At 43.4% G+C, this 71,045-nt stretch overlaps 1 protein-coding gene across 1 annotated transcript; it reads left to right on the top strand.

Moving 5' to 3' along the window:
- Nucleotides 1-17,157: 17,157 nt before the first annotated feature.
- On the top strand, nt 17,158-36,725 carry LOC128298079 (uncharacterized). The gene is made up of 5 exons (XM_053033810.1): nt 17,158-17,332; nt 26,168-26,405; nt 27,068-27,186; nt 35,622-35,715; nt 36,097-36,725. The coding sequence occupies exons 2-5, from the start codon at nt 26,178-26,180 to the stop codon at nt 36,361-36,363; spliced, it is 708 nt and encodes a 235-aa protein (XP_052889770.1). The 5' UTR covers nt 17,158-17,332; nt 26,168-26,177; the 3' UTR covers nt 36,364-36,725.
- The last annotated feature ends 34,320 nt before the right edge of the window (nt 36,726-71,045 follow it).

Genomic DNA, 71,045 nt, shown 5'->3' with positions numbered 1-71,045 from the left:
ATCGAAGAAAGGCATAATAAATTCACTGAGGGATTTCTTTTTTCTTTCGGCTGTCGCATTGCCGCATCTTGAGCATGGATTCTTGCCCGCTAAGGTACCTCCGGGCGTAGAGCTCGGTGCCCAAAAAAAAGGTGCTCTTCTCCTCGGAACCGTCGTCGCTCGGTTGTCACCGGAAGTTGCAGCGGTTGATTTGTGTGCCTTTGTTCACAGCCGAAAAATGCCACCCAGCACACGGCACTGCACTTCGCAACGGCCATGCTGATGGTGGCACGGCACGGAACGCATCTCGTCATCTCGACTACTTTGAGCGACTCAATATTGAGTGGTGTTCACCTGCTGTGAAAAATGGGCGAAGAATAACGATCTCATTTTGCCCCGGTCCAAGGCACTCGTCTTAGCCGTTCGGATTTGCCGGATCGGACCCGGGCGCTATAACGTCTCGAAACCGGGGTATCCGTGGTCGTCCGTTCAGTGGTATGGTTCCGTCGAGTGTCATCTTGAAGATAAATGGCGACCGGTCGCCGTAAGATGACTATCGCTCCCCCCTTTTTGCGTACTTGCGTTCGGTACTGCATAATGTCGAAGTAAAGCCGTGTGCAATCTTTCGTTCCCATTTTGCTCTGCTTTGGGATGAAAGCTGTCACCGAATGGTGGTTGTGGATGCGAAGAAAATATTTAAATTTAATAGTCAAGAAAACCCCTGTTTTATGCATTTCAAGGGACAGGCGTGTAATTTTGAATTTTGGGATATTTTAAACTTAATGAAACGAGCATTTAGCGCACAGCACAGAGCCAATGCATAGTTTTCGGAAAGCGATTTATGCTTCCCGAATGCATGATGAATAATTTATGCCACTTTTGACACGGCACACGAATGACATCGTGGCTTTTGCGGCCGCAGTCCAAAACTAGCACCATGATGTCTGACTTCATGGCCACCGACGATGGCGATGGTGAAGTCTGCAATCTGCTACCTTTGTCTGCGATCCATCCAAGCGCGCAGGGAACGCTGGCACAGCAGTTGACGATCGTGCGGGGTTTTTCGGTAATTAAAATTTTGTGGATACCCACACCGGGTGCGTTGTGTTGGAAATTTAGTTACAAATCATCTTTAGATCGTTCTGTCACACGAGTGTCAGGGGAGTTTGTTGACACGACCCACTGGAGTACGGTTTGTGGTGGGGTGAAACATGAAATGATTGTTACGGTTGCTTGGATAAATTAGTTTTAGTTTGGTACAAGGAATGGGCGAACGTTAAAGACGATTTCAGTGACTTTGAGTAGCTGTTTTTATTTATTTAACATCTTTAAATCACTTTGTATTGATTCATTCATAGTATCAAATATCTGTCAGTAATCTTGTAAAACGAATATAAAAATAAATGACTCAACCCCATTTTATGGTTTAGCAATGTGCAATTTAATTATCATTTTAAGCTTTACTGTTCACTTTATTCGAACCATCAAATATTATTCATAGCCAAAATGGCCTTTTCTTCCTCCGCCATCCTTCTCGCATCTTCCTCAAAAGGTCAATAGATTTCGATTTACAGGCGAAACTTTTACGTCCTGCAATTGAATGTAATGGTTTAGCTAAACGCTATTTCATAAAACTTCCACCACCAACACTCGGTAGGCCTTCGACGATTCGATCGGTTTCAGCAGTACCGTACCTCGAAATAGGTCACTTCCTTCCGGGGTACATGTCACGAACTCGAGGCTCGAAATTGGTTTTCACACCTTAGGAAACTCATCATCGCATCGAAACCCGGTCCTTCCCGGTGGTTGCGCGGGATAGAGGCCAATGTCTCATTTGCATTCAGATTGCATTTTTATGACATTTTGCTTGCCACACTGTTCGGTCTCGGTTGCGTGACGTTTCCCATCCGGGCTGATGGGGTGATTTGGACTTGCTGCTCAAGACACTCATGCTGCTGTAAGACTTTCAATTTTCTTGCGGCTTCTTTTCGGTACGAAGAACGTACTACGTGACCATTTTCGAATATTGCAGGCAAGTCAACTGGATGTCCCATTCGCGTAACGATCGTTTCATCGTAGGTTCGGTTTTTCTATGTAAATAATTTATAAGTCCTAGTCCGTATACTTAAATCTTCAAATAGAATTTTGTGTAATTTTCTTCTTCAACCTCGAAAAAATATATACTCTTCTATTTATCATTCAAACTGCTTGCAAATAAAATAACAATTAAGGTCCCGGGCACTCCCGGGTGTTTTTTTTATTGGACGTTGGACAAGCCTTCGACTAAACCGAAGCGAACGGAAACATTTGATGTAAATTGTTCCTTAACTGGTGCTTCCCGCTCACCATTAGCCTTATGTTACACGAGCTTTGCGATGGTCAATTTACTCAAACTTTTGCACCGAAAACCCAGTTATCAATGATGAGTTCCGACCCGACGGCCCACTGCTGCAACTGCCAAGCCAAAACTAATGCGGCCAACATGGCTCGGATTGGCCCTACGCCCAGTTGCTGGCTGTACGGGGTTGCTCATTTGCTCGAAATTGAAAAAGTTTTTGCGACTATACGGCGGTGGATGCTGCGTTAGCTTACTAGGAAAACTTTTTAAGCGGCCACTTCAACAGAAAAAAACACACACTCCCATACCGTACGCCGTACACCCGTGTGATGGCTGACAGAGGCAGAAATAATATTATCCTCCAAAAAACCATAGTAGTGCTGGGTTGTACGAAAACTCCATGACGCCATGACGGTGGGTGTGAAGTCGCCTTTTGTTGGAGGGGCCGGGATGCCACGCCGGTACGCAAATGAACAGTTAGGAAGCTGTTTGGCATGTTGAATTGAGGCAGAGTTGGAGGAAAAAACCCCTTACATGCAGTTAATGAGGGTAAAACTTTTCAATTTTCTAACTATACCAAACGATGTTGGGTTAGCAGTTCAGTCTCATTATGAAATGGTAACAGGGTAAACATTTTCGGCGTTATGTCAGTATGAGGGTGGTGTAGATTTAGTTGTAAAGTTTCAAATAAACTCTAAATGTTGCTTTTTTTGCCTGAAAGTATACAATCTAACAGCATTTTTAGAAATGTTTGTAAAATATTTTTGTTTGCTTCATAAATAATGACTAATTTTTATCATTTGAAAATTTAATTATGTTTTAAATTGAAAGAAGCCTAACTGACGAGAGAGACGCTTTGAAAGGACAAAGCTTTCTTTCCCCTTTTCCCTTTCGCTAAACGAACCTTGATTGAAACCAATCCAAGCAACCTTATTTATATTCCCGTGCAAAACCATTACTTTCCGCCCACGCCATTGCAGAAAGCAAATCAGAATCACATTCACAGCAAAGCCAAGTTTTCACCGAATCGGTTCCTAATGGAAGGATTACACGCCGACAACAAAACCGACGAGGAGTCGACGGGCGGTAAAATGGATTATACTTCCAATCAAAATGTAAATTCCGGGCTGAAAAGCAAAAAGCTCCTGGCAACAACGCTCACTTCACCACCGAGCTTCTTGCTACCGTAGTGTGTCTGTGCGTGTTGCCACGGCAACCAAGGTCTTTGCGCTTGCGAAGGGTGCAGAAAGCGTTTGATTTTCAAAGTGTTGTTGGGTATTGTTTTCCATGCAAGTTACGGCAAACTTTACCTTTCGCTTCACCCCAATTCCCAGCAAATGATTCTTCTGCTCTTTCTCTTTTACTTTCACCCTCCTGGAAAGGTATCGATTATATGCGTTGAGTATCGTTGTTTTGTGAACGTACGTCGGTTGTCACAATGTTACGAGTTTGCGGTTTGGGATACCTCAAAAGTATCCATCGGCATCGGGGAGGTCGATTAGCTCCGGGGCATGGCACAATCACGATTTGGTCATAAATTTATTCAAATTCTTCGCTACCGTGCGGTGTACTTTCGCGCCCGTTTGGCTTTCACTTTGCCGACCTTCCACAATTGCCGGAATGGCCCGAAGGTACAAAAGGGGGAAAATATTTGGACGGAAATTCTTGCGCTGCTCGGTGCTCGCAAGGTCGGACGGTTCAGCTTATCACGTTCGCTTCCGATTACAACCGGTTTTTGGGTTAAAGGACACAAATGTCCATAATTACCAGCCGTCGTAACGCTTCACGCTTGTGAGCGAAAGTTTGTTCCAAATTCTGACGTCAAATTTTCGTGAATGTAATATTTTCGCCTCTAAAAATTCGCAACAAAACTTTCTTTTGCGTTAATAATAAAAAGACCTTTTGTGCGTAAGAATATACCGTTTGAATAAATTAACCAAAAAACACTCATCACACTGCAAAATTCATATCCGACAGTTAAATCTCAATAACAACCGTAATATACAGTGCCATTATGCCTTCGTTCTGGATGATGGTTTTCCAACATTCTGCGTTGGCAAAGAACAAACCCAAAGTTAGTGCGAAATTTACAGAATAATTTAATTTCGCATCTCATTAGCGCGCTGCTTTTCGGGTGGCGGTGGTGGAAGTAATGTTCCTTCAACACGGTTCTGGTGCCGTGACCAGGATACGAACGTATTTTAAATTCCACCAGCAGCAGGGGAAGGTTAAGTAGCTTCCACTTCTTGGATTCTTCCGAGAATAATATCCTGGTTTTGCAGGTTTCGGTGGGATGGGCATAGAAATTATGATTAAATTCAAAGGAAACCAAAGTCACAAATTAATTCAACAGATTTGTAATTTCTTTCCCACCCAACCAAACCCAACCTGGCGAAAACAGCGGTTAGGATCGGTAATCCCGAGCCTGGGAGGGAGTTTTGTATCCATCTGGCTCACGTCTGTGTTTTATTTGGAAGTTTTTGCGGTGGTGTTACTGTGTTTCGGGCGGAAATCGACGCCGAAAGGGAAATAAATTTGACTAAAAATCGATTCGAAAATCGGAATTCCAATATCTTTCGGCATTCGTTTTGTGTGAATCGTTTGATCGTTTTGTCTCTTTAACTGTCATTCATTAGGGCGTGCAATTACTAGCAAACCTCGCAGCCTTTGATATGTCGAGCGTAGACAGATCATTAAGCAAAGACCGATCGATTAAAGAGGGGCCCACTTTTAATTCGATCATCGAACGCTGTTGGCGTTGTTCGATAGAACGGGGTAACATATACAAAGCTCTTCCTTCCATTCGAATTTGAATCTTTTCAGAGCAGAAGAGGCGAACAGTACACCTCATGATTCCTTTTGAACGCTGCAGGTAAATCCATGAATGTGCTCTGTGCTTTATCCACCCGCAGTGCGGCATCCCAACGTCAGTTAGTCAGTCAGCTAGAATACAGGGATAGCTAAAGTGAGGAAAAATAATATGCTACCTACCTTTTATTTTCCACTCTCTCAACCTGTCCCTAGTAGGGCTTGCCGCTCCGCATGTCTGTCTCCGTCTGTACACCCCGGTGGGTAGCGAACTAGGCTTCCGTTTTTTGTTCCCATTTTCACATCCTCATCCCCACCGGGTCGGAAATCTTCACGGTGACGAAACGTCGAACGGAACAGTCGGTCGGTCGGACTTGAAAGGATATTGAAAACATTTCATTTCCTTTGCACCGCAACACTGCAGGAATCCAATTTTAGTGCTTTGGTTATTGGATTTATGTTGGCTCCTTCCTCCCGGGACCGGGCTGCAGGCTCCCCTCTTCGGTTGGGCCGTTGAGGTTTCAGCAATCCAACACGCCGGTACCATGCTGGACATTCTCGTCCAGGCACCGGAACTTGCCTGGTGACCTGGCGACTAGTGGTGGTGGATGTGTAATTTGTTCATTTGAGGTTTCCGGCATTCCACCAGGCCAGCTTTGGCCAGCTCGGAGTGTGTTGAAAGTGGGACTTTGTGATTTTTCTTGCACATGCACACAGAGGATGCAGTCGAAGTTACTTTGCACTTTAATGTGCTAAAAATTTGGATTACCGGGTAAAATGGCACCGAAAGTACTCACAAAAAGGGACGTTGTCTGCTAAAACGAGTTTACCCTCGAACCGGTGAGTGAAACTAATTCGATTGAGCGATAAATCAGCTGACATGGATTTCGATTTGTGTTGACTGTTTTGTAATGGACGCCTGACCATTGCCAACTGGGATGGATTGATTGGACGGCATACGGTTACGGAACGGTCAACGAAAGCTTCTGTCATTCGGGCGACACCATTTTTGTGTCTTCCAGGCTGCTTTTGCACACCAACCGCAACACGGATGCAAATAATCGTTTTCGGCAAGCTTACATCCAAGCTCACATTGTCAAATATATTGCATTGAGGAATGTAGAACATGCAAGATCTTGGCACTCACATCGAACCGTTGGCCAATCGGTAAGGGTATTGCCAAATTGCACATTCCCGGTTCGAGTGGTGTGGACAGTGGATGATTTAGTAGCGTGCTCGTGGTCATCGTGGTCAAACCTTACAGAATCGTAAATTTGAGTGTGAAAAATGCTTATGGGACAAGATTCTTTCCGGAGCTTTCGTCATTTGACTTCTTGCTGCAGGAAGTGCAATTTATTGGTTTCTGGAGTTGTGGTGAATAGTTGAATAAATCAATGTTATATCACGTCATTTTTTACGATTAGGGATTCGTTTAGAGATGTTGAAGATTTCAATGTCGTATATTATTAATATTTCAAATTTTCAGCAAGATTATACTATGTGTAATATATTTGAACAAGGCTCAACATAAATGCTACCTTTTAAATATATCAGATTGCATCAACCGGAAAATTATTATTAAAGATCGGTATACCACAGAGATCTTCAATTATCGGTCGAAACCACTCCTTAGTAAGGCAAAACCGTGAAGTTGTTATAGCGCCTGATAAGAATGCGTGTAATGAAAAAGATATTCTACTTTATTTAATAAAAATGATCATAATGATTAAGGCCTACATACAATAGACATGATGATCATGAGCAAATAAAAACATTGTAAATGAGCTCATGCTATTCTACTCTCGCAATATTCTTTGAAAATTATTTTTAAAAAATCCCTGCCAAGTCCGCTATCATCCACAAACCCCTACCAAACCCCCTATTTGTGATAAGATGAAAACTATCCCACTCATTGTACCTTGTGCTGTACCTTGTGCCACCACCACTGATCAGCATTCCCGCGCACTTCATCAACTTCAGCGTCATCATAAACTGGCGCGAAAAGAAGGCAATTTTTGTTTCCCACAACCACCTTCTACCGATCGCCGGTGTGACAGTTTTCGGTGCGGTTGAAAGTTTGGAAATGGTCGGTAAATTCCTGTCTGCCATGCTGCAACGAATAAAAGCGCGAAAAACTGCACCACATTCCAATTCATACAGTTGGGAAGTAGTTTAACGCGCGGGACAAAATGAAGAGTGCAAAAGGACGCATCCCGAACATGCAAACCGTCTGGCTTCAAAGTCCGGAAACTGAGCTTAAACTGAGGGTACTCAACTAAATAAAGCGGCAAAAATAGAATGAGAAAAAACCTAATACCAGCTGGAGTAAAACCGTACGGTAAGTGTTCGGCAATGGGAGACGAGTTCTCGCTTGTGCGCGTAAGAAGTGTGAACTGTTTGAAAAGAAGCTTCGCCACATTTACATAAGACAGTGAATGAGTTTCTTCTCAGGCAGCTTCCCTCTTCGCTTCGCACCACCTTCCACCCGAGCACATTTATAAACTGCTCAACTGCTAACGATCACGGCTACGAATGTCATTCAACAGGGACTGAAGGAAAGTTTTGGCGAACGCGAGATAGAAGTGGATCGAGCGAGAAAGGAAAAAAAAAGTGTATGGAAAGCTGTTCCGAGGGCTTTTCCACCAACCGTGCAATTTCCCACCGTAGTCATAGGTTTTGTGCAAATCGAGCTTTGCATATTGCTTCTTGTCATAAACTTTTTCGATTAAACATTTTCCGAAACTTTGCTCGTGCTCGGTGGTAAGCGATGCGAAATCCTTTCCTTAAGCAGTTTTGGTTTTACTTCTGCCAAGCTCTTTGAAGCGTTTTTTTTTTGTTGGCTGGGGAGCAGAATTATGTAACAAGGTAGAAAATGAGGTAACTTTCCGTTGGTTATTGGCCAAGAGCGGCGCCTACCAATGAACAGAATCCATTTTACCAATGTGTGCAATTAGAAAATGTGTATGTGCCGAAAAAATAAATCAACCAACTCAACCACCGTAATCGTGTTTCAAACACCACAAACACGCTGTTTTTCTGGCCAAAGTCAAAAGTTTCTTTGCTTGATTTAAGAAAGTACCGAACGACAAACAACTCCCCAAACGCGACTACCCCCCCTCCCGAAAGCGGAATCACAAAAGTCTTTCGCATGAAGTGAAGTTTAATTTCGGTCCGTTTGGAATCCGGATTTCCTTTCCCCCAGGTACGATGTCGCTCGCTCTGCTTCCCGTAAAAAAGCGGATGCACGTGCTCAACTTTGACCTCCTATTTGCTTCTTCATTTGTTTGACACGATTTTTCCCATTCCAGTTGGCGGGGGAAAGCGGAAAAATCAAACCCGGCAGGTCAACGTTAGCGAAAGGATCAAACAAAATAGCAAAAGCCCCAAGCTGGCGGAGCGAAGGAACCGGATGCGGTACGTGGTGAGCGAAACTGGACCAAAAACTTTTCATCCCATCGCGCCAACTTCATTTATTTGTTGGCGCTGTTTACCCCCCTTCCCGGTTCCGTTTCCCGACATCCGGGCACCGGGAGAAAGTTTGATTGCAATCGATTCAACTTCAGCACCCAGGCAACAGAACGCCTCCGGGAAAGGTGTTCCAAATTCAATGGCGTACGTTCCTGTTCCCCGGCAATGCCATGCCATCGGCAGGTGGTTGATGAGATATGACTTAAGTACCATTCCAGTAAGAACACCTCGCGGCTTTAAGCGGAAAACTGTGAAAAAACGTAATCGATGAGACCGTTTTTTTTAAGCATGTCCTCGCTGGTGCTTGGGAAATGGTTATTCAGATAATTTTACAATCAGATATGTACGTTCCACTTTAAACACAACACTCCCCACTCGGGCACTGATGAATGACGAGTTAATTTCGATAAAAGCTTTGCCTTTCGGCTCACCGACCATCATCCAGCCAACCAATCACTCATGATGGTTGATCTTATTTTAAGTACCCGCAAAAACATCCAGCTTGTACGGCATGATTTTCCAATTCCGGCATTAGGATGATGAAAATTTCATTCAAAGTCAACAGCGCACCAGCGAGCTGTAATGTATCGAATAAGGGCGCGCGCGTATGATGGAGGCCGCTCCATCAAAGCGCCTGCAGCCAAAAGCCAAAAAACACACACACACACGCACACAAATAACACAACTGGATGGCCGGTAACCTACAGGGTCACAGTTGTTGTCGGGGCTGTTGTTGTTTTCTGTGGGATGCCGGATTTTATTGCCGCTGGGAGTATTAAATTATTTGTAATGTCATTTTAATGGTCCCGAGTTGGGTGCCCCGAATGCCCGAATGCCACTGGTAATCACAACGATGGCGCGATGGTCGTGATGATGATGATGATGATGACGACCCTGATGGCGTTGGTGATGCTGGTGACGAGCAAAAATGTTTCCCACACATGATACTCTTCTGTGTGTGCTTTTGGTAGGCATTCATGCTGATGGGACTGCAATGGAGACTATTTGGATAGCTTGGTCGGGGGGATGGGGGATTGTGTGTTCCACCCACGGCCGGACGGTTGGGAGGCTTTGGCATGACAGAAGGAATATGCTTTCGGCAAGATAAGGAAGGCACATGACGATGACCAGGCGGTACAGTTTTTGAGATAAACATTAAAGCTGACATGTTTCGATCATCTGTTGCGCTTGGGCAAGCTCATAAAAGTTGATGCGTGATATTGGACGACCTTTCTGGTTTTTGTTGTTACTTTGAGTCCTTAAAAGGTTCTTTCAACTGTGCTTTTTAGATTGGAGCAAAGGAAGCTAGAATTTTAGTCATTTTAATGAATTAATAGCAACTAAATTAATAACATAACTCAGGCCTACACCTTAAGAAAATTCTGAGTGTTCCCAAAAAAAGAGTTCTGGCATAAAATCTCAATTGAAGTAGTTTTTGGCCAGCAACAAAGAAGTAATAATCTGAAAATATTCTTTCTTCCTATACTTATTAAGAAGCGTCTAGCTTGAGACAAAATCTGATCTTAAGAACTGATAGCTAATTTTAGCAGCGGCGGATCAAACGGTAGGCAGAGTAGGCGGTCGCCTAAGGCCTCGCCATGTTGGGGGCCTTAAAAAATTTGTGCCGATTGTGCGATTTTTGCAAATTTAACAACAGAGTTAATTTATAGCACAAAAACTAATTAAAAACGTAAAAAAATTTTCAAAATTATCTTCCTTGGTTATATAAAACATTGGTTTCTATGTGATAAATTAAATGCAGAGAAGAGTATCGACTATATGACTTTAAAATATAAACGAAATTGCACCAGGATTTTCGAATGTATAGTACCAGGAGAGCATCCACGGAAGAGGTAGCACCTTGTACAGCAATTTTTGTCGAAAACCGCCGAAATGTATGCAATTTTTAGACACTAATTTTCCCGTTGGTCGTGAAAAATTTCTTCGAAAACTACCAGTTTCCGAATGTATAGTACCAGGAGAGCATCCACGGAAGAGGTAGCTTCTGGTAATTTTGTCCGCCTAAAGGTATGCAATGTTTATACACTAACTTTGCAACCAATTTGCAAGGCAATGCGCCGTAAGGTATGCAATGTAAGCAATAAACATGTAGCAAAATGATGGACCCCCTTTAAAAGTTCCGCCCTGGGCCTCCAAGGGGATTGATCTTCCACTGAATTTTAGCTTCCATAAGTTGTAGAATTATTTTTCGTTTTTTATCTCTCATCTTTATGTTGAACAATGGAAAGAATTTGAACTAGTGATTGCCTATGAATAAATGGTTGAAGCCTCCCATCAATAACACCGGACAAATGTGTCTTTCGCAACATTTTCACCTACAAAATATTGCTCCTCTGCAGCACGGACAACACGGGAGATTTATCACCGTCAAGCATCAAGGCAGCTTCCGCACACAGGAAAACCGATCGACGGATTTTACGCGCACCGATCGTTGACCTACATTTTGACGACCGTGTTTGCGTATTGCTGGCTTTGTCCACTTGTCGCATGAACATGAAAACAATTCCTAAAGCACCTCCTTGCATTGGGGTATAAAATAAGGCAAGAGAGAACACAAAAAAAAGCGCATAAACAGTATCATCGGGAGCACCTGGACCGGATGAAATATTGAGCGTTAGAGTATTTGCGCATATTCGACGTCAAAGTTGTTGCCTCCTCCCCGGGAAGCAAACTCAACACCGGAAGCACATGACGTCGGATAAACACGGAACAAATCGAAAACCCCCCGGTCTGCTTCCACCACCAGCGTCATCATCATTATGATCATCTTCACCGTAACCCAAAAGGCGAATGGCGTATGGACGAAGTGAGCCCGTTTTCCGGGGACGGGAGAAAAAAAAGGCCGACGGCATTACAGTATGATTTATGTGCAATGTGAAAAATGTATTGAAGCAAGCGTATAGTACGATGGAAAATGGTTTAGAAAATAATGCACGGCACGAAGGGACGCGGTGGACATCAGTGGATCCACTTTTGGGTGCAGCCAAACTATTCGCCAAGATGTTTGGCGAACGGGTAGCATCCGTGTATGAAATTGCTGAAGAACACGAGGACAACCGAAACACACGTCGTACGGACATGTTCCGCAGTGTGTGGAACTGACCGTATTCTTTCGTTCTTTTTTCTGCGCCGCTGCTGCGCTTTATCTTCAAGAGAGCAAAGCAGTGCGATGAGTACTTGAGTGGAGAAAAAATAGAACTTCCTCCCTCGCTGGCTGGAGCATGCCGGGTAGTGGCTCGAAATTGGAATGTTTACGAGAAAAGCTGTCTTCTCCGGCCGGGCACAACGCTAAGCGCAAGGAACGGATGTTTACGCAGCATAGAAACACAGGAAGGGCAATACATGGCATAACTTATTCAAATGTAAATTTATCTAAAGTCCCGTACACACGGACACGATGCGAGCTTGAGCACCGTACCGACTACTACCACGCGCCGGAAGATGGAAAAGAAACACAACAACAATATAGGTAAATAGTACGCTTCAAGCGAACCCAGCGCTGCCCGGGATGGCTGGATGGGTAGCCGGGAAACGAACACCCAAGGACCCAAGTGTCTTCAAGTTTGATAAGGGTTGCAATAGACAAAAAAGCCCCATTTTAGACAGAAATGGGAATGAATGTGAACCGAATGAAAGGCACCGGCACAAGATCGTATGGAAAGATGACCCTTTTATTGGGTAATAAATTCATTAAATTTTATTTGCTGCTAGATGCAATCGGACGTATCATACATTGTTGGGGAACTGGTTCTTGGTTAACTTAGAACAGAATAAAAAAGCTATAGTGGAAGTATAATGTTTCACGTATATACGACTCTCGCATAGAAATTTTGGTTATTATGAGTAAAAAACTAAAGTAAAAAACAAAAAACCATTAAAAGTGTGGAGTAAAACTTCCCAAACAAGCTCCCTAAGACCTAACGGCCAGCTGAACACACGGGAGCAACTCAGAATAACAGATTCCCTTCCGGTCCCACCAAATACACAGTAGAACCTGCCAGTTTCGTAATAAAAGAACAACACCCTCGGTCAAGTGGAGATTAAAACTATTATTGCTCTAGTTGTTCACTTGCTTAGTACCGATGGAGCTATTCGATCAGCAAATTAGCAAAAGTCAAAGCAGACAAAGCAAGCATTAATTAAAAGTCTGCCTTCAAGGCTAAACAATGATTATTAAAACTATAAACAAGTATCCGTAAGAGCTAAAAGGAAAAATATAACAGGAAAGTAGTATTTTTCCAATCATATAAAGCAGGGATCGGCACACCGTTAAAGAATACTGCCGGATACTAGAAAAATCTTTGATCGATCGATAAGCAGGCCTTGATTTGTTCGAAGAAGAACTCTTAACCAAAACTGCCTTCATAGCATGCGTTCTGAACATTGCGTTGAAGCAACTTCGGTAAGCTTTCAGACTGGCCATGAATTAATTGGTTGGGAAAAGATGACCAAAGAAATTATGTTTAAACAGCTAGACAATTATTACACAGCAGATGTCAATGGTCAATCACATATACACATTGTATCTATAATAATGAAGAGATTTTGTGTTGTTTTTAAGGTCTTTATAAGGTCGGATTTGGCCCTTGGGCCACGCTTTGCCGACCCCTGATTTCATATAGTAATTACTATACTGATAAAGTCAACAATACTAAAGAGAATTAATGCCTTTCAGCATTCATGAAAAGAGTATGATGTATAAATGCTGTAGCAGTAACAGCGAAGGCAAATATTACATAACGTCGTGGATAAACGTATTCGAACACTTCTATTCAATTTCAATTTCAATAATATGATCACAAGCCGTACCCCCGAGCGTCCGATCATCGCCATCATCAGCCGCAATAATATCCAATCAAATAAACTTCACCACTCGCTTCACTCGTAACCAAATATGTGCGCTTTGTTTTATTTTCCACATTTTCCCTGGTTCTTGGTGGTCCGCTGTGCCCACCCAACTTCACGTCCCAATCAACCCCTCCCTGGGGGAAGTTAACATGATTAGCTCGGGTGCAGAGTGCTGAACCGAACGAACCTAAAAGGTACAACGAGCGAACATTCCGCTCCGACAACTCATAATCCGCAATCCTATCAGCGAAGTTCGATTTGCCGAAACCATCGATCAAACTGGTCAGCTTATTGCGTGGTTTGATTAGATTACTGGATTAATATTTATTTATTCTTCATCGAGTTCGACTTTCATCGCGGTCCCGGTACGTGTTATTACGCGTCGTCCCACACTGCTAATACCTTTCGTTTGATGATTGCTCTCCCCGTCGGTACCACGACCACAGCGGGCTCCGCAAGATCTGGCCCGCACAAACAACTCTCCGGGGAGTCGCGCGGATAACTCCTTTTCGGAATCGTGGATGGACGTGGACGGGTGCGCGGTTTGCGACGCCACAACGACACCATCAAGAGTTACGGTGACGTTACAAGATTTATGCTGATTGCGGTTTATTATTATGGCGTCAAGCCACAGCGGCCCGTCAGAAGCAGCATGAAATTTCATGCTTAGCGCGCGACAAGCAAGGGCCAACACGCCGAAAATGTCGTTTCTACGCACTTTGCGCGGTTGTTTCACGCGGTGGATTGCCTGTTCCGGGGCTGTAGTATTATTGGGCGGCACTTTCACGTTTCCTGTCGAGAAGTGCCTCAACGACCTATTGAGTTTAATGTGTTTTGATAGACGAATCCGGTAGGCAAAGGATATTTGGACGTTATCTTGTATGTTTGGAGAGCTCCTTCTTGCTTTACGAACTTCATTCTAGCAAGATTGTAAAAATCAATTAATATATCACAGGTATGGATATACCTTTGCGTTTAATTTGTTGTATTGAAACCCTTCCCATATACCTGTTCAAGAACCGGCCAACTTACACAACTACATCCTTCTTTTCATATCCAAAGGGAGACCAAAACTCTTTGTTTCGTATCAAATGTCCATATTTAATCCCTACCCGAGAGCTGATGCGATGAAGTATGGTTCAGTATCGTTAAACCAAACGTCCACCGTTCTATGCACCCTTTATATCACAATAGCTTGCTCTTGCATTCAAGGCTGGTATGAGATTGAAATAGGATAGGGATGGGGATTTAGTTACGGCTCAAAAATATCCTTATACGGAAGAGCTAGTTCAAGCAAAGGAAATAATCGTTAAAAACGTCATACGTCATATTCTATTGCATACCAAGGTTTATAGGGGAATGTTCAAAACATTAACAAGAAAAACAGGTTTAATGAAAATTAAACTTTTGAGGAATAAAATGGCAACATATTGCCTAACTTCAGGCGTTTTAAAGAACCCAAGCAGTTTGAACAGGGAATCTTATCATTCTTCTTTCAGTTCGAGAATTACGGTAGTAAAGAAACAAAACACAGCACGGTTGTAGGGGAATTTTACGTCCACGCAGACAGCGCATGCGTCCTTGAAAAACAACAAACCTCAACAAAACAAGCAAGACTCCGCTTCATTCAAACTAACAGCATAATCGGCTGCTATGCTGCTTCGTTCATTTTCCCCTCCCAAGCGTGCTCGCAAGGACATCGTGCATCCGAACGCACAGCCTGACAGTGTCCTTGCAACGAACGGCTGGTCGTGACTGTCAGTTGTCCGGCAGAACGCAAGCGAGTCGGTTCGGTCGTGTTTGTCAGCGCTTCCTTACGTTCAGTGTGGTGTGGCGTGCGTATTCTGTGCCGCGTCCGGTGCAAACAGTAGAACCAGTGGTAGGTGACAGATCGATGACATTATGGAGCGGTAAGGGTGCAAGCAAAGGGAATCCGAACTCAGGAAGATACCAAAAATAGACATCGGGCAATCGTGAACCCTGGGTATCGGCAGAGCATTGTGATGGTATGAGTTCCGGGATGATGCAGACGTAGCGTCCAGGTTTTTGGTCTGGTGTTGGTAGCAAATCCTTCCCTGCTTGTGTCGTAGGGAAATGAGAAGAGCCAGGAAACAAAGTGGACCGTTCAGTCTTTCCATTCTTCAAAAGGGCATGGAAGCGTGCCTTGTTGAGGTGCGATTCCCTTATTTCCGGTAGCGAGACCCATACCAGGGAGGTGGACAACACCTTCGGAAAGGGCACACTACACAGAAGCCGTTTTTATTAGTGCTGCACTTGAGTTCGCTTCACAGTTAGCAACAGTGTGTCCTTCACAGAGCCATTTCACAATCTTATTGAGGGGGACGATTTTCCCATTCATGGGTTCGTGCGCCTCAACAAAGAATCTCAACGTACATTCAACTCGAGTGTGTTTCAACACACTTTCCCGGAATTTTGATTCCAAAAATCAGCATACCGTACGCTGATTGGCCAATGGGGCGAACGTGCCATAAATCATCCAGGATGCGTATCCGCAGCAGCTGTCCCGTTCCTTATCGGTGGCGCTGGTAGATGCGTGTCGATATCGGATCGGATAGGCGTGATGAAGGTATTACGCTTTCCGGAAAAATTCCCAAAGCAACCGTTACCGTTGTCTCTATAGTAACCCGAATCTCCCGGGACCAGCTGCTGCTAACGTCTTTGTATGCCCGCCACCTTGGATCTAGGCAAAAATGGAACCGACAAACGTCTGGCTGTAGTAAAGCAATGTAAAAAACTGAAATTTTTCACCCTCTTGCGAGTGGGGTGCGATAAAAACCAACCCCCGTTCGGTACGGAGGGAAAAGTCAGTGGAAATTTTTGCTTACCCGCCTGCTGCTTACATTTTTCGCCCACCCAGGACGAAACAGGATTGGAAGCACTCCCTGTGCATATTCTCAACACACGTGCGCACAGTTGTACCGCTTCGGTCATACGCGTATGCGTGTGTATTTGTTTTCATCGGTTGATTTTCCCGCGCTTCTTCCACCGTTTCTCAACCCCTCTAGCTAGTTCTATTTTCCACCCCTACACTAACATTTCCCTACGCCCGCTCGCATCTGGCTACATCTGTGGGTGCACCTCTGTTTGCTCATCAAAGCAAGCGACGCTCGGCACAGCAACAGCAGACTACGGTGTGTTTTAGTGTACGTGTTTGACAGTGTGCGTGTGTCTGTTCGTGCGCTAGTTGCATGTGCTCGCACCGGAAAGGCCGGAAAATGCCGGTAGCATATCAATTCCCTCTTTCGAGGAAAGTTTTCCCACTCCGGTGCGGCGGCAGAAAGTTTGGTGGCGAGTTTTGCATCCTTCCGTGAATCTCGGTGGCTATAGTATATTAACAGCGCTGGTTTCTATGTGTGTTTTGTTAATGTGTGCGAGTCGGTTTGTGTGTGTGTGTGTGTGGAAATGTTGAATTTCACCAAAGTACGCATTGGCGCGATGGATGAAATAGGGGCGAAAATGTTATGAAATTCTACCCATCGCCCAAAAGGGGTGTATGCCTCGTCTAGCATACTTTCAGGCGCAAATAGGACGTGGAGTGGATAATATACGCTATGCCATTTGGTGATTTTATGTTACAGTAGAAATAAAAATGTGATGCAATTTGTTTAAAATAAAAAAAAAATTGTTTCCTTTCCTCGTGTAATAAAGCACAGAAGCTAGTGTACAATGAAATAGATAAGTTAAAATGACTTCTTGCGGTAACCGGTGTGTGAAAACAAGCGTAAAATAATCAAAACACCACGATTATGAAAGGCTGAACAGTGAAGGCAGTGAAGAAACTGAAGGCCTAAGCTGCATGAAAACGCACGCATCGGTTTTGATGCGGTTAGAACTGGATTGAACCAAAAGGTAAGTTGCAGAAAAATATTTACAAAGTATTTGCGAATAAACAGTAAATTCAGAAACCAATTGGTGTAAATTTTAAGACTCATTTAGACTCGTACAGGCGTCAGCCAACAAGCAACATCAATCGTTATACTCAAAATGTACGTTTCCAACCTTTTATGAGCACACTTAGACAGCGATGAATATGTCTTAAAATGTAAAAGTATGAATTTTTAAGCGTCCACCTGTCACGCAACATGCGAATTGGTGCGTAAAACTTTGTTTTGACAGCTTCCCGGTACTTTCCGCTCGAACTTGTTTGCCCCCCAGGGTCGTGCGTTATGGGATTTGCTTCGCCCATAAAAAAGGACGCTTCTTCCGTGGAAAGGTTATACTTCTTGATCTTCACCTTTAGGATAATCTCCCCGGGGGGTAACGAACAGGCAGCAAGGGCAAGACGGCAAGGAGGGCAAGACGGGCCAAAAACCGAAATAAAACGTGCATCGCTTGAAGGTACAGCGCACTGTCCAGTGTAAAAGTTCGGTCAATTCATCCTAAATTCCAAGACTTCTCCGAGCTTCCCAGAATAACGAGGTGTAATGAGAAAAGTGAAACTTTTTCGTCTTCGCCAACCTTTGCTTTGGCGCCGGAGGACTTCCACGGCCAACTCCCACTGGGTGGCACTGTGTGTGTTTTTTCTCTCGCTGTTTTGTTTTTGCTCTGTGCACATTCTGCTTGTAATAAAGCGTAATTTTGAAGAGGAATTTAGATTAGTGAATTTCCTGCTTGTTTGGGGGTGTTTTTCTTCCTCTGGCTATATAGCTACCGGTGAGGTTTACTTAGGGTTTCTTATATTTGGGATGAGCCAGAATGAACAAAACACACGAAAAGCGGGCAGGACGGAAAGTCGAGTTTATTTATTCGCCGACTCCAAACACCATCAGATCACATCGGTTGTGCCCAAACCGGGGCTATGGGGCGTGAAACTGGCAGGACAAAAATGTACCGCTTCCAGGGGAGGCTTTTATTAACAGAAAATGTATGTAATCCACCGGGAAAGTTGAATCGGAATGGGATTCACCTAAAAAAGGAACGGAAAGAAAGGAACGATTCGAAAACATCATCATGAAGGTGGCTTTGTTTCGCTATTTATAAAAGTTGAATCCTGGGAAAATCCTTCCAACGATGATGACCGTGCCGGGTAAAGGAGAGCAAAACGTTCTACCGTTGCACGGAAAAGCCTTACAACACAACACCAACATCACTCGTACGCACACAGTGATATATAGGATCGTCCCATTCGTGTTGTAGGTCGATTCTAGCGATACGAAATTTAAAATTAGTTTTCCTTCGATAGGAAACCAACACCCGACCGGGGGCTCGTGTTCGTGTTACCTTTTTTCACCAGGGCACCAAGGCACATATTGCGCGCTCGGCGTAGGCCTGTTTTCTATTCCGAGAAGATGCCCGTGCCGGTGTTATTTCACTTTTTGCCTCAGTTCTATTCCATCCCGGGATTCATCCGTAACTCGAAACGGCACGAGCGTTCAGCGTGGGCGGTCTGTCGGGGCTTGTCTGTATGTCTGCTCGAAGTTTTCCCATTTATCCAGCACCGGTATTTACCACACCGTTTGTAATCGTGTCACCGGTAGTCGTCGCATTTCTTTCCAATTCTTTGACACAAACAATTCACCTCATGGGTAACTTTGGACCGCGTTGTTTACGGAACGGAGCCCTATATCCTATGTATCGGGAGGGGTGGCACGTTTAAAGAGCGATAGGTCGATTTTGTTGCCGGTTTGTTTCGAATTGTTGAATTTCAATAAAATTCGGTTCTTTCCCCAGATTACCCGACGCGATTTTTTTTTGTTATTTAGTTGTTAGTTGTAATCCCAATAAAATGATCTTATTTGTAATATAATCAAGATACATAAGATCGAATCGATTGCTTTCGAGTAAAGAGAGTTATGTTTGTGTAGCTTTCGTGAATTTTTTCAACGACAGAGAGAGGTTTGTTTTTGTTATTGAACAGTAATAATAGAAGTTTTATAATGCTCCTTAGTGCAGATAAAACATAAAGCAAGTTTAAATTAAATTTATTTTATTTGAAGCAAAAGAGAATTAATTTTGTACTTACGGCTATTCTTATTCGGTTTAGTTAAAGGCTTAAAGATAAGTGGCTGGATGAATTTATGATGAAATTCTTCAGTCGTTAACTTAAACAATTGTTATTTCTTCCTGTTGAAACCTATATCAACTTTTTTAAACTAATTCAAAGCACATTATGCTAACTCAATCATGTGCGGTGTATGCTGTAAAAGTAACATATAACCTATCTCTCGTCTGTTATGCTAAAATTACTCTTGTACCCAAGATAATCTCATGCTCTCACAACGAACCAACGACCAACACAAGACTCCTGTGTACATGGTATTGCTGGTTTGTAATGGGAAACGATGACATCAACAACTCATGACAGTGACGCCGGTAATGACCCTGTAAAAGACCAGCTCCCATTCGCAACCTCGAAGCACTTCATTCACGGCGAGTAACTGCACAAATCAAATTCAAGTCATCCAACGATATTTTAAAAGGACCTCGGGGAAAATGCACTCGTCCAGCTCGGTGAAGACCTTCTCTCTCCTTCTCTCTCCTTACGGTATCAACCAACGCAATGTGGGGTTCTTTGAATAGGACAGCTTATCACCGGTGCACACAACCCGTGATCCATCGCTTCCGGCACGGTTCCAACGATGGATAGATGTACTCAGGTTCCGTGGGCCCTTGGTAACGGTGGGCCCTATTTTGCCAGCAATTAGAACCTTTCATACCTTTGTGTGATGAGGTTGGGCGGACGGTTGGACAGGTGGAGTTGTTGGAACTCCTCCTCCATCGACGGCTTTATAATGCTGTGCTGTCCCCCGAAAAACCTCGTTTTCTGTTTCCCTTTTTCGACACCGTACTGTGCCAGGTGGATGGCGCCGTGTTGTGTCACAATGAAAACCCACCTGGCTGGCCGTCATCTCGAACGATATGACCGTTGAAAGCGAACCCGCAAGCAAATGATAATGAATAATTTGATTAAGGGATGTCCTGTGGATGTTGTCCGAGAGCGCAACATCGTCCAGCCAGCTCCACAGTTGACAGGCGACCAGCTGGTGCATGGTGCATGTACATCGAGCATTCGGCTTTCGGCGTAAGAGCGTTCCCCGACCTGACATGACTTGACATACCCGGACATTGCCGGGTGTGAGTCAACGCGAGATAAACCCTGACCGTACTGGCAACGTACATTCAAAGCTGCTGCAGTTGTAACGCAAAACCTGATTACTCAGCGAACATCTAGAAGTTGGATATGGAAATAGATGCTCAAAAACGGAGAGCTTACGTTCGGTGCATGAAAGAGACCAATTTGTCCGAATAACGTCAGGTATCTTGGTACAAATGGTTTCGGATCCATACGGATGCTTTTAGCACTAATTTTTCCATCGTGTGATAAAACCATCCTGGAGCTTCTTTTTTACATTTACAACCATCCTCAGTTTCAGAACAGCTTGTTTTCTTGAAAAGCTTTTTTCTAACTATTGGTCATTCTCCGTCGAAAGTGTAGCAAAGCCAATAAAACGATTAAACGTCAGGTGGATAAATTGTGTCTCTTTCCCCTGCAAGTGCCACAATTTGTGACCTTCCCATGATACCGACACGTTGATCAATGTGCGGCTGACCGAAACGACGAACTTACCGAACCGTAAAGTCAATATTCTTCTCCCAACCAAGGATTACTTTCATCTGTTCGAACGATTTTCGAAGCGAGAACGGAAAGGAAGCGAGAACGGAAAGCTCATACAGCTATAAAAATAGCACACCTTCACACCATTCTGCCAGCCACCCACCGAGCGCGCAGGACAATGTAATATGTTATTTTTAAATCTGGCTACATTGGCCCGGCTTGAAGTTATATCTCTGGCCACTGGAGTGGCCCAGTGGAGCGGAACGCTTGCGTTTTATTCGTGACTTGTGGTGAAATTTCCACACATACAGACGAACCGAGGCAATTACTTTCAATGCTATCGTTTTGGCACGCTTACTTTCTTCTGGCAAAACTATTCGAGCAGTTAAAAGCAATCTGCAGTGGCAGTGCTTTGGCGGTGCTGGTCCAAGTGGTCGCCAAAAAGGAGTTTAATGGATGTGAACGACAGATTATCGTACAGGTCATCCTTCTCAGTGTGTTTTTTAAAGCTTTAAAGCTTTCGGGTGACAAATGCAACAATATTTATTCACCACAAAATTATAACACCACACCGAACCGCAGCTTGGGTCGCCTAATTAAGGTGGAAAGAAAAAAAGCTGCTTTAATTGGCGATTTGATGGCCAACCACAAAATCGATCAATATTTATATCTCGCTGTGGAACCTTCGTCATCCCGTGGCCCGTTTATGCAACCGGTCCGGAAATTATTTCACTGCCCCCCACCGAAAAGAAAAGTTACCACAAACAGCACTCTGGGCCGGATATTGCTCTCGTCTCGTAGGCGACACTGGATGAAGAAATCTCCTCTAAGCACCTTGGAAAGCCGTCTCTTCTCTCTTTGCTCCGTCCGCGTTCTTCGCTGCCGAGTTGCTGCCGTGATTTTGTGTCGCAAAAGTTTCAACGACCACCGGCTATCGAACCTTCGTCAGGAAGCGTATTGGCAGGAGAGTAGTGTGAGGTCAGGGCCCTCCGCTATTATCGACTATTATCGACAGAAACCCCACGGTGGGTGTGGGTGTGGGATGGTTTGGTGAAAAAGTTGTAGTAGCTACTTGGAAAATACACTCGAGCGCGAACTTCGGCCGAACCGGGCCTGGCAAACAGTTGCAAGTTTTGTGGCCATTGGGTTCCCAGGATCAACCTTACGTAAGCCCATGCCCTGTCAGCTAATTTTCCGATGAGAAGGTATTTTTGCAACGTAAGTCAATTATTACGCATGAAAATGGGGGTTGGGGGTGGCAGAAGCCGGCTTTATGGAGCGTCTTGCTAGGATGTTGCTGCGAGTAAAATCAATTAGGCTTGCCAAATTGAATTTATGCTCGGTAGACAACGTTCTAGGATGGTGCTTATCCTTCGTTGTTGTAAATTGAATTTATCTACTAAATGTACAACCTTACAACGAAGCAATCAGCACACAAACTACTACAATCCCAATATTATGTTTTAAAGCTACGCAACAAAGGCGCAACACAGGCGCAAGTGATACTACACCGAAGTACTTGTTTATTGCGCCCGAAAGCTCTCCATGACAACCGCGATTCGATCGATGTACGATGGTCGACGTTGAACAATCGAGTCGACCAAGCGTTTTATGAGTTTGCACAGGGTTCGGCAATTTATCGACCCGGTAGCACATTAAGATGCCTACCGGATGGTTGGTCGTGTGTTCTAACCATTTATACCCACCGGGCGGTCTGGGTACACGCTCCGAGGGATCGGATCGCTGCCGCCCTATAAATTATCGCCACACAGGCAGAGAGCCGAGCCGAGGGATGCATCTCTTCGCGGTGTGTGCGTGTAGGGTGTGAAAGCATTGTCACGATGAAGACATGTGATGGAAAATAATAGCTGATCTGTCGGTCATAACTCATACGGTTCCGTACGCTAGTTGCGGAGCAGCGAAGGTGTGCTCCGTCTTTTGTAATCTAGCTGCTAGCTGATCCCCGTCGGCAGACGGAAGTTGTCCTGCGAGAACAGCACATTAAACAATATTAATGATGACGTCGTGTTTCGATCCACGACAGGATTGGGACCGTCCTGATATGGGGGAGTAAAATTGCTGATAAAGGTGTAGCGTTTAAAGCTATTCATGACGACCGTACGAAAATCCCCGGGGCATAAATTATGTCCCTTTAAGAGATATTCAGGGTAAACTTTGAGATATGTGAGGAATAATACACAGCACAATGAATATGTTTGATTAGTAAAGTAGAGCCCAATAAAACATAACTTTTCCTTATTTTGCCTTAAATTTCAATGGCCTTTGCAACAGATTTGGGAAGGATTAATGTCCAATTCCACCCAAGTTTTCCGAGAAGAATTTATAGCGCATCGAAAAAGAAGTCACTTTCGAACAAGTTCGTTCTTGAAGGGAAATCTTTATCGCTCCTGCCGGATCTTAAACGTAGTCCATCTTTGGAGCTCCACTTTGGGACTCGAAGAAAGTTAAAATGAAACACAGAGTATACTCGTTTCCGTGTGTTTGCCCAACAGCTGAAGCAGAAAAGCTTAAAAGTCAATCCGTCTGCTGCTCGAAACCACTCACGGCATTCTGCGAAATGGGGCGAAAGCATCCAAGGTTGGTCCACCCGTGAGCACAGACGGCTGACGGCTGGGCGACGCCAAGCCGCAACTGGCGTCAAGGATTGCCAGGGCAGCGTCGAGTAGCAGTTGCAAAACTGAGAGCAAAATGCGAAGATTGGGTTACTTTTTCGTTCCATTGCCACTGGTTGGTTCGCCAGCTTAAAGGCGAACCATTGTAGGCTGAAAGTTGCTCCTTGTTCCGTGTTTGAATGAGGTTATAGCTCGCCAACCATTTACATACAGACAACACAGCAGCTGACCCTTTTAACGAGGATGAGTTTGTGCCCCGAACTAAACGAGAGTTCGAATTGTTGATGGCGCAATGGTTTGGTTTCCGGCTGTTGTGAGTTTGGTTTTTCCTTCGACCATCGGCCCGAAGATGCTTTCATGGTGAAGTTTTTCGATTAAGCCGTTTGTACGGTTGTGGGCGTTTTGCTGCTCGGAACACAAGCAGGAAGAAAATCCGCAAAACTAGTTACGCAAAGTAGGGCTGAAAGTGGAAAACAGCGAGCACGAATTGCCTCACTGTTGCTTGGCAAACAGAGCTTTAAGCTTTAGCGAGCATAATCACATTAAGTTTTTCATTAATTTCACACATTTTATTTGTGAATTCTGCAATCGTAGCTTAAAATTATGATCGAAAAATTGTTTGCACAACCACGCAATCTAAATCGTTTCCATTTGCTTATTTCTACCGCATTTCTACTGGCTCTCCATCGCTTACGTTGACACGTTCAAGCTCGTTTGCTTTTCCTATTCTGTTTGCGTTTGCGGGAGAGGGAATTTTCCATTTGAAATTTACCACTAAAACTGTCACACGAACAGCAGACCGCTGTTAAAGGTAAGCAAAATTTTAATTAAAATCTTCGTTAACACAAGAGCAAACGCAAAGACGTCATTGGTCTATTGGTTATGATCGTGTCCTCCTGGTGAAGAGGCATCTGCAGCAGAAAATCCGAATCTTTTGCCAAGTTTTGCCTCGTAGCACAGGTATTAACCATCCAGCTCATTCCGATTCTTATTCTACCTTTTCCATTAAAAGCTCTTGAAAGCTTTCCTGCTTCATACAGCAAATGGAGATGGAGTTTTGTTTTATCTCACAGATTGATTTTCCCCATCTCTTCTCCATTCCATTGCCACTTGCAATAAATTAGCCCAAGCGTTGATAACCATTTTTTGAACGTTTCGTTTTTCTCCAGCAAACTCTCATTGGGAATTTTAATTAAAATTGTCTCATCATTACGACTTCAACAAGGGATGTCCCACTTTCCATTAATCATTAAAAGCAAGTTTTTGATCGTGGTAAGAACATGCCAAGCGATAAGAATAGTTAAACGCAAAGATAATGAGTACCCGTGTCGAGAGGACCCGTGTCGACCACAACCTGACTGCGCTCGTCCGATGACAAATGGTTGATAATTATTTACCAGAGAATTTTCTTCTGCTGTACCGACGCGCGGCACTGGCTAATGCATTCATCATTATCACTTCATTTGCTGCATTTGTCTAGCGAACATCAAACGGTTGCACTGCCGAGGAAACCGTTTGGGGTATAATTATGGTAATTAAATCATAATATCTGTCTGTCGGTGAAACGATTGTTCTTATTTGTCGCTTTTGGGTTTCGGTTGTGTGGAGTGTGTACTTTAATTTGTTAGAAAGTTTTCCGACAACTAGCTCGACAGCTCACAGTCGTTTCGCTAATGTATCACTACTAATCATGATGGCAGCTTACACAATGAATTAAGCTTTTAAGCTCTTGAGACGTTAGAAAGAGTAGCGTTGATGTAGCTTATTAAGATTTTTATGCTGAATATATTTTTAATGAAACATTGAAGAAGTTTAATTAAAACTACAATATTTACAAAATAAATAATATTGTTTTAACTAATTTTAATTTAAGTAAGAATATTATTTAAAATATAAAAGCTGCAATTTGTTTGAGGCTCATTTTTTGCACACAGTTAACCAACTACCCAAAGAAGACCATGTTGCTGCCTCCTTCTTCGCGCTCATCCCTCCCAGAAATACCTGTTAAATATATGATAATTCTGGTTTAGATTCTTCCGTACATTGCACAGCTCCTTTCCGAGCCACTGCATCCCAAACGGGGCGGGACTGTATAATGAAACACAAGGGGAATCGCCATGGTGAGTAAAGACATGTGCAGTACCACCAGGACATCACTTATTTAAATTATCCTTGCCGCACGTTTGTTGTGCGTGTATGTGTACGTTACGCTGTCCTCGCTTCGCTTCACCACATAAACCGGTCCGGTAAGCCAACTCCCATGTGGGAACCTATGATGTTGTTGGTGAGCAGGATACTGGTCCAGTATAATCCATGCCGTGTTCCTCTGTGCCACATGTGACTACGGAGACTATTTCCGACGGAATAAATAGTGAACACGAAGAAAAAAAATCTTTACGCTAGCTTAACTAATGCTGAATGCTTCTTGAATATAGATAAGAATACAGAGCGCATTCCTCGTTGTCTAATAGCCCATTTTAAAATTCATATTTCCAGATCCGTCTCGATGTTGATGATGGACTTCAAGGCAGCCAACACGGCCACCATCGCCACCATCGATAAGGGCAGCGACCGTACGTTTGCGTCGGCCTTTTTCCACCCACCAGCATCGCCCGCACACGTCGGTTGCTGTGTGCTCAACCGGGCACCGGCCAGACCCCCGTCCGAAATCTATTTCGAAAGTCGAGGCAAATGCTGCAAGAAGCTGCTCCGCTACAACGGTTATCCGAATAAGGTACGGGCTCCCGCTCGGAGTTGAGTTAAATATTTTAACGGCACGATACGTTATATTGCGAGTGAAAGCTCTCTCCTCCTGCGAGTGTTATTAAAAATGTATTGAACTCTTAATGTGTGAATGAAAGTTTAATTAATGTTAAGAAAAGACCCTCGCCACTCGCCCTCGTAACTTTCTCAATGAATGTCAGCCCTGCGAGTGATACTGTGTTAATCTTCCCGGGCAACTCGCCTATATTCCAACTTAATTTCATTATCTTGATAAACTCCTCTGACCGGGGTAGTTTGGGTCGGTGCTGGATAACTCACCCCGGTCTATTTAATTCACTTTACCCAACATCATCATTATCGCCGGGATCTCACCGGATTAGCACCCTGAACGATGGTTCCAAATTTTCAGCTACCTCTCTCAAAGCCCTTACCAAATCCGGCGAATATTTAGTGTCTAAACTTGTTTCTTTCTTTCTGTTTTTTTTTGTGCTTTGAGTATGAACTCATTTCAACTCATGAACTGACCCAACTTACTTACAGGGAGTGCCGCCAGGAAAGGAAAAAAACCTTTCTTTGGCTGCTCAAATTTAGCACAACTTCCCGCACTAATCCCACTAATGCCCGCTCCAAAGCTTTCGGCGTCTGATATGAATCTTAACTACCGCTTCGCAGGTCCTGCTGTACCCGGAAGAAGGATGGGCCCGCAGTGCAGCCTCCAGCTACTGGACGATAGCGCCCTGCCGGTGGCGAAGGAATCGCTGCATCGTGGAGGAGGTGGCCGGCTCGAGGAAGTAAGTTAAACAGCAAACGAAATTGAATTGATCTTTTGTTAAATGTTCCATCCCTTCACAGCCATTGAGCTTCCACCGTTCCCATGTTGCCCACTGTGGCGGGGATAAATTATTGAATTGCAGCAAAACGAGGTCGATCGGTCGGGTTCATCATGAATATGGAACGCCAGCCAGAAATTGTTGATTTTTATACATTTTCACAACCATTCTCTCTCTCTTTTCGTTGCAAAAAGGGTGAAAAAGAGACAGAGTTGGCAACCATTGTACGTGTCAGGCGCGCGTTACACAATCCACACAGTGGGCTTCCCGGAACATTCAAACAAGTTGGCAAGCTCACATTCAGTGGTGCAGTGGTGCAGCGTACGTATTTGCATGTTGCATCGCCATTTCCCTTCTGCCAGCAGTGATGATGTGTGCAGCTCAATTTATTCTGTTTGAAAACTGGGTTGATGCACGACTGCAAAATGAAACATTGTGATTGTTTTCGCATCGAATAGGAGCAACTAGTTGTTATCAATACTACCAGTTTGTGGCTGTGTTTTGTGTGCTCATACATAATAGTGCATAGTGCATTGTGATTATAGATTGGTGCAGTTAATATGTTGCTATAAACTCTTATGAAATAGGATGATAAGGACTAACTACGCGATTGCGTGGCAACAATGAACCTGGGAAACAAAATTAAAAGTGCCAGTAACTATATGAAAGTCTGATTTAAGTTAAATACTCATATAAAACAACTTATATTATAACTCTTGATATAATAATTTCGTTAAAAAAATATATATATATAAATCTCGCCCCTCGTGGCCATCTTAAGCTGTGAAGCTATCTTTCAACCACTTGTGTGACATTCTGCCGCTTCTGTCTGTTGCTCTTGAAGCCCTACGAACACCGTGCCGACGGCCGAAAGCGCCGACGGACCGTCTGGTCACACAAATCCTGCAAAGGTGTGTCCGGTTTCGTTGGGTTTCCTTCCTGGCGCACTTGTCACAAATTGCCCTCTCGAGCGATGAGGTGATGGGTGTTTGTACAGCACTCGACGAAGCTGCTTTCCTGTATCACGTGCGGACCCGGACATCCGGTCGTCGTTGGGACTAGTACCTGCCCTGTGTGTGATTGTGTCTTGAAGAAACATATTTCTCCACACAGAAACTCGCCGCCCGAGGGGCGTGTTATTTGTTTCGGAAGCTTATTTGTGTCTGTCGAATGGAAAAATGTAAAAGTCGCTTTTGCGTGACAGAAAAACTTAAAGCATTAAAAGAATTCTTCGCGTTTTTCTATTACACGCCACCCATCTAAATGGTTCACTGTCTTTTATCCTTTGCTCTCGGCGAGCGTCCCAAAAGGCACACCGATTCGGCCTCTTCCGTCCCGTATCTAATCCGGCACACAATATGGCCGGGAGCTACATTTTTCAGCCACTATCGGCTGGCTCTAGTTTGCCGTAAGATTTACTACCTTTTCCGAGCCACACGGTCCACATGTTTGCCGAAGATGATTAATATTTTCCTTCAATATTCAATAACGCCCTCGAGCTCTCGGATACCCGGCTACCAATGGACCACATCGGATGGATTGGGGGGAGATAAAAAGGGATGTGAAAAAGCCACGCATGCATGGCATCGGACGAAAGGCTCTTCGGACGGCCATTCTTCGCATAATACGATCCAAATGACAAATCGTTTCTGATTTCCATATTTTCTCCTCTTTTGGGTTATCTCAGCAGCGGCAAATAAGAAAAAAAAATAAACGCCGCTTCCCAAGAGCGACCATCCATCTCGCAAGCTCAGCGGATGCGGATTATGTTGCAAAACCCACCCCCCTCGGGGCAGTGATTGGGTTTATTTGTCGATCGGGAAATTTGTCTTCCTGCGGCGGTAGCTTAACTCGTTCCCGGTGGTAGCATTTTTTGCCCTTCTCCTGCGAGCCTCAAAAAAAGCCTATCGCGTGGACAAACTTTTTAACCAAACAAAATGATGCTTTCCGCTCGATGGGAAAGTTAAATTTGTTTCACCGGTCGCTCGTCCGGAGAGAGAGAGCGAAAAATGGTTCGCGCGTCCCACACGTACCGGGGAACCTAAACTAGATTCACTTTTGTTTGCTTAGCTTGTTGCCATTCGGTAGGCGTTGTGTGAGCGGGGACCAAATAACATTCCAAAAAAAAAAGAGACATGCAAAAATTTCACTCCATAATGTATCCAACTTTTCCCATGCGCGACCAGGTCAGGTTCGACACGGGGCTGCCAATTGTTTCCACCCGGTTAGCTTCGGAAAGCTCACTCAAGCTCACACAGCCCTTGTTTATGTAATGGAGATAATTATCCTTTTGCGGTTGTACATTTTTCGAGAATAAACCTCCCGCCCCCCCGTATATCCTCGGATGGCCCTCCGGGAGAGGCAACAGTAAATGTTGCTCTTCTAGAGCAAACAAAAAGCACAAAATGCGGGCGCTGTAAATGCAAAACTAAGAGCGTGAAAAAACAAAACAAAAATCATCGGACGAAACAATGACATTTGAAAGGGACAAGTTTTGTGTTGTGCCTGCGAGGAGTCAACGTTTCGCATCGTTACCCACCGTGGAAGGGTTGTAAAAAGGTCCGAAAATGGAATGTCCCTACCGCGGGTAGGAACTCTTGCCTTAATGGATTCGACTTCCTGACCCATGATCACGAGCTTTTAGTGTCCGTTTTTCCAAAGATACTACCCCCAAGACTGTTCTTTCTTTTGACTCAACGACTCAAGAAATGCATCGCCGAGGGCGTGAATGGAAATTGTTTTTTTGTACGTAAAATTGCAATAGCTTTGAGTGGTTTCCGTGGTTCGTCCTCGTAAGCTGTTTAACCGAAGGAAAGGTTTATTTTCGTAAATGAGCTTCACCAAACCCGGGGGGACCAGAAAAAAAAAACGCCTGTGCTTTTTCATGCGCCGCGACGGTAGAATTCCTCGGGTAATTAGTTCCGTTGCGCCTTCACGCGGTACAGACACGTGCGTTCCCAGCCTGGCCCCAAGGTGAAAGGTTTCGTGGCTGCCATTCCATTGTTTGCTTTTTATTTTTATCGTTTTTCTGTTTCCTTAGCTTCCTTTACAACCCCATTGAAGCCACGTTGGCGGCACGTGGTGAAAGTTTTAATTTGTTGTGCCGATTTAATTACGGGCTGCCTAATCCTTTCGCTGTTTCGGTGGTGGTGCTGCTGCTGCTGCTGGCCACGCCAAAGGTTTCGGTTTCGTTGCGTTGGCGGTGTGATTTGGGTGCTGGTCGACTTTATTGAGTCATTATCGAACGGTGTGGCGCTCATTTTGTGTCTTTCGTTTGATGGTGCAAATGTTAATTTGAAATTTAATTCATGCGGTTTTGGGTAGCGAGAAGTGGCTCCATGTAGCTCCCGCTGTGGTAGCTGGAAAATTATTTTTCGAAGAAAAATGTCTTGTAATATTTCTGCACAAACTAAATACAGCGAATCCATTAGCTAATTTCCATGCTTCACAATCGATCGTACTACCGAACGCACCTACATCGCTCTGCCATCGTCGAACCAGATTGATGATCTGGTAGGCTGTCATTTAATTTATTTCCATCCATTTGCTGCGTTCGACATCCACCTTCATTAATCAACTGGAAGCAATGGAACGACGACGCCGCCAGCGACAGCATGGCGTTCGTTACTAATCCCACCTTTTCGCACAATTTTACTGGCATAAAGTGAATTTTACATTTACTTGATTATCTTGCATCACCACCACCCAATCCACCGCCACAACACACGCGCTTTTGTCTGTGTGGGACGCAAGAAAAAGGAAGAAAAAATTCACCCCTTCCCGGCTGTTGTAACGGTGCCACGGTACAAATCGTGTTATCTTACGTATCGTATCGTATCTTCTGGGGAAAATAAAGCTCGTTTCCAAGGAACGCATAGCCGAGCTGAACCGTTTCGGTGATGACAACGGATTTAACCTCAACCGGATCAACACTGACAAGCAACGGGTCCAGGGCCTCCAGCCCGTCGAAGAAAAGCTGGAAACCCCGGGCTGCCATTTCCGATGCGCGGTGGCGTTGAAGTTTGTAAAGTGCGAGCAGAAATTAATTACGAAAGTGTCAATTCGTTTAATTAAAACGTCCTGTTTTGGGGGGAGGCTAGGGCTAGGATTCAGATGAAGAAATATTTAATTAATTTGCCCCTGGTTCTGTTGCGCTCTGTTAAGACCTCTTTTTTTCGTTTGCTCATTCTGATTAGGATTGTAGAAATTCGTATCGTTACACAAGCTCATGTGAGTAGAGTTGGTGATTGGCCCTCGTTCGCCAATGTCTTTTGCCAATGTGCCGCTACAATTTGTGACATTCCTGAGCGGGGAAATAACTTGAATCCTTTTCGTCTTATTGGCACGAAACAGGCCACCCTTCGGTGTCGATGCGGTGGGAAAAAGCTTGTAAACATTTCTTGGTCGACGTGTACGTTCCACGTGAGACGCATGGTGAATCAGACTGCGGCACACATTTTCCAACGGCAAGCGGTGTATCATAAAACTCTACATGGTTGTCGGCCTTTTGGGCCATCGGCACACCAAAAAACAAAACGAAAAAGCCCGGCAGCCCCATAAACAAGACAATAACAATAATTGAAAAGAAACGATCGAACGAAACGAAAGCATCGAAACTGATGGGACGTTACGAGTCGTGTGAAGAATGAATGGTGAATGCCTTCCATTGCCCAACCCGAGTACGGTGGATGGTGAGGTTTTCTAAAGGAAGAATGTCTGTGTGGAAAATTCTGCCCAATGCTGGCACCTACATCCACATCCACGCACACACCAGAAGGCACACGAATGGACATCGGCTTCATCGGCGTCATCACCCACAAGGGAGCTGTGAGATATTTATTTTCCTTTCAACCGTGCGTAGTCTTTTGGGCCAGCTTCTTTCCCTAGCACGCCAGCACCATTGCTCGATTGCTCTTTCACTTTCGATGCACGGCCAACGAAAGGCCCCCGAAGGGTACGATTTTCGTCGTACCCCCGAATTTTGAGGGTGTTTGAGAAAGCTTTGGCAAATGTCCCGGCGAAGGAAATAAAAAAAAAGCATGAGCCTTCCGTGCAAATAAAACGTTATTGGAAGTGGGCCAAATAAAGGAGAAAGCCGGTGGCCTTTTCTTCCTCCGATGCGACCAAACGGATGGTAGTTTTCCATTCCGGGCAGTTTTTTTTGTTCCTCCTCTTCCTCACAACCCTCTTCACGATACCCGCCGAGCCATGGCGTTGTGGTTGTCCACTTTTTTATGTGGCCCACTGCTGTACGCATTTCATCCTGGTGCGGGATGTTTTTTTTTATTTTCTCTCCAACAACGCTCCAACAAACGATGACTTTTATGTGTGTTTTTGCGTTCGGGCGATGAAAATTATACCCTCGGGAGCTGACTTGTCCGTTTTTCTTTTCTGTTCATCCATCCCTTTCTCTCTCTCTCGCATACACACACTCTCCCATTTTGTTATGAAACGCTGAAAGCTCAGCCTGATAATGTCAATGCTCTCAATAGGTCAATTGGAAAGGCAAGACAGGTATTTTTTGCCCTTTTCTTTGAATGTGTATTGAATACCACCACGGGGATGCTTTTACTTTTTCAATTCACTCACTCTAACAACTCTATCTGCCCGTTGCACGACAGCTTGTTTTCAACTTGATCTACATGTGAAACACAAGAAAATCAAATGTTTTCGTTTCCCAAAACCATTCCTACGGAGTTGGTCGGAATTTCGTAATCCAACACATTTGGAGCATAGCTCCCATTCAACCACCATTCAAATTGGCTTTATTTATTGGTGTGCTGGGAGGAGCTTTACGGTGTGTGTGTGATATAAACTTTTCAACTTGACTCCGCCGAACGCTGGATTGACTTCTATCCGTAGTGATAGTAGTCCTCACCACTATGCCTCATGATTCACTAATAGCTCCTTCGAGCTTTCGGATGCTGATTCTCGCTCTTTTCGCTTCATTCCACCCCCCCAGTCTATATCGTGATCGTCCACCGGGCTAATCAATCTTATCCACCCACTCAGCGCTCTCGAAGGAGGTATATAAAGTTTAGCAAGGGTTTTCGGGGCATAAATCCTACATTCCATCCATTCACCTTCATCACCTCACCCAGGGGGCTAATCTAAATAATTATTCTCAATCTTCGCTTCGCTAGCGAGAAGAAGTTAATCGTGCGGCAGAGAGCGGCTTTACGTAGGATTAAGATGTTGCATCGTTATGAGATGTAGGCGTGTGTGTGTGTGTATGGAGAGAGTTAATATTTGGTAGTTGGGAAAAAGTTAAGACACGCCGCTGGATTTTATTGATGTGCCATTATTCTTCAAGAAAGCAATCACTCTTTTGCTAAGAGTACGGTGTGTGTTTTCTTCAGGCGAAAAATTGGGAAATTGTTTAATGAAACAGTGACCTTTTGTACATTTCATACACCATAAGCTTCCACTAGCATACGATGGCATTGAGCAGTCTTTTTTCTACATTGTAATATTTATTTAACACTTTCCTTAGAAACGTCTTATTTTTAGTAAATGCTTGTCACACATACAGCTCACAATAACTTTATTGAGTACACTTTAAAGAAATGACATACAATAGAAAGAAAACTTGTTGAAAATGATGATTTCAGATATCCACAGGCCACTGAATATTTTGTACTCCTATTGTAACTTTTAATAAATTTGTTTGTTGCTAAAATTATTTACCATTACAAAGGTTTTAATACGACTTGCAGTCTTTGACTCTTTACAAAACACTATTAAATATTTGATACATCGTTTAATTTTATTTGAAATATAATTTGATCACCCACAAGCATAAAGCTTCACTGACAACGCATAATTAAATTCACCCCTACGCTAGATCACCTTCCACTAAATATGAAACCCCACAATCAGGCTTTTCTTTGTTTTCCATTTTCCGAAGTTTCTCCATTCTTAAACACCAAACAGCGTAGCCTCCTTTCCATCAGCAACCATTAGATCGAGTGTCCGTTTGAATTTCCCTCTCAACTGGTTGCGATGGCAACACAAGCAGCCTGCTCCACGGTTTGCGTCTACTATTAGCAGGCTTTTCGTCTTCATCCCCTTTTGAAAATTTCGAAACCCAAGGCAAAACGCACACTTGCCAGCCAACCTGACGAGACCGGGACCTGAGCTACATAATAAGGACACACTTCCCATTCTTGAGCGCCACCGGGAGCGTCTTAAAAAGAGAGCACACTAAATTTGCCAAGTAATTTAATATAGCATCTCATTAGCCAAGCCTCAGTTCGGGGACCGCTCTGCAGGACCGCTCGGTACTTTAGAAGTGGTAAACCGCCTAATTTAAATCCTCCAAACCAAGTCCTGCTCTTTCATGCTTCCTCACTCACTCGCTGGCGTGCGTTCATACAACACCCTGGGAGGGGGAGCCGAACGAGAAGGAAAAAGTCGCTAACAGAAAAGCTTAACATTTGGGGTGAGATTTTCATTCGCCCCTTGTCCTCCCCCTCGCGTACGGTTGCTCGCAAAAGGAATTAACAACCAGCTCCACCTGCTGCCCACTGTTCTAAGCAAAGCCACCGAACGGGACGGTTGTGAAATTATGTCATAATTCTGCGCAAAACATTCACAAATTAAACCGAGTCATTTGGAAATCCGCCCAACGCCACTTCCCTTCCCGTGGCCAGATGGCAACAGAGCACAGCTTATCTCGGTTCTCGGGTTTCTTAGTGGCGTTTCTTTCCATCTTCGGGGCAGACTTTCTGATTCGCGCGCTGGTCTGTTAGCCCAACGGTGGTCGATTTGCCGGTGCCGGAGCGCTCCGAGGTTAGCAAATCAAAACGCAAAACCAAAAACCCAGTCTCCTCGTGTCGTGTTCAGCTACCGCCCCGAAGGTTGCGTCGAGATGGGTGTCTTTTGCGTGAATTCCAATGAAATCTGGTGTTTCGCAAATTCGTCATCAGTCAGTATGAATACACTTCACGGCCGGGTTCTTCGGTGGAGAATTAACTCCCCGAAGGATGGGCAATAATGTACATTTGGAGCGAGAGTTGTCAACTTTTCGAAATGCTGGTGGGCATTGCTGGTTTGACAGAGTGAAGTACGCGGATTGGTCAATCCACTTTCAGAGCGGATGCGGGGTTGTCGTCAGATGAAATCTTGCGAGCTGACGTTTTGTGTTTGTTGTTAATTTTTTCTTCGTTTTCGACGGAAAATTAGAGATCCTTCTCCCATTACTTAGTTCTAATAATTATGGAGAAGTTGTTTGACTTCATTTTATTCGAAATTTGCTCCACCAGTTCATCTTGACTGAAGTGCTCGATGATAGACCTTTTTTGTTTTAAGTACAACCAATGATTCTTTGCAAGAAACATAACGAAACATTTAAGCTAACAACATTTATTCTTCGTTTATTTGTCCAATTTTCTTAGACAAACCACACAAGGCCGCATGATCGTTGTTGGTGACGGAGCTCTCCTAATAGTCGGTACCTTCAAACGGCGCGTCCCCGACCCCGACTTCAAGGTAAGCCATCGTCCATTTCTCGCCACGCCGGAACTCCTTCATTTAACAGCAAACAACATTCCAGCGCAAACATAATAAACTGCGCAGGAATGTCCGCTCTAACGATGGTTTATTAGTCCAGCGCACTATTATAGCTTCCATTTTTGTTGCATTGTTTCCCAACTGCTCCCCACTTTACTTTGCACAATATTTTGTTTGTCTTTCGTATCGTTTTTACGGTGGGGGGGGGGGGGGGGGGGGGAATAATATTTGCCAAAACGGACCCTTTTGGCCATGATACACCCTGTGTTTCAACCCCGGGTTACAAGGCCGGCTTTTTTTGTTTGCTGGGACATTGAAATTAAATTACGCCTTCTTCCGCTTTTTACCATTTCCCCACAGCTCTATCTGTCCTCCAACATCAGTTTGGCCGACTATAACATGGGCTACTGTCTCACGGGGACGCTGGAGCGTGGCTGCGAGCGGACGAACCAGTACCAAACCACCCACTTCGCCGTCATACGACGCTGCTGGCCTTCGAACGAGCACGACGGACATCACGGCGGGGGCGGTGGGTTCGGCGTGGGCGGCGTCGGTGGGGGCGGCGGTGGTAGTAAGAATAACAACAAAACACAGCACACCTACATCGATTTCCTCTTCAACCGATGATAACGATGACGAGAGCCGGGATGAGAGCAACAACAGCAACAAAATGGGGTCGAAAATGGTGATGCGTTTCACTTTTCGGCCCACATTTTGTCGTAGAGTTTGTGTTTTTGGTTTGTGCGAAGCAACCTAGTGGACGTTTGCGATAGGATCCGTAGGATGACGTGTGCTTTTAGGTAGCAGTCGATGATACTATAAATTTAGATATGGGTGTATTATACAAACTTGAGCCGATTTTTTGGTACTGGCGATAATGATGTGCAAATCCACCATCGTCGTCAATCCACATCCGTGCGGTACAATCAAGAAATGCTGCGGGGATATTAAGCGTGAGAGCTATGCTTTAAAAAAGCAACACTTTATGTTAGCGCCACTCACACTGCTAGCTATTGAACACGATAAAAAAAAACAACAAAATAAAATGGAAGACATAAAAGACTAAACAACATGAGTAAGAGGAAAGAGGCATAGAATAAACCGGCGCAAAAAATACAAAGCGAATCAATTAATCGATCTTTTTGGTGTGCTAAATCGGCAACAAATCAAACAAACTGACGAAAAAGCTAAGAGCCTATCGTGAAGAGATGGAAAATAGATATAAAACAAAAAAAGCAAAAGTAAAATGCAAAAATTCAACCATCTCCACCAAACAAAAAACAAAAACACTTCAAATACACCCAAATCAAAATAAAAGACGAAAAAAAAAGGGAAAAAATGAATACATAAAAACAAACAATTGCAAACGCATGGAATGCAAGATAGAGCAACATAATGGTGAATTCCATCACGTTCGCCACACACGCCGTGATGTGATTGAAGTACGGGCGCATCATCACAGCAGCCATTTATTTATTTTCGAACATTTTGCTTGCGGAAGAAATGTTTGTGTGCAGGAAAATCATTTTTGTGACGTAGCGCACGCAAACAAAAACAACACGGAAGATATATGAAATCAATCAATCTAGCAACCCGGGAAAGGCAAGGCGAAATCGTTTTCGCCCGCGATCGTTGTTTGGAAGATGGTGCAAATGTTCTATAGATGTGTCATAAATGCACAAACCACAGGCAGCAGGCTACAGGTATAGTTTGTGTATAATCATTCCCGTAGGAAAAAGCGAGAACCCGCCCCCCCCCCCCCCCATGTGAATGTAGCAGAGTGGAGAGACAATTTTGATGCTGAATTATGCGTAGGAAAGTATTTTTGTACCGGTCGCTTTTTGTACATAGAAACTTCGCTTGATAGGCGCAAATCGAATGTAAGGGAAATACATTTACATACAATTATGACACAAATCAAAACAAGATCGATAGCTCGCATCAATGTCCGGCGCGGCAAAGGCCGTTTTGCTGAAACAGCACACTGTTGTATAGGTTTGCTTTTCTGCAATTGCTTTCACGGCCGTACTGCTCGCAAGGTTGAAGAGACCAGTCAAACATACGTAAACCATTTCCGTATTCCTTACCTTGCGTACACTCGTTGCAATAATAGATAGGTTCATATCACGCTCTTTATGTCTTTATGGTGGTGTAGGATCATTTACTGATAATTTATTGTATTTTCCTATTACTTCATTAGATTTCTTTAGTGTGCATTCTATTTATGAAATAAAGCGAGCAAAACGCAAACAAAAAACACCCAGAACACCTAAATAAGCAACCTACAATGTAAACAAAACAAGCAAACAAACAAAACAAAATCAAATCATTCGAAATCAAAATGTAACACGATGAACATTAACGTCCTGCCAGTATTTAACGTCCAATAACAAATAGTTGTCTAGTTGCACTGACGCGTCCTCACAAGCGCACCGGTGTTGGGATTAATGGTGACTGAATGCGAGTGGGGAATGGTAGCAAACAACCTTTAGGAAGTGAATATTACGATTTCCAGCGATGCTTTCTCTGCCATACGAAGATTTGTGTTGCTCCAACTACATCAACATCAGCTATTAATTTCCAGGGTATTTGATCGTCGCTGAAAATAATTTAAAATAGTGAGAAGTTTAGATTTAAGTTGATTGATTTGTTCTCTATTTGAAATCTCTCTCTCTTTCTCTTTTATTTAATGGAAATCCGCAACATACGTACTCTTAAATGCCCAATACAGTCGCAAAAATCAAGCTTTAGACATCGAAGTTCTCGCTTTAAGGAATCGCTTCTTTGATGTCTTCGTTCGTCTTTTTTTATAAAACCCAACCCTAGTTGACCCACGCGAAGCCAGGAACTGAGCATACAACTTTTGCACACCAAAGAGATAGAAACCGACAGATTGCTGAGTCCGCCATGGCACCCCGCAACTAGCTTAGCTTTTTTGTGTAGAATGAGAGTAGTTTTGCTACCGACAAAATAGAGGCGAAAACTAAACAGGTCGTAAGGCTGTCGAAAACTGTTACATACTACCGTTAGCAGCGTATAGATGGGTAAGGCGAGTGAGCTTTTGCTAGTAAGGAAGCTTTCAAGCGGCACAAACCAATCAGTAAACGCATCAGGAACGTTTTTCGTTTTGAGTTTGCATCCGGCCCCGTGTCCCTAACTTTCGAACGCTACTCTACTCCCAAAACCATGCTACTAGCCCTTATAATACGGATCAATGTGTAAATCATCTAACATGCGCAGCTTATAGCATAGGTGCACACGACGGGGTGTGTGTGTGAGGAAGGAGCGAATACAGCAAACAAACAAACAGAAAAAAACAACCATAACATTAAGCGCACGGAGAGAAACGTCTCGCTAAAATACAGCTACAAGAGAGACTATTTTTTCTAAAGGAATTTATATACAAAACCCAACGATTCAGCGGAAAATGTGGAAGTGCGAGAAAGGTAACGAAAGGTACGCAAATTCGTTTGTTTGTGCGTTCTTCAGTGAACTGAACGATGCACAAGTGAAGCCTCCGGGGCAGTCTCCTTTCCGGGGTTTGGAACATTTCAAATCAAATCGTCGTCAATAATGATGTAATAAGTGTAATTAAGTGTGTACGATGGTGGCTGCATCGGCTGAACAGAGCGCGTTGTTTAAGAGTATAACGATTGTCAAACATATGGGATGCGATAAGGGGTGAACCGTGGGAGAAGAAATAAATGTTGTTATAATTTCCAACACTCCCGTGTAGTTTCGTGTAACCGTGTTAACCAACGAGCAAGATGAAAGCAAGGTGACTAAGAAAGATGACTGTGGATGTGGTTGAACTTCATTCCTATTTATTTTTGATATTATAAAAATTGCTTCCCAAAACACACTGGTGACCATAAAATTATGGTACACACTGTAGAAATAGTCTTGACTTCTTTATCTGATGAGAGGCATATTTTTCACTTCGAAGTCTGTGATTGTGCTTTCGAGAAGTGTCATTCGATATGAGTCTTAAGTAAAGAATCATTTTAATCATTATTCGCCTAGCAGAAGATCCAAAAATCTCTGACGGTTTTTGAATCTCTAAAATGTTCATGAATTTTTGAAAATTAAAGCACATTTTCTGGAGATGATAGGACAATTTTTTATTATAAATACTCAGAGCCATTCAATTCACTTACAGAATCCATCAAATTCATGAATCTGCTATTTACTATTTCAGGAAAAACAACCAAAATCAATGAGAAGATTCGATAAACGTTGCCATTTCTTAAGATATTTCTTTCTTTATTGTTCTTTCGAATATTATCTATGAACAAACACACTCCTAATGTGTATTATTTATACGACCTTATCCGACAGAACCCATAACCCAACCCAACAGATTCAATCCCGACTACTAATCAGTGTTGTCCTTTGTTCTGCCAACTGCCATTTTGTGTTCCACCCCTCCAAGCAATTGTCCAACCGATGATGCTGGTTTTGTGACCAATGCCAATCCAACCGAAAAAGGACACGAAAGCAGCACAATCAACCTCGAAAAACTGCGGCCACCGTTCGATGATGACACATTTGATCCTAACCGTACGCACAATCGGGCGATGGTTTTGTTTCTGTTTGATGAAAACGATCCTGCTGCCGTTGTCGAGGTTAATTAAACGCATTATCCCATCGCACAGCGTCACATTTGCTGACGGTGCTGAGCGTTGGTTAGTTCGTTAGAGGGTTAATTAAGCCTATTGAAGCATGGCTAACCGGGGCCCAAACCGCATCCTCCGGGCAATACGGCACCGGTACAGCGACAAATGTTCGTTAATTAGATGGAGGTTAAGTATTTGCGAAGCTGAAGCTGTGTCCAGATGTCGGCCAAATGGTTTGACACACAATCGCAACATGATTAGAGGCTGATTAAGCGCACCGGCGTAAAACATGTGTTTCTATCCTCTTAAAAGCATTGCGATGTTTGATGTCTCCGGAAACCGTGATGGATAGTTGCCTATTCATCGAATCGATTAATTATACCATGAATTAGGAATCAGCTTACAAACAGCGGCAAGGCTTATACTAGATCTAATTATTATTACATGTAAAGATATGCTTGACTTATCTTCCTTAGCCTGGTACAGAAATGAAGACCAACCTGGAAAATGCAAATTTAATCACACAAAGACACTAATTTTAAGTACAACATAATACAAAATAATCCATCATTCTCCATCCCTCATGCTCTTTTACGCAAATCTACACGCTTCATTTAGAATTGGTTATCAAACGCTTCCTTCTTTCCTTCTGTCGCTTTCCGTTGGTAAGGTTTCGCTTTTATCGCTTTTTCATGCTCGATTAATCTCTCGCCCCTTCTTGCAGGGCGGCAGAAACAAAACAATAACAACAAAAAAAGTCACATCGACTTCGATAATTCATCGATTAAGGCCTAAGCAGGCGTTGAACGTTGATCATCAGCGACACATCAGCACGACGAAGATAAATGGCTTTGACGACGTGTTCCGGATTGGGGCGCCTTTAAAAAGTTTTTTTTTATGTCAATGGAAGGATATTGAACGGCAATGTTCATTAATTAAGATTAGCTGATTTTAAACCGATGGCATTGACGTCTTCTTTTCCCTGTGCGTAATAGTTGAGTGTGGAGAATCTTAATCAAAATGATGATTACATGAAACAATAATTAAAACGAATGTCTGCTTTGCTTCTCGCCCTACAACTTAATACATTTACAGATTAGTGCAAGTTTATGGATGCTTAATATTACAGCAGTTTCTTGTTCGTAACAGTTTCTACAACTTCCATACAAGACAGGGCAGGATAATCCTATATTTCAATAAGGATCACGCCAACCCTCTTCATGGCAAAACAGCTTCCCGCCGCCTCCCAGTACAGCGAGAAACTTCAAAATTTTAAATCCTTTCTCAGCAAAGCAAGCAAACCCTCTCCCCCCGCACCATTTGTGCAGCCAAGTAAAACGTGGACTTTTACGACGGATAAGGTAAATCCTTTTGCCCACGGAAGACGCAAAAATCCGAATCGCGCTGCTCTGCGATGTCTTCCGTGACGGAAATGATGTCGTGAAGCTTAATTTTTTGGGCATAATCTGTTTCTTTTGATATCGCGGAAGAGTGCCCAAGGAGAAGTGCCTTTCCCATGGCTAAAGATTAAAGGACAAATTTGTCGCGGCATAAAGGAAAACCTAGCCAATTGTGAGGCGTGTGGAAAAAATGGAATTGGCTGATTGAAATGTTCCACTTGGAAGCTTTAGTTTGATCATCCTCCCACCAGCTAACGAGCGACAATTTACTCTCGAGTCGAAACTGCGGTCAACGATGCTATCGTTACTATTAAGTGCAAAAGTAATATCACCTTCTTGTTTGCTTTTCCAAAGAATTGCTTTTCAGCTTGCGATTGGCCAGCTAACGATAGCAGGGATTAATCTTCCTTATAAGATCCGCACAAAGCCGGGAGAAGCAAAGAAAACCGAACAGACAGTGCACTCAATATCCGTCTGCTCACTTAACCTCCTTCCTCCTCCAGGGCTCTGAACGCCCTGGGACGGTTTAATTACCCTCCGAAACAAATAGAAGCAAATCTAGCGCGAACCGCACCGCTTGTGTATCGGGGCGCCGGCAATGCAACCGATGGCTAATGGCTATCCTTTACAAACGCTTATAAAGCAGCACAATACAGCTGCGGCACGGTGATGAAGCTCGAGCTGTCTGGCCGGTCTTAGCTGCATCTGGAAGTCAAGCCCGTGGAAGCTAGCAGGACAACTCTTGTCTTTTGGCTTCAGCGTCTTTGTTCCGTTTTTGCTTCTCGGTTTCATATCCGGCGTGGGGTCTCATTAAACTTAAATTAAGTTTCTTGCAAACCGTGCTATTTTCGATGGAAAATTGCTTTTCATTAGTGTTTTATGAGAATCAATGGAGCGTCTTTAATTGGGGAACGTTACATCTAAGGTAAAGGAAATGAGAGCTGTTAGGCTTTTTCAATGAAAGAATTATTCATTTACAATTCTATCAGACAGCGTTATGCAAAGAATGTTATGATATTCTTTCAGCTGCATCAGTGAGATCTTGTGAAAGCCTACACTTTTATTCTGACTAACTATTTAACATCTCAAGCACCTGTCGTTTGATAAACGATCCAATTTTAACGTTAAATTCAAATTGACATAGCCACCAATGGAGACGCCCAGTACTTGATGCAAAGCTCTCAAAATAAAGAAATCAAAAAATATTCTACAAAAGAATTATTCATTAAGATATTTTTTGAGCTGCATCAGTGAGATCTTGTGAAAGCCTACACTTTTATTCTGACTAACTATTTAACATCTCAAGCACCTGTCGTTTGATAAACGATCCAATTTTAACGTTAAATTCAAATTGACATAGCCACCAATGGAGACGCCCAGTACTTGATGCAAAGCTCTCAAAATAAAGAAATCAAAAAATATTCTACAAAAGAATTATTCATTAAGATATTTTTTGAGCTGCATCAGTGAGATCTTGTGAAATCTCACACTGTTATTCAGACTAACAATTTAACAGCCGTTGGATAAAATGATCCAATTTTGTCGTTAAATTCAAATTAAAATAGCCACCAATGGAGACGCCCAGTACTTGATGCAAAGCTCTCAAAATAAACAAACGAAAAAATGTTGTACTTTAATATCAGCGAAATAAAAAAGCATCTTTGTCGTTTAAATTTCTCCTACTGCATTCATAGTATCCATAGCAACCTTAGTCGGTGTCAATTTCCAACGTCAAATGTGATCAAAACGTGTTATTCATTCTGCATTTGGGACGCATACCTTAGCCTACTCCGCTTTACATTACGATTAAATTCAATGCTGCACGTTGTCAAACAAGGGCACCCAATTCTTAAACCTTCCTGCAGCAACAAACGACTACCCCCGGTACGCTGGGCAAAGAAATATCATTTTAAAAATACATCACATTCTCACCATCACCCACCATTGCCATCGCTTGGGGAAAAGTCACTCTTCCGGGAAAACCCGTATCCAATTTCGGTAAAGCATGCTGGCTGCTATGCACAATGCCAAAGCGCAAAAGCATACCGCTTTATTCATCCGGCGTAGCGGCGTAAGGTGTAACGAATGGTACCTCAGCCACCCACCGGAGGGCACGTGCACGAACCTTCCTAACGAGATTAAATGTAAATCGATAACGGTATCTGATTTATTTTTGAGATCCGTTACGTTGCTTGGTTTGCCTTGGTGCCCACCGGTGTTTGCGTTTGGTGGAAAATGGTTTTAACAGTATGTTCTGAGCCGTTTGGTACAAGTGTACGATCAAAACCCACATCTAGCCGACATGATGAAAATATGAAACTGATACCTCACAAATTTAAATTAAAAATTTATACATTTCTCTTTCAATGTCTCCTGACACACAGTTCGCTCAACTTCCATTTCCATCATACAACCGAAAGGTAAATCAACATCAACAGCCGTTCCGTTCGGTGGCGTTGAAAGAAAGCTGTACTTCAACTGCAACACGGCAGCGCTCGGCATTTTTCTCGTGCTACTTTAACGAGCACTAGGCGCTACAAATCTCCTGGGAGTTCATCCATCTTGCATGATCGAAATGACTTACCGGGAAATGGAAGGTTCTTACCCAGAGCTTATTACCTTTAGCAGCTCGTTACCGTTCGAACGACCTGCCACGAGAATACACATCCACCGTCCAACCATCGCCCGGCACACCCAGCATACACTCACACGTTATGTACACGCGCACGTCGATGTTTCGGGGTCGATCCCGAACCGCGCAAACAACGTTACAGCGCGCCTGGGCATCCATTCCACCGGGGAGAAGGTGAATAAATTTCTTGAATAATTTTCGACGATATGAAAATTCAATGAAGTTATAAATCACACCGCACGGCACGAGAGGCCCGTTCTGCGTTATCGTTTCGCGATCGGAAACGGTTCCCGTGCGAAAATTGGATACCGCGTTTCTTGGTTTCCTTTGCGTACGGCGGTCCCTCGTGAGATGGGTTTTAACCTATCCTCTTACCGATACGGCAATTTTTTTTCGGCACGAACCATCTTATTGTTGAAGTAAAAATTATCTCACGTGCAAACGCGTGAAGCGCATAACGTAGCGCATGGGAGACTGGCTGAAAAGCTTTGCTAAAATATTGAGAAGATGAACGAAAACGATATAATATTTCTGCACGATGAAGTTACTACACAACAGGCAAGTATTGAGCAAAAAATCAACTGTTTTTTTATGAAGTGAAGATAAGTTTGCCATTTATGCACAACTTTATTCAGTGAAGAATAATTAGAACATCCCATTAGTAGCCTAAAAGTATGCAATTCGCATATATTTTGGGTTGTGCAAAAATGAAGAAGCGCATAATCTTTCGCTTTCGAATATTTATGTCTGGCTAGTTATTTGAAATTCTAAATACTAACATTGCGAGCTGAATCTCTAAAAAAAGAGCGAATTTATATACTACACATCGCTCGAGTAAAAACAACTGCTTAACCGACCGTTCTTCACACTGCTCAACGGGTATCGATCGCACTCGACATTCAACATACAGGAATACCCACCAATAAACCAACCCAACCTTAACAGAAGAAGCATATTTACCGAACTGGCTACACTTTGATTCTGAGCGATCTTGATAGATAACGAACGATCGAATAATTTTCCCCCACTCGCTTCGCTATCACTCTCGGAAGACGCATCAACACTACGGACCGTCTTGTGCCGAAGAAAGTTTCTTCTTTCCACTCTACCAATGCTCGTACCCGAGGGGTATCAAGCACAGCACAACAGCGGCCGCCCTATCGGGCACTCGTCAGCAGTAGCGCAGTAAATGTAAGCGGAAATAAATAATGCATGAATTGTTTATGCTGTATTCGTTCTTATGGAACGTGTGAGCAGACCACGGCAGACGATGCGATGGCGATGCTTTTTCCCCGGACCGACCGAAGAAAAGGCACCGGGCGTGGTAAGACGGAGTATAAAATGAGCTGCCAGTCCATTCACAACGATTGTCTTCTTGTGCTACCGCCGTGCTACAAGAATAAACAGCAAACCCGCCTGCCTGTCGGTCACTCGGACGGACGGTGAAACGCGTAGCACAGCGTCGAAAATGGATAAAAGCATGCAGCAAACGGGGTTTGTGACGGGAGGAGGGAGAAAAAAAGAACCCGGGGCTGCAAAAATAATATAAACAAAATTCCCAAAATGTTGACAGTTCCATTTGTGGGAATATTTTCACTTCACTGCCAGCCGAGCTAAAGTTTCTGCTGCTTTTCTTTTTCCTGCCTTGCTTCACACCACTCCCACCCGTTTGCCAAAAGGCTGATAAACAAAACAAGCTTTTTTGGTCTTGTGTTCCAAAGCTGCTGGAACCGATTTTTTTTGCTCCACAAAAAAACGAAGCAAAGTGCGTTTGCACCAGTGGTGCACCGCTCAAAATGGTTTAGCTGTGCCAGCAACCAAACTCGGATGCAGTCATAGACGCAAACAAAAAAGGCACCACGAAAGCACAAAGCACATTGTTCAATCTACTTTTGCTTTTTGATAAATGTAAATTTTGTTTTGTGCATGTGCAAGTGCAGCAAGTAAAAAATGAAACAACACTACAACGGTGGGGCTCAGCAATGTAAATCCACCTTTTTCTACGTAGGTACGTGGCTAGAATTTAATCTGTTTATGTTCACGCGACCGTAAACTTTCATAGGTTATTAATCCTTTTCCACTTTGCGGTGCAGGAAAAACCGTTCCACTTCTACTCTGGGCTCGGGGAGCCTTTTTTTTTGTTTTGTTGTGGTTGTTGTTGTTCTGCCAACTCCACTTTCCGCTCCAATCAATGTCGAATGTCGAAAGGGCTTAGCTAAGTGGAATGAAGTGACAGGAATAATAACAGCAGCAAACAAACGCAAAAAATAAACGCCCCCTCCCAATCTCATTAATATTTTAAAGCACCCGGACTGCTTTAATGGATGGTTTTTATTGTGGTGCAATGGAATTCCGTTGGAGTGGGGTATTACATGTGGGGTTTGCAAGGACAAACAAAGTAGGCGAGTTTTATTTCACAATAGCTCTCTCGTTAGGTTCATGCCGCCTGCAGCAGATGCTCTTAAAAGATCATATTTGTCAAACGCATTGCATACCTTTGAGAGGGGATGGAAAATATAAACCCCATCGCCAACCCCTGAACGTTCCGAAAGTCAGCTGGATCAACAAACGGGTTCGTGATTAATATTTAATGAAGTGATGATAATGCATTGGGAAATCGGATTCGGTACGGTTGACAATTTTACGGTATCGATTCGAACTGCCCTTTTGAAAAAACGGACTCTCCTCCCCACAACGTACATTCTCTGTGTGACTCGCTGTGAGTGTGAAAATGGATAAAAATGTATGTTCCTTTGTTCGATACATTTCATTCGCTCGTTGCCTCGTTCGTTTAGGCCACTCCATATCCGGCATGGTGGCAATGATTGCTGCTTGGAGTACAATTTAATTATCCGTTTAATTGAAAATAAATAATTCATCAATTAACGTTTTACATTAAACCATGCCTGGATTCGCATTTCTTCAAGCGGTAGTTTGTCTGTAATGGGTTGTGGTCGAGTTTCTTTTCTCAGCTATCAGTATGAATTACATATTAGCTGAGCTGTGTTTCTATCATCCATCATGACATTGTACTGCCGAATGATTTATTACAATTTTTCTGGCACTGAATTAGTGCTCATGCACAGCTTAAGCTGTTAAAATATATATAAAATCGCATTCAACACCACGACATCGGAAATCAATTTCTCCATCCCTACCACTGTTCCGATCAGCTAGTCCAAACCGCAACCAAACCAAAGTCTCAGTAGGTCATGTATTATGTAACAAAAAAAAACACATCAGCAGTTGACAACTGCAAATGAATGACGGACGTGCTTTCAACCGATTGGGTCGGGCGCTTTGTGGTTTTGGATCATAGCACAACAGATGTCATAAACCATAAATCTCCATCGATTACGCTCTAATTGTAAATGGATCTAAAATGGTGTGGTCGTAGCAAATGGTGCCGGAACAGAATGGACAAAGAGTGTATCTCGTTGATTAGGTGTGGTCAGTGCGTATGTAAATGGTGCTAATCAATAGTCATTCATTCGACATGCATTTAATCAAAACCAAATTTCCCTTTTGCTCCTGTCATCCACTATGAGGAGTAACAAATTGTTTTTTTCCCTATAGAATAGGTGAAACAACTTTCGTAAAATTAATTTATTCCAGTAAATTGAGCTCGACTCAAAGCACGATTTTATCAACATTTGAACCACTTAGAGCAAACTGCTGTGTGGCGCCATCTGGTGGAAACGGATAAAACCATTAATTCATCAACAACTTGTTGGAAATTGTCGTCAAATAACGCTATGTTCGGAGCTTTGTTGGATAGCAAAGGGGAGTACGTATTTTACAACAAATTTCCACCCAACACCATTAAAACAAATGTAATTCGAAAAACCCACTAGCTCTAATCCCTTCCATCGCTACCAAGCGAACTAATTTACACACTCTCGCTTCCCGATTACAAGGGGTTTCTTCTTGTCGCTTTGTTTGAATTTTCCATGCGCTCTACGCTCCAATGTAGCCCCGCAGCGACCGATCGTCGATAGCGGAACACATCCATTGTGTGCCAAGTGGCAGGCTAGCTGGGGTCAGGTTGTTAGTTCGAATAGCATGCTCTCTTGTTGCTGCTACATGTACTTCATTAGCTTCGAAGTATGGACCACAGCGATTCAGAGTTTGACGTTGTGAAGCCAAATGTATGTCTGGGGAGTTCGATGTAAAGTTATGTTAATGTTGCTATTTAACCAATCGCAGATAAGTGTGTTCGGTAGTTAAGTTACAGAATGTGCCTCCGATTCAAAGCGATACTAAAGCATGCGCCTTTATTGGTATTAGCTATAACTGTTTTAAAAACTTTTCCTTTAACCTATCACTTACACTCCTTCACAGCTACATTGAAAACGCTGACACATTTTCCTACACTCAATTCCTTTTTTGGCTTCTACAAACAAAGCTTTCCAAGCACTTTATCGTTTGTCCGGACTGATTGGGTTGCCAGTTCGAACAGTACATACATCCTCTGGCAGAACACTTTTTTTTCGCTCTCTTTCTCTCTCTCACTCCTGCTCGCTTCTCGTGGTCCATTTCCGACAGTTCATGGTGCAGTCAACCATTTTATTGGCATTGCCCGACATCGGTACTGCTAGGTACGTGAGCATGATGCACATGAGCTGAAGACCACACGCACAGCAAAGGAATCACGATTTCGCTCTCACTAAGCCAAGCGCCACCACATGGGAACACAATGCCGGGAGTGGGTATTTCCGGTTCCGGGGGAAAGGGGGGTTTTCCGACACCGTGCCGTACGGTTCTAATTTCGGCATAACTTTGTCGCGTCACGCGCATCGGTTCGATGACGATTCGGAAAGCAATCAAACAGTGTCCGTTGCTCGCGTTGATCGAACCGGAAATCCATTCGTTCGATTGTGGGGTGCGTGACCAGTGTCGAATAACACTAGATGAGAGAATTCTTCGGTGACGTTGCTTCAGGGTATCCGCTGTAACGTTCCGGTGGTGACCGTTCCTCCCTCAATGCTGCAGTTCTATGGCACAGTATTGTTGGTTTAGTGCGAAAAATTGGCTGTTCAGTGACTTGTGAAGAGGTTTAGCGATTGTGCAAACGTTGTGCAGCTGTTTGAACTTTGACCTTTTGTATGTCAAGTAAGAGTCATTCAGTGTGATAACAACGTTTTAATACAATATTTGATAGAATTAAACGTAAGTTTATTTTCTAATCTCCTAAGGAGAAATATTTTGTCGATTTTTTTTCGTTTATCTACGATCGTCGAGACGATAAATCTGAAATCATCTACAAGCTAACTGTGGCATTCGTAATAGGACAGTTCCTGATGATTTGTAAATTTTGCATACTGATTTGTTTACATTAGTTTTCATTTCAACATCATTCATTAGGAAAATTTTACAAATCAATGTCACTCAATTTGCATGCGGCAGAGCATAATTGAATTATTATTATTTCACAATCAATCCGATGGCATGAATATCATTATGTTATTAAAGCGACCTTCCGATCCGGACATAATGTAAATTCAATGTTGCATGTTTTTTTTTACAAACAAAAGCACACAATGTAACCAACAAATGAAGCCATACCACCGTTTTCAATCAAAGGTTCAGGCTCGAACAAAAAAAAAACAACTTGTTTATCAACATTACCGATGATCGACGCCGAGATGCAGTGCGATAATTAATTTATCTCAATTTTATTGCTTCTCTTCCAGCCGGATAAACAAACACAACACACCGGTGGTAACATTGTGCGCCATTGTCGAATACGGGACCAAACCCCCGGTATGCGAAAACCGTCCAATGATTTCCATCCGGATTGGCAAACAATAATGGCGGTTTTGTGTTGGTTAGATTTGGTCCAGCGGGTTTTCCGTTTTAATTTTGTTGTTGTTTCATGCGACCACGTGCTTGCTGCTATTGTCCAAACAACGGTGCAAACTGTTTGAAAATGCGTAACATAAATAGTATTGGAGCGCTAACTAAATACACAATGTTGTTGCACGGTGCACAATAGTCCGCTAGTGTTTGTTGGTTTGTGCAGCAAACTGTATTGAAATGAATGCTTCTTCAGGTTTGCGTGTATTATTATGCACACACACACACACGCGTGACATTATTCCAGTCCGGGGTTTCCACCACTGCTGGCCATAAATTCTGGCGCCAGCATGCCCAACATTTCGGGGTTAGTAAGCACGCAAAGCGATTTTTCCCATGATTGCTTCCCGATAATCTCATCACGTTTCATATCACAATTTCATCTCGCATCCTTCCATATTGCAGCTTGCTACAGTCACTACCACCACCCTCATCATCATCATCATCATCATCATCATCAGCAGGAGCAGCAGCTTCCAATCTTGTACTGATCTCTTCAATCAATCCCGCTTTTTGGAATGGAGGCTTCGTTTTTTGTTTGTTCTTTGGCCGGCATCTTTTTGGCCGCTTCTACAAATAATCGTTAGGATAAAAAGCGTAGCCAGCGAAAGGATTATCATCATCGTTAGTGTACCTCACGGGGTCAAAGAGATTCCGCAACGGAATGGAGCACCGAAAAAAAAACCCAGGGCTGTACGATATGAAAAATTGCTTATCTCGCGTATCCTATCGATTTCGACGTTTTTTTTTTGGTCTAGCGCAAACAGCAACAGCGCTGCGTACGATAGGCATTAAACTACGAGAAAGCATCACCGGGGACGCCATAAATATGTTTTATGGGTTGATAATTGCTTTGCATGAAAGCAAAATTAATCGGGATGAATTATTTTTTGGTCATCATTTTGACCTTTAAACATTTTAAAACTAAATTGAGTTTAGTAATAATTAGAAAAAAAGAAAATGAGCTCAAGTTACAATCATTCTTTCAAATTTCTTCAACATTAAGTTTTATTGCGAGCAAAATCTCTCCAAAGAGCAATGATTTTGTCTGCTTCAAATTAACATTAGCATGAAAGCTGAATCAAATGAAATGAAGTGATAATTTCGTCGGAGTTTTCATGTTTTTCATTCTGTGTCCTTTTAGGCTCAGGCACAAAGGACACCAACACACGGTCAAACTTTGTCCTTCACTATAATCCGCTTCACGTGGTTAGCATTCGCTTGAAGAGTGTGTTGAATTATTCATAAGTGTCCTTTGGGAGGGGAAAATGTTGAAGCAGGTGTTACTGGTGCATTTTTTTGTTTGCTTGTTTTGTAGTTCAACAAAGACATTTAAGCTATTTTAAACGAATTTCAACCGAATTTAGATGCAAAGTGAATGTTTTGATACCGAGCACGGTACCTTCTGTGATAGTGTTAAACACCGTCGAGAAATGCCTAAAGTGTCCTTTAAAGTCACACCATAATTTTTCATTTCATTCTTATCGAATTATATTCCTCTCCCGGTGTCACCGAAATGAATAAGAATGGCGCTGATAAAAATGTACAAAGTCACCTCTACCAAAGCGGGAGCGCGTTTTTGCGTGGCCCATTCAAACGGTAATCACGAACCAGCCTACTTTCCACCGTGAAACTACTTTTTCCACCGTGAAAAACCGCACAATGGTTCAAAATGGTTAACAAAGGTATAATAGAAATATATTTCGCTTCCCAACAAAAAAAAAGCAAACGGAACCATATCACCCACACCGTACCGTACCGTGGTACGAGTCACACAATACAAAAAGCTTTAAAAAAGGCAGACCAATGACGTTTATTACAAATTTGGAAGAAAATTTCCCACACACACTAACGCACGTACAGCTAGCAGTACACGAACGACGCCCATTTTGTGGCTTGATAGATGGTCTTGATAAACGAAACCGTGGACGCAAATCATCATGAAATGGAACCCTGGTAGCCCGGTGAATCACATTCGGCAAGGAAAGAGATTCGGCGAAAGATAGAGAATGTTTAATAAGAATCATTTTTTCCCTCTCACACCGGGCGAACCGTGAACCACCTGGCGCCTCCATGGGTTGAGGGATTTTTTTTTTGTCGCAAAGTGAACGACGGCTGGAAATGAAGACAAATTGAGCAAACTTAGTGGATTTCAACCAATTATGATGTTTTTGAATGGTTTGCGTGGTAGTGGAAAGCTGCTCGCGTATAGAAAGTGTCATATTTTTGTCGGGTTTTTTTTCCAGCACAGAGTGAGGGAAAGTATGGATACAAATTAGGACGTCATTGTGCTGTAGGTTGAATGGAATTTGAAACTGTCTGTTTTTAGAGTATTTTTGCTGGAATTTTTAATATTTAAATGCTTGATTCATAAATATTTCATATACATACATTCATATATTTCATAACACTTGTAAAATTGTTATATTCCAATTTCTCATTCAGAAGGTAGGCCATGGTTTGTCTCTTCGTTTTTTTTTATTTGCTTTCAATGGCTTTTCATAATCGTATTTTTAAACTACCAAATGAAATTCATTTTAAAAGCAATATTTTGATGCTTTATAAAACCAAATCGCCCAAACTTCATCCCAATTCCATTATTCACAAAATTTAATTCCAGTGTATTGCAGCTCAGCAAATAGTTTTAACACCGCGAGCCAAACAAAAGGCTAGAGCTTAATTAAAATTTTGTGCACCAAACTGTTTAGGTACAAAATTACGACACACCTATGCTGCATCGAAATGAGCTTTCTCGATTTACCGATGCCCCGGGAACACATCCGCGTGATAATAGCTTCACGAACATTTCCGTACCAATTCCTTTCGCCATTTGATCGAAAAAAAAAATCCGTCCAGAAGCCAACTCGCTCGCTTGGCTACACCCCTTTTGCCATGGTGCCATCTGGTGTTTACATAAAAACAAAACGGGCGGTTTGCCGTTTCACACCCATACAATTACCCGCACAGTGTTGTGCATGGATGGAGTGGGACTAAAATTTAATTAAGACACTTCCTGTGCTCCTTTCCCGCTGTGCTGTGTTGTGTGTGCTTTATCGGAAATTGCACCATTTTTTTTGTGCTGTGTTGTTTGTTGTCGCCTCTCGATGACCGATGCGGCGTTGCGCTCCACAATGCGGACGATAATAACCGATGGCATAAAAGCGTACTTAAGCGCAACGGTGCAACGTATAATTCAATTATTCCATGCGATGTAAACAGTTGCACTGTTTCATTACAATGTTTCATTTCTTACGATCGCTACGAGGAGAATAATATTGTTTAGCGCTTAAAATTGGACTATTTTTGGATTGCTTTTCGTCCATCAAACTTCAACTTCAAACCAACTTGATCCATCAACTTTTTGACAAGTTTTCTATTGGAGGTTTCCGCTTCGGGCTTTCTGCCTGCTTCGTTACATCCATTGATTACAAATCGGCAACATTGATTGATGTGCGACATCTTCCAACTCATCCAAGTAAGCGAAGATGTGTCGCTTGGAGCCATGAAATTATAATCCAATCTGACTCTGTTTTGCTGCTCTTCGTTTCTTGCTTCCTGTGACACACCGAGAAAATTCTGCCATTCTTGGCCTACCGGTCTGTCACAGTTGTTCGGTTTCGGTTCAACGAAGGTTCACAGTTCGACTGTTTTTTTCTTACCAACGGATCTTTTATTTGCCCATTGCCAGTGGAAACGTTTGAAGATCCCACACCTTGCCCAGCTTGTCGAAACGCAGTTGACAGTTGATGCCGGTGTCGACGCTCGCTGCTCGCACAGGACGTTGAGTTCATCCCCATCGAATCAACCCCTACATCATCATGGTCGGCAAACGCATTTTCAGCCGTTCAACGCGAAAGCAATGAGATTCACATAAATTATGCATGGTCATGATTAGCCTCCCTGCTTCAGCGGGAATTGAGTGCGATGAGGGGAAAATGTTGCCGTGTCACGATTTTAGAAAAACGAGGCTGCTTGCAATCCACTCGATACGATTGAATGATTTCTCGAGTGGAATAAAACTGTCGATAAACCATTCTCGAAACGGTAATCCCTTCCCGGAGGTTCCGAATCTGATTCTGATTCGGTTTCGGTTTGTAAGCCGTGAAATTGATTTTCGTTGTAGATCAACTTTTAGGAGTGGTGAAAATTACATCACCATTGTCGGAGCGGATTCGTTTGGTTTTGGCCACCGTTAAGCGAAACTACGCTGTACGATATCATAAAATTACCGTACACATTCTTCAAGAAACCGACCACTATCTATAGTCGCTCGTCGCATAAAGTTCCGGCAAGCAAACGACCATGTTGCCATGGTAACGACATCCTTGAGCGCAAGAATCACATGCAATACACTTCCCACAATCGTGCTGCTACTGCTCGGTACGCTCTCAATACCTTGTTTCGGGGAATAATTATCCATTCAATTGCTGTTTGAATGCGTTCCCCAACGTAGCAAATGGGGTTTCGAAATTTACGATTATGAAAATATTCCCACATATACCCGCTCACATCTCGGCACCTGACTCACCAAGCAAGCACGAAGCAACTCGTGTGCAGTGCAACTTTTGCTTCCGTGCCATCGTCGGCAGCCAAGAACTGCACACTACAGCGGTGCAACGATCCTTGCAAACGTGACGGTTGTTTCGCTGCAGACGTTCGACGTCGCGTCCCGAGCGCCGGAAGGCTAAAAGTTCGCTCGTTCTCCACTCGTTGCGACGAAATGAGAAACAAATACGCCGGGAAGGACCCGCGGGACAAGACCCGTGGCGAAGGCAAACGTACCGCGGAAGCAAGTACGTGTTTGAGATAATGCTTTTTCGGAGGTTTCGAACCGTTTCCATCACTTGCCCGGTATGTGGTTGGGTGGCGGTGGTGGTGTGCAATTTTACAACATAATGATAGAATTGTATTAATCCCTCCGGGCAAACAGTACCGCAATCGCTCTGCACACGAAGGTGACAATGGAACGGTTCGACGTTTCATTGTTTGCCGGAACAAATTGGAAATAAATACTCGTGCATCGCTGTGGACGGCATCGGTGTTCGCTCATATCGTTTTCCAACGTTTACCTTGAAATAAAGGTTCGATGGTTTCGGGTGCCCAAATTAACAGGAGGGACAGCAGCTGCAGTTCATTTGCGGAGGGCGTCAGAAAGCGTAACTCACGGTTGGTATCGTATTTTAGCTGCATAGAGGAAGTAATTACTATCCGGATAGTAATAGACTGCATTGGTAGCTAACTACAGGTGGTAAAGGTGAAGTGTAATGATTGGAAACGAACAAAAATCACGTGGCGAGAAAAGTTTGCATGCCAACTCCAAGATTAGCATCGTCTAGACATTGAACAACAAGTATGAGGATGAGGAACTCAGTCTTGAACAGTCTTAAACAACTTGGAGCTTTTAGACGCATCGACTGCTTAGCTTAAACTAAGAAAAAACGCATCAGTCAAATTTGATAAACATTATCATTACATGTATTTTTCAATTAGTTTATAACACATATGATCAGACATATCCGACAATGCGCTACTCGCTACTAGCTGCATTAACAGACAACAGGTTAAAAAAACTTTCGCTTTAAAAGTAGCAAAAAACTTCACTTCAGAACTCCACTTCCCAGACAACAGTAAGCCGACGCTTTACACTTGCTTCAGAAGAAATGAGTTATGACGTGTGCAGCTAGTGTGCTGATGGTAAATCTTTATTACTCTCTCACATTTCCTCTTGTGGACACACATCGTCAGACATTCACTAAGTACAGCTTAATCCGCTTATTCAGTGTGAAGAGCTTTTTTGTTCGTTTCCGGCTCACTTCTCGCTACTTAAAAGTGTCCCGATGTCACGTCACATTGTCATTGTCTGTCGTGGTTCCGATCGTACGGCATTTCTTTGATGGATAACTTGCGATCCGGAGTAGTTTTCTCTTGAATGGATGTTTTAGAAAATGTTTCCTGTAACGGACTGCGCACCATCAATTAGCAGAATTAAAACCAGCACCAAACGAACGTTTCCCGAGCGGTGTTATTCACATTTTCTAAAGATAGCTGCCCCTCTCTTTGCCCTCTTTGGCTGGCGGCCATCCAAGGACACAAAACTTTCGCATCCGGCTTCCAAAACTTTGCCTCAAACTCCCTAAGCAAGAAAACCCACCGGTCGGTGGAAATGTCTCCAGAAAGCCAGTAACTTTTCCTTTCGGGCAAATTAAAATGCAATACGCGGGCAAGGTGTAGATGGCCACGAAGCGACTCCCGGTGTCCGAGGGAATTGTTGCTAAACAAATTAATAAGCTCAGTGCCAGTGTCAAAACATCGAAATATCCAATTAAACCAACTTTTCGCCTGCAAACTTGGACGGAAGACTTGGTCCTCGTCGTGCGTACCTGCGTATGGCCAAGTATCTCGTGACGCGCTCGTGACACCCTGTTGGCCGGCGGCATCATGCTGAGATCTTGTTATCGTTGGAAAATTGATGGAATTTACCCGGAACGGTAGCAAACACTGTACCGAGACGTACCGAAAGGCGACGGCCATGGAGAAGGGAGCAATGTCTCAAGCTTTCTGTTTCAACATCGCCATCACGACCAAAAATTATAATTGCGACGACATCCCGTCCTCACTGAAGGTTGGGCCCTTCGTAAGGGCAGAGAGAGAGAGAGCGCTGGCGGAAAGCTCGTGATGTAATTACGGCGACAAAAGACGGATTGAATATGATTATCGCGTTGAAGCATAAATTAGATTGTTGTGTACCGCATTTGCTGGCGCTGGATGGAAATTAAGCTGGCGATGGCTGGCTGTATCTCATTATCGGTAGCGGAAAGCGGTCGATAATGAAAAATTAGACCGCTTGGGCGAGTTTGTCGAGGGAAGATCAAAGCGCCCGTTGCGGTTGAAACGGGGAACTGAAATTGATCCTGGAACAGGGTTACTTGTTTTGTTATAACAAAACATTATCTTGCTTTCCGTATCTTCTGAATGTGCAAGCACAATGTACTTGCACAAGAGTTAAAGTTATGGAAAAAGGCCAACTATAAAACTGCTCAGACAGGAATTTAATATCTTCGTATACCTCAACCTTTATTTATTCGAATCTCAGCGAAAATGACGATAGAAGTATCGAACCAGAGCGTTTTTAATTGCAACACTTCTCTTATTAAACAATCCACTCTTACTTGTTGAAACATTTACATTCACTTGGTCCAGGCAACGAGCTTGTTGGGCTGAAAACGTCGCCGTCTTCATAGTAGGCCATGAGTCCGGCATTCTCATTACCTGCACCAGTAATCGTATCATTCGCCACTGTCAAGATATCCTGTAAGCTCCATCACACAGCGGCGGATCAAACGGTAGGCGAAGTAGGCGGTCGTCTAGGGCCTCGCCGTGTTGGGGGCCCCAAACAACTTGTGCCGATTGTGCGATTTTTGGAAATTTAGAGGTAGAGTTAATTTATAGCATAAAATCTAATTAAAAAGGTAGAAAATTGATCGAAAATATCTTTGGATTTTATATATCCTTGGCTATATAAAACATTTGTTTCTATTTGACTAGCTATATCGGCCCGGTTACACGGCTACGCAAGAGAAGTATGCAGTGTACTCAAACTCCTTCTTTTTTAACGGCACGACATCTTCCGCAATATTTGCCTGCTATTGCCATTGCGATACTCGTGGTGTGGTATTGTTTTCTCTCCCCGATTGAACCGTGAAAATGTCCAGCCTACGTGTTTCGAAACAGTATTGTGGTGGAGTATTGTGTTTAGTATTTCGATTGTCACAATTTCTACAAGTTTGCAAGCCGGTAATGATGTTATAACCGACACAATCTGTCAGTGTACTACGACATAGCTAGCATTGTCATAGAATATGAATAAAAAACATATTGCAATCATTAGAACTCTCTTTTCCGTTTGATATTTCATACCTCATGGTTCTTGGAATACCATTTCTGTCTTTCTTGATTATTACTTATTCGAAGCTGGATTGTAGGTTCAGCTTATGTCCACCCATCCCAAACTTAACTTCCTTACATTTTATGTTTATACTTTCAATCACAATGTTACACAGCACACATTATCTCACTCTTAAAATTAAGTTAAACTATTATCATGCCTATCGAAAATCAATCACAATGTGTACACTAGTACATGAACAAAGCGTGCAGCAAGAAAGGAGTCTTCTGCGGCGCCATTCTATTCCAAGCACGTACCGACCGAACTGTAGTTGATTTAGCAGCACTTTCGAATGAAATATAAAGCAACAGAAAAAAAAGTTGCACACAGTCTCAAACCGTGCCTTGGGCGCGCGGTTCCCTAAACTGGCACTAAGTATGTATCGTGCAGCTGCAAGAAACGAATAGTGAATACCAAATTTATCGTTCGAATGGATTGGAAAGAATAGACTGCGTTTACATGAAACAATTGCTTCAGTAGAATATAAATTGATAGTAAATTTCATTACCAAGCAGGCACTGATGGCATTATCTCAGTTGCACTGCTTACTTATTATGTTTTACAGTTGAAAATACGAACAAATTTGTAGAATTCCAAACAATTTCCATTCATTTCGCATATTTTATTCTTTATCTGAGACGAAGAATTCTTCACCTTAATTCATTTTCAGCAAGCCGTATCCTAGGAACGGTAATTAAATTTCACACATGACGCATCTGCGTCGGGGACCGATTTGCATTGCTAATTTGGCAATGACCTTATACAAACCGGTACCGAAAAGAACCTCAAATTAGCTACCAGCAAGAAAAAATCTCACTTCAACTGAAGCAAGCAACAGCAAAAAAAATCAATGTGTGCCGACCGCGTGATTGAAACGACCTATCTCTTACCGACGTTCCCACCCAGAGCCGTGGTGGAAAGCCCGGGCGAAAATCGAAAAACTTTTGCTTAATTGCTAAGGTTATAACCTGCTTCTGCATACATAACCACCGTACATATTCGGCGGCAGATTGAGCACTTTCGAATATGTTAAAAGTTTCGTTGGAATTAATTTTTCCCGATCGTTACCATACGAGGCAAAGGGATTGCGACAGACTGCGACGGCTGCTTTGCATTTGGGGGGTTTCTGCTTAAGGACCCGGAGCATTCCGGGGGAGTAACGACATCGAACCCAAATGCTAATGATCGACCCCGAAAACTTTCACCCATTAGACCCTGTTAAGTGATGCATAAATTTAAGCTACAATTCGGTGGCACTACGAGGGCCATATGGAACGGGTAATATTAGATCCTTTGGGGAGTTTGCTGTGCCGTGTGGATGCCGTTAAACAGATAGCATCTGATGTGTTTATTTCAAGGTTGTCTCAGTGCTGGCTTATCTTCTCAAAAAAACCTTAAAATGTTTAAAGAAACGAACAATTTTATATAAAGCTAGGCCAATTCATATTTCTATTTTTAAATGTCTCCGTCCAAAGGGTGACAATCGAAATAAAAGCTTTTTTTCTCACTTTACCTTCTCGTTATAAAATACTAACCTATATTTCTGCTTGTCTGGCACCCTTACCCAAAAGCCATCCGGAATGCAGTGCCTTGCAAATGCGCCATTCACGTCGAATTAGCCTCGGCACGGTGCAGCAAACTGACAGAATCAAGCCACCCGGTTGACTTTCCCGTGCTTGGTGGCAATCGTGCATCAACACGGGTGCAAAATTGCACTTTACATTCCGGTACCGGGCGATACAAAGCAACAACGAACAAAAAAAAACACATTCCGTACTGGCTCTTGTACAGTGACAACATAAGCCTATGTCGACCTAGCCCATTGTACCCAGCGGCGCAAGCACGCAGTTCCGTACGCAAGCTTCGAGAGCTAAAATAGTTGAATAAATAAATGATAAGCAAACAATGGCCGTTCGGGAGGATGATTGGAAGTGATAGGGAGAACATGACAGCCTGCCCCACTATTAAATGGTACACCTCCCTTGGTGGAGCGTTTTCCTCTATGCAAAAAACATTACATAGAACGAGTGCAGGAGAAGGTTTATCCTCACGGTTGCGATAGTAAAAGGGTAACTTTGGCTTTTTTTCCAATGCCATTCGACGCTTCGCAGCATCGTATGCCTCGACCGGACCACTTTTGCCATCTGACAGTTCAGACAGGGAAATAGATATGCTCCACACGAGGAATTCCGTTTGGAAAGAGGGCAATGAAGCTCGAATGTGACAAACAGCTAGGAGAGCACTGTACTTCATTTTGTTTTACTTGTTTATTCAAATTAAAATTAAATTTAAAAATAAAAAAATTATTTAAAATTAATGAGAATCGATTAAAATCGAAGAGCTTTTCAAACAAAAACCATCGAATTTGGAATATTTTTGGTTTATAAATCCACACATATTATGCGTATGAAAGCAACATTGCAGTGCTCTATGCCATATTGAAAATGTCACACAAATCGTAAAACTTTTTTTTTAAATAATCAAACAAATTATAAGAAACAATTCCATCCCCTTTAGAAAAAACCTTCTCAATATTGCATTTAGTTCGCCATTAGCGAAGGAATACGCAGTCGATCTGAAACGATTCAATCTTGCTCCTTGCCCTCTATTCCATTTGCCGTGTAACTGGATGACCTCATTTGATTGCTTTCTTGGCAAGCTGACTCGGGCATACCCTTCGGCATCGTGTGCACTTGCTCATTTGCTTCGGGAGCGTTCAAAACCGGATTCCGTTTGCAGAATTACTGCTCCCAGCTCAATCATGTCGTAAATTGGGATCAACCATGTAATTCGAATTCGAACAGCATTTCATTTGATCTTTGATACCGATGGCGAACGGAGAGATAAAAGAGGATCGTCCTAGCGTCAGCAGAATAGTTACCAAGAGTTACCAACGTCTTCAATGAATTGAAGAACTTTTCGTACAAGAAAGTATGGTCCTATAGGAAACATTTTTACCACTAATAAACTCAGCGTTCGCTTTCAACCCTCACACCTCTTCATTGGACACACGAAGCTCACAATGCGAACCGTAACATTCCTATTCAAATCTTCACTTGACCCATATCCAAAAGGGAAAAACACACTTCAACCCGTTTCTGGACCACTCCGTTGTCACACTCATTCCAGCATGGGTAAAAACATTTCGGTATGTGTGATTCTTGGAAATAAAAGGAGTTGAAAAAAGATATCCCACAAGTAACAACTGACAGCTGCCTTTCGTGTCCGTTGCCTGGGGAGCACAGCTCACAGGCAACTGGATGAAACCTCAAATTCAAATGTTTCAAATGCTGAACTGTGTTGAAGGCGAAGCCTACTGTGTATAGCAACCAAAGTGCAAAGTGAATATACGACACTCTCCATTATGAGACGAACCGCACTCGGTGTGCTTCGCGTGCACGATGGGACAACAACCTTCTGCAAGATGTTCGTCGGCGATAAACCTGTCCCACTAGGACTCTTGAGCGGGGAAAACATCTTTCCCATTGGTACACGTATGCGGCTGGTGCTGTGTGTGCACGATTGTTTATAGGCGTAGTTCCTGCCGGACGAGTGTTTGGACGAGGGTGATTCGAAATAGTGGTGACAATTATTTAGATAATGCGTAATCGTAATACTTACCCCGGATGGAACTGATGTCCCTTTTCTCGAGTGTTGGTTGAAAAAGATCGCCAAGAGTTATGCGCTTTAATAAGACGTTTGCAGTGGTACTTTAATACAGCACCATCTTAATCCTGCTCCAGCGCGCCATGCACAACCCTTTTTGGCGTGATAAAGTTAATAAGATGCAAAGTTAAATTATCTAGCGTACTTGCTATTAGTGAACCTTCGTGAGAGGAGGCGGAAGCACAACAGCGCAAAAAAGAAGTACACATGAAGTTGCTTCCATTCACTTGCGCGAGCAATGGAAAAGAATCTACTCAAGCAAAATAATGAACCTTTCGCAGGCCCACAAAGGAGACGAGAAACCCATGGAGGTGTTTCGTGTCGGATCGCCTGCAGCTTGAAATATTACCATAATTTATCATAACAAAATTAGACGCATCTTAATGTTTACGTTCGGTTGGGCTCGGGACGCTGGTCTTTGCCGGTTTTTCCTTTTATATTTCTTCCACCGCGTCTTTCTTTTTTTCTGCTGCGCGCCATGAAGACAAAGCAGGGAAAAAAAACAAAACCCACTCCGGAGGGCGCACTGAAACTCTTGATGATGCAATAATTGAGCACCAGCGCACCAGACCGCGGAAGCTGTGGAAGGGAAACGTTTGAATAATTGAGATAATGCCTGCTAAAGTATGAGGTCAAATGGGAGACGGCAGCCTCTCGGGGCTTGGTTTTGAGTTATGCCTGCGTTCATTAATAATTGGTCCCAATTTGTCTGGCTGCGCAGAACAAAGAAGTTACTATTATATTCTTGCAACAAAAGCGCTGGAAATTGTAAACCTTGAACAAGTGGTTGTCTAAGACGTCCAATAGGGGTCTGATCGGGGCAACATTCTTTGAGCAGCCACACCGGAACGTATATTTTGGAGCTTGGATTTACTACTCCTGCTCGACTCATGCAGGTGCAATAATTTGACTTAATTCTACGATTACCATACCGGCACCGTCCTGCAATGCTGCTAATGGATATTTATGGCCACAATTTGATTATCCCAAAATTGGGAAGGCACAGTTGGGAGCTGGAGACGAGATCGAGTAGCTTACCGGGCTTACTATCCAACCGGCAGTAAATAGAATTTAATCGGATTAAGTATCATTATCCTTATTGTGTTGTTTATTTTTATCGCCAACTCTCAATTTCCCATCCATTCATTCGCATCTTTATCGATTGGGACTTTGAATATTTATGCCATCGTTGTATTAAAGCAGCAGGATATTAAATGTGTTATATTGTTACTACACCGTTTAAATCTTATCTCATCTAGCACGAACCGGACCATTCATAATCGATTGCTAATTAGCTCCACGAACGCACGAACTACTCATAAAAATCGCTGCAATCGTGTATGCAACCATCCTCATTTGCATATCATCGCCCCACTCCCTGCGGGTCGTTAATCACTTAAAAACTTCATTTAAGTAGCCGCTTAAGCGTCCTGCAAACGGGGCGCGTGCTGTTCCTTCGCCGGTGCCGTTGATTGCCGGACGAGCAAAAGAATGGAAGGCAGATCTTGAAAAAAGAACGTGATCAATTAAAGGACGATGGTGGTACGTGCTGCTTTAAAATTGGTAGAGCAGAAACGTTTCTAGGCAGATGATACTGAGGCGAAGGATATGATAAGGCACTTAGTTGACATTCATAAAGCTGAATCTGCTAAGCGTAGATGGAGTACGTGACACATTGCCCGAAGAGCCCTTTGAGAGGTCCGTAAGGAAACTTAGCTTAGCGTCAAGCAGACAACAAACTCACTCATTTGAAAACGAGAAAAAGGCAATGTTGAGAGTACTTCGTTTAGCGAAACTTTCGGACTAGAAAAGCATATTCTTCGCACCTTTCAAGATCATTTTTAAAATGTCGAAAATCCAGCTCAACTTAAAGAATTAACTTCGCCGTAGGTAACTTCTTCGCCGGCAGTAAAAATGTCGACCCTCGCATAGTAGTGCTGTTTATCAGTCCGATCTTGGGTTCGTCAGTACGTAAGTGTCACTCAAGTTGATTGATTTTCACACTTCGAAACCCTCTCACTATCCACAGTCCTACGGTAAGGTACGGGTGGTAAAAAAAAAACCACCGTCCCAACTTTTATTTCATCCCAAACTTCACTCGATCCACGCCGTATCACGTCACGTCGCAGGGTTGGATTTCGCTACGACAATTACTTACATACTGACTTCACGTTTTACTACAACTACATAAATAAAACAACACAGTCGAATGCTAGCGCACCAACTTTATCACAAGCGCATGTCACCAAACTTCATCCGAGCTACATTTTATCTCGCCTTGCGGCAGCGAGGCGCCGAGAGTAGCGAACCAACGAGAAACACGGCAACAAAATACATTCCACAGTGCGGGAGGGATTGAAAACTTTATGCTGTAATTTGTTGCCTGCTGTATGAGTGTGTGTGATTCAGCACAGCTGTATGCCATCTGTCGCAGGGTGTGTCGCAGCCTCCAAAAAACTAGTGGCACCGACTTTAGTGCCCGCTGATGCCTGGGTCTGTTTGGCGAAAACTTTTTCTCCTCACCACACTTTTGTAACGTGTCGCTCGCTGCATCAAACGCGATGGAAGGGGAGGGGCGTATTCACGTCAATCGTGTCATGGCACACTAGCAGCACGAGAGCGTGATGAAGAAATTTCTTATCAAAGAACATCTTTAAGCTGGCAAGGCTGGCAAGTTTTGGTGCTTTATAGCATCGTTTCGATACTTAACGAACATTGTTCACGGTTGTAAACTTTACAGCGCATATAGATTCCCATCGGTATGATGTTAATTGATTGTTCTTAGGAGTTTATTCTGTACAAAAAAGCAAACCTTACAGTAGCAATTTTCTTGTGAGCCTTTTCCAACTGGTGAGGACTCGAAGAATTGCGACAGGAGAATCTTATTGAATGAACAGCATTTAAAGAAATATTTTGTTATTGATCGAAAATTACAGCGTACGAACAGTGTAACATTACGTTACTCGTTTGGAAAATTAAATATACTCACTCACTCTCTTTACCTCAAAACTTAAAGCATGTGATTGAAGCCAAACCCCATACATGTCAGCTTTCACCTTTCCCGTAAGCTGACCAAAATTAATCCTTCCCATAATCCTTCAACCTTCGCACACGACACGGCGCTGTCTCGTTCAAAAAAAAAATCGCTGGCAAGCAAATACACACACAAAAAAGTACCACAGCCCAATTAGCATTCGGAGGTAACGCCCGGACGGATACACGCTCGTCCAATAAACGCTTCGAAACCTCCGAAAGGCCTACCGTTCCGAAAGACACAGCAAAAAGAAAACTCCCGGGCCACACGGTATTCGGCAACGACCGGTCTCTAAATTGACAGTTTTCAAAGCACTTTTAGCCAACCCGATGGTGCCGTGCATTCGTGAGGAATGGACTTGTCAAACGTTGACTTAGGGCTTTAACACGGGACCACCGCCGCTGGCAAGGCGGGGTGAGAGTATGCTGTTTTGTGACGCTAGAGGATTAGCTGGATGTTCTCGTGTGTTCTCATCAGTAGGTGTGTACCTGTACGGGGTTTTGTTATGCCAATTGCCTTCTTGTTTGTTTTCGTATGTTTTTTTTTTGCTTGTTGAGTGATGTCTTTGACCTTCTGTGTTTTGATCCTTTGTTTGTACTTCTTTTAATGATGTGTAATCACCCTTTTAGAGGGGGAGATTTAGGTATTTGAGGTGAATTTTCATTTATTTTCATTTAATATTTTACTTTTTCTTATAATAGCTCACATTTTACACATACATTCAACCTATTGCCTATTCATTTAACCTTCCTAAATTCCTTTTTTTTTGAGCAAACATTTTGGTTTCGAAATCGCCAAACATGACCCACAATCCGATCCGGGTAAATCATCGATATCGGACCGTGTTTGCATTTCTCTTCTTCCATTCCTGCCAAACACGTGCTACAGTCACGTGGAATATGTGGCCCAGTTTCCCAAATTCCCAAACCGTAGCGCATAAACCATCTCGTATAAACCGCAACACTGCAGCACCGAATCGGAATCGATGCATGTGTGTGTGTATGTGTCTGTTCGGCCAGCTGACAACCGGCGATGCAATCGTTAACCCTAACAAGGGTAATCCATGTTTTATGATTGTCCTTCGATTGGTGGTAACAGATGGTGGGCCAAATATACTTTTTTGGCCGTTATGAACGTTAGTTGAGAGTTGTACGTTGGTATGAGAGATTTGGGGTTTTATTAATCTTGCGTCGAGTAATCCCACATCGCACCTGTAGATATGTGTCAGTTACATGTAGTTTTGGAACGGATTTTTTCCTTCTCGTTATGTGCTGGAATGGACGATATTCCCACTGCGATCGATTTAGATTACAGCAGGTTGAACGAGAATGTTCATGGACGCAGGATTTATTGCACTCGTGGCAGCAGCTAGAGGAGTCATCGTAACTGACCTCCGTTGGGGGAAAATTAGTCGAGAGTCACTCGTAAATATTTAGAAATCAAGTTCTCATTATTTGGCTCACAAACAAATACTCAAAACTCTTTCTTCTCATCCATCAGTAAGACGAAGATTATGTATTAATAATACGCAATGCTTTCGATTACAAAATAACTAACCCGGAAGTCACCCTATTCCGGTAAACAGTGACGTGGCGCTTCGTTACGACTCAAACTCGTGGTATGCTTGCATCAGCCAACGACCTAATCTAATCTAGCGAATCTTGCTTCCTAACTCCCAGTCGTGGCCGAAACTCTTTTATTGCCCGTTCAGTGGATAAGATATTTCGGCCAGTCGATGAAACCTTGGCTTCCATTTATAAAAACCCACTCAGCCAGTGTCAGCGTAACTCCGCGATCGGAACGTATTAAAAAGTATTGTCCAACAGTCGAAACCCAACTCTAAACAACGCCATCATGAAAGCCGTCACTGTGCTGGTGCTGCTCGTTGCTGCCGTCTGTCTCGCCGAGGCGCGTGCCGCTGAAGAGACCGTACAGAAGAACGTTGCCGTCCCGAAGGCACCAGTAATGTTGGATTTGGCCCAGCTCAAGACCGATGGTGCCCTCACAAAGGAACGCTTGGAACAGTTCCGTCAGGCGGTGGAAGCTTTCAAGAGCAAGATCGACGCCACGCGCATGAACACGGCCCACCGGGAAGGACTCAAGAAGGAAGCGATGGTACGGTTGGCCGAACGCATCGCTCAGCTGAAACAGCAGGCACCGAAGAAGGCATGAATAGTTGTGCAGAAGCTCAATAAATCAGTATTTTGAAACAAAAGTGCAAATGCTATTGCTAAAGAGGAGATGAACGCTATAACCATGATGGTGTATAACAGTTTTAATGGTGTATAACAGTTTCTTTTGAGCACCTCAAACCTTAACTTCTTAAAGCGAATATGTTACCCCATTTAGACGAGAATAATCGAGTCTCTGTACGCTTTGATATTGCCTCAAAAGCCTCCCAAACATATCATCGATTGTTATCAGATACGGCTTATCAACATGACCGAAACGCGACGTGTCTGAGTCGAAAGTCATCAATCATCATCCATCCAGCCCATCGATGTCGCGGCAACCAAGAGGGGGACGTAATTGGTGAATGTCTTGCTAATACCGGCTCGACCGTGCCTGATTGGGCTGTGATGCGTCCGCAAACCAACCGTTCCATCCCCAGCCCGGCTGGAAGCGACTGAAGCGAAAGGATAATTTTGCACGTTCGCTACTACCATTCGCAGCCCATTTCAGCCAGCCGGCGGGATTGTTGACATGGGCCCCAGGCCCTCCTTCACAACCCAGCAGGCGCAACCATCCGTTTCGTTGGCTGTGTGCGTCTACGCTTAAGCCTAATTAGTTGTGCAACGTTATCATTATGGATAACGAATGCAAAACTGTCACCGACGTCAACTCGCACCTCAGCTCCTGCCCATTCTGCTGCGATGAGACGGCATCATAACGTTCTGGCCTTTCGAGTGCACACTCGATCTCAAAATTGTTCCCACATAAGGCTATACGGTATGCAGGAATGGAGCTGCTTGTGTGTCTGAAGAGTGAGAGAGAGCAAGAGAGAGAAAGAGAGAGAGAGAGAAACATCTGGTAGGACACGAGCTGTCAGTTCATTAAGTGTCCTACATTTCAGCGCGACTACAAAAACAGTCAACTCGATGCCGGAGGGCTTCGCTGCCACTGCCACAATCTAGCCATTCCCCTGATTGGAGTGATTATACAAATTATCCAATTGAAATGATACTCCTTCCATACTGACGGACGGCTCGAAGGGTTTGCCGACGGCTGTGCTCTGTAGTGGCGCTGGCAGAAGTGAAATGTTGTTGAATGTAATGCGACATGATGTGAATAACTGATAAACTGCTGTCACTGCCGACACTACTTACTGTTCTCATTCTACCGCACAGCTCTCTTTCTCTCTTTCTCTTGCCATCGAGTATGCCATGCGTATGTTCATGACAGGGGAGGCTTTTAGCCGCGATAGGACGGAATAAGCCTGCTGATTGGGAAAGCACTTTAAATGGAGCGCGAAAATTTTGAACACATCAGTGCAATTAGTGGTAAAAGCGGCTGTAAAACCGAAGTGAGTATTTTTGGATTTAAGAAGCAAACTACTGAGTTAGGCCTTAAAATTTGCAGACAGAAAACTCGCCAAAAATGACCAGTTTTTCAAATTCCTGATACCAGGAGAGCATCCAACGCAGGAGGATGCTTTTCCGTGTCGATTAAGACAGAAAACTCGCCAAAAATGACCAGTTTTTTAAGCTCCTGATACCAGGAGAGCATCCAACGCAGGAGGATGCTTTTCCGTGTCGATTAAGACAGAAAACTCGCCAAAAATGACCAGTTTTTTAAGCTCCTGATACCAGGAGAGCATCCAACGCAGGAGGATGCTTTTTCCGTGTCGATCGAGACAGAAAACTCGCCAAAAATGACCAGTTTTTCAAGTTCCTGATACCAGGAGAGCATCCAACGCAGGAGGATGCTTTTCCGTGTCGATTAAGACAGAAAACTCGCCAAAAATGACCAGTTTTTTAAGCTCCTGATACCAGGAGAGCATCCAACGCAGGAGGATGCTTTTTCCGTGTCGATCGAGACAGAAAACTCGCCAAAAATGACCAGTTTTTCAAGCTCCTGATACCAGGAGAGCTTTATAGCGCCTGAAGGTATGCAATTACTTGTTTCATTTAAGGTTGCATACACCCAGGCGCTCTCACTCTAAGCAATAAACCAAGCTTTTCATGGTTTAACCGTCCAACTAATTGGCTGTATTAAATTTATGTGAACATATAACAAAACCTTTCTAATAAACTATTGCACGTATTACCAAAACAAATGCACGGCGTTCGAACAGCAACATACCCTATCAGATATACCATCCCATTTTTCCTCGCATCATTAGCACCCAATAAAAAGCTAGAAGTATACCATTTGTACCACATCCGAAGCACCACTTCATCGAACCCGACCGAGGCCATCTTCTACAACGGGTCTGGATAGCCAAACCCCCGCCCACCAGGGAATGAGTCGAACCCAGGGCGCGAGAAAAATGGCACCCCACACGAAAAATAACGGCACATCAAATTATGCAAACAACATCAAGGAAGAATTACGAGATACCATTATCATGGTGCGGTGTGCAAATAATACTCCGGCACTGTCGGTCCTCACAACACATATGCTATCGCACGGGGAATTGAATATGAAGGCGGATGGAACAACAATAACAACGACAACAACAACAAAAAAAGCAACCCCACCGGTAAGTGGAGGGTGTTATACGTTTATTGGTGGGATCGAGTGGCCCCAAAGCAATCAGATGGCCGGGCCCAGGCCTGGCAGGCCAAAACCCTCAAGACAACTTCCAACCGTCGGCTGATGAATGGCGGGAAATAAAACCCACGGCGCATCCTTACGAACAGCCACCGATACAGACAAGAAGGAAAGAAAAAATACATTGGCCCACTGCCTCGCCGGCTAAATGGGCTCGAAGAAAAGATATATAATAATAAGCCTTCCCTAAAGGCAATCAATGGGAAGTGCTTCGATCGGGAAGGAACGCGTGTGCGATGGGCGACTAAAACTACTCACCATTAACAAAGACTACTTTCAGGCGCTTTTCGCATGTGCGTGATGGGTGTAATTTGCTGTAATTTCACACTGGAACGAACGATGGTGCCTCTGATGGGTGGTTTTGGGAGGCGTTCGAACGGTGGTCTCCCAACCGGTCAATTCACGTCACGTCCATGTTGAGTTGTCGCGGAGATGCTTTTTGTCTGTTATCTGTAACAGCTGAGCCCAACACGTGCCCCCACATGTGACTGATGGAAACAATTTCAACAGCAAAAAGGCTACAAAATGGTTGTTGGAAATGAAATTAAATTGATGTAATAATATTTTTAACATTCACTTATGTTGTTTAAGATAGGAAAATTTAATTATATTCACAACATGCCAAGCATAGAGACTGCACCAGCAGTACTTCAAGTAATCCTTCTTACGAATCGTCTGCTTGTTAATAGACCTCGTCTATGAAGCGTTTCAAGTAGAAATGCAATAAACAGCTTCTCTCCAAAGCACTTATTTGCCATACCTGAAAGGACTTGTGCTGCCCAAAGTACTACTACTGCCGAACGAAATACACTAAGAGCACTGCAGCAGTTGCGGAAACCATCCCGCAAGACGCACACGCTCTACAATCCCGGTGGGACTATCCTAGCAAATAGGAAAACCGATCCGACCCCAAAAGGTGCTTCAAAACCCCCCGGGGGAGAGGGCTTTTATTTTTCCGTACAACCCTCACTTTGATCCTGATCCCACTAACCTGCCCGAACCCGGAAAAAAACATCATTTCCGTCCGGTTTTTGGGCTAAATAAAGCATGCCACATCACACCCGACACTCCTCGACACAACGGTGCAACGGTCCGGGGGCAAGGACAGAAGGTTGTTTGCACTTTATGATAAAGTTGTTTATATTAACGCGAGACGCATAAATTTCGTCGGCCCCCGAAATCGTGCGCCATAAAATCTGTTCCAGGTAGTTACTTAAATTTTTACAACTGTATTTACCTTTTTCCACCTTTGCAGCTGCAGGTCGTTCGGTAACGCTTTCCGAATGCGATCCCTGTTTGCGATCCCCCCCCCCCCCCCCCCCCCCCCCCCCCCCGGCAGGAGCCGATGGTTTACGAGCATTCTACAGCTCGGGTCGAAAAGTCGATC

This window comes from Anopheles moucheti, chromosome 2 (genome assembly GCF_943734755.1).
Source record: "Anopheles moucheti chromosome 2, idAnoMoucSN_F20_07, whole genome shotgun sequence".
NCBI classification, from domain to species: domain Eukaryota; kingdom Metazoa; phylum Arthropoda; class Insecta; order Diptera; family Culicidae; genus Anopheles; species Anopheles moucheti.
This window is presented reverse-complemented; position numbering and strand designations above follow the sequence as displayed.

Bases quoted from the DNA above. Each gene is read 5' to 3' on its own strand.
- LOC128298079 (XM_053033810.1), top strand. From the start codon at position 26,178: ATGTTGATGATGGACTTCAAGGCAGCCAACACGGCCACCATCGCCACC. The intron at 26,406-27,067 runs GTACGGGCTCCC...ACCGCTTCGCAG, and splicing joins ACAACGGTTATCCGAATAAG to GTCCTGCTGTACCCGGAAGA. The intron at 35,716-36,096 runs GTAAGCCATCGT...ATTTCCCCACAG, and splicing joins TCCCCGACCCCGACTTCAAG to CTCTATCTGTCCTCCAACAT.